This window comes from Malania oleifera, chromosome 2 (genome assembly GCF_029873635.1).
Source record: "Malania oleifera isolate guangnan ecotype guangnan chromosome 2, ASM2987363v1, whole genome shotgun sequence".
NCBI lineage: Eukaryota > Viridiplantae > Streptophyta > Magnoliopsida > Santalales > Ximeniaceae > Malania > Malania oleifera.
Window position 1 is genome coordinate 81,715,058 of NC_080418.1, and position 72,089 is coordinate 81,787,146.

Here is a 72,089-nt window from a genome sequence, read left to right on the forward strand (position 1 = left end):
CTAGTCTCACAGCTCAGAAACGAAATCATCTAAGGTTTACCATGGCTTTTCTGAGGCCATCGAATGATTCAGAAAAATCACAGGAAATCATCGACATATTTTCGCCTCTAAACTACAAAACAAAATCCTATACTTCTCAACACCTAACCTATCCATCTAGTATCCTCATCCTAACTGATTCCTATACTCTACTATAAATCATCCTTAAGTTTGTAGAACCCAAAACCTATTACTCTGATACCAAAATGTAATGCCCTAAACTCGAAAACGTGGTCTGGTGCATTCTACCTGAATAAATCGTGCTTCGTGGCGCCTCGAACTTGCCTAGTGGGACTCGAGTGCCACATTATCCATTTTTCTGTACCTATTATTCCATTAACAGTTACGCAGTGGAAAACATAACTAGAACCTCAATCAATATAATACTAGAGTTTTCTACATCTATCTACATTCCCAAAATAAACCATTCATCCACCTGTATCCACATATATACATATCTCCAAAAACATAATCAACATCTTCTAGTATTCACAACTCAGAAGATTTAAAACATAAAACATAAAACATAAAACTTACACATCCCAAAAGTATCATCAAAGTTTATACCCTTTATCTTTCTATATTCAAAAATGCTATAATAACCCCAAGCTCTCTAAGCTCGATCACGTGGAGGTCCTAAAAATGATAAATTTGAATTCGGGTGAGACACATCTCAGTAAGGGAAGAAATAATATATTAAATTAGCATGTGGCCAACATGAGATTTATAAATAACATATATTATATGTATTCATCATTTGCATATCATTATCATAATTTCTAAAATCCTTTCTTGAACGTGATCAATCACATGCAAGGTATTTTACCCATGAGATTACCTAAGGATTGGGGTGATTACCCGCCTATACAAGTAGCATCCCTTTGCTTTGATACCTTAGGCAACCAATGGTCACAACTGAAGCATTTTAGGGCACTTACCTTACTCAGTAAGCCCTCAGGTGAAAAAAATATTCTTGTACTCACACAGTTCAAGCAATGGTTTACCAGCAAAGGCTACCAAGAATAAGGAAATTTACCCGCTCATACAAGTAATTTCCTTCTGCCCTAATACGTTATGCAGCCTACTACTACATCTGATACCTACTAGGGCACTCGCCTTTCTCAGCAAGCCCTCAAGTGAAGAGTTTGCCCCGCCCATAACACATACCATGTTATACTTGCATATATATTGATACTGTTGTTATACATTATTCTGTCTGTCATTATTCTGTATCACTCATCTGTTCATGTTCCTAGTTTTGACATTTCATAGCATTTCACTTTACTTGACTCTTTCCCATTTTACATCGTTCACATTTCATATTTCATTTCCATTTCATTCATATTTCATTTAATTTTCATTTTCATTTCATTTCATTTCCTACATTCGTACTACAACTCTTTTTAGCTGTACATTAGTTAGTCCACATAGATATATGCTATTTTACTACTACAATTCCTTTTAGCTGTTCATCAGTTAGTCTACAGCTCCTTTCAACTGTTCATCATTTATCCATGGTTACATTAACAATCACATGCATTATAATCCATATAACATTTACATTCTCATTAAATTCCTTGTATAATTTGTTTCTCATACACATAACATAATTCAACACAAAATTTTCATTTTACTCATGCCACACAATTTAGCAATATATTTGAAACATTCTTTTGTAAAATAAGCCAACCCTCATTTATCATTCTTATACTGAAATTACACCTTTAATTTCTTACACAATTAACCTGAAAAATATTTCTCTTTTATTAGTCCATTTTCACAAATACATATCTAATAAAACTGCCCTAGGCTCAGAAATTATAATTTAAGCGGTTGGCATTTTTAAACCTATATGGAAACATATACATATATACATAACATAATACAGTTATCCATTTAATTCATTAAAACCTGGTTTAATATATATTCCCCTTTTCCTACTTTCTTGAACTGCGCCAACAGGGACCTTGAAAAGATACCTGCGGCGCTCACCCGAACCCTGAATCAAAAACCCTACTTTATCAACTCAAATCCCCAAACCACGTTCATATAACACTTCCTAGGTTCCTTATACCTTAATCTAACAATAAAATTCTAAAATATCTCACTTATCCTGATTTTGCAAATCAATGATCTACTCCACTAGCGTTGTAGAGAATGATCCCATGAACCTCATGGTTGTTCCGTATCGTCAAAATAAACCTTAATGGAGCAATAATCGACAAATAATTGAAGGAAGAACCATAGGGTTATGAGGGAATGAAGAAAGAAATTTTAATTTCATTTGAGAAACACTTGCAGGACTTTTCTTTATATCATCTCTACAGAGAAAACCATCGTCGGTTTTCTCAGCCCCTTGTCGCCAGTTTTCTCTTTAACCGTCCCAACTTTACGGTTTAACCTGTTACTAGCCTACGGTAATTTCACAAAACCGTCATTGATTTTCTCCTTACTTCAGAAAACTGTGGCTGTTTTTTTTTTTTTTTTCAGGTCTTTGCAGAAAGACTAAAAAATAACTAGTATGGAAATAAAGATAGAAGATCAATCCAAAATCATATACAAGAAAATAAATAGTACTTGGGGTATAAATAGAAAAAAAAGAAGAAGAGAGAGGCATGATGAAATCAAGAGGGGACACCTTGTACACAAGTGGCAACATTGCAGGCCATTTGTTGCTAGTTGTTGTTGTTGACCTACCATGATTCCAGTTTGGAAAGGGACACTTGGCATAAAACTAGTAGAAAGCAAGGACTTAAATTTTTATTTTAGCTAAACTTTCAAAGCTCCAAAAGTGCAAAAATTTCTATGTGAATTTAGATTTTGATTTAAAAAATCAATATAAATAACTAGTTGAGCATGAAATTTATTGATGTAACTCTAGAAATGGTTGTAAGATATAATAATGTAAATTTTAGAGCTAATAGATTATAAATTAAATACATCTATGTTGTGTATGAGGGGCAACAATTGTAGGATAATATTTGTATTAAACAAAATTGTTAGTATAGTGTATTTGTTTAACATACATAAATGAAACTCATAAATCAATTAAATATTACTTATTATACGAATAAATACAATTTAGATATGAGATAAAAAAATTTTGTAAGTTTAATTTTTCATATAATTTCGAAAAACACTCGTATAATTTGTTTCAATGAAAAATAAGAGAAATTTCACTTTGCTTCTAAATCTCATATTTGAATTTTAAGAAAACTTCATGCTATAATTAAAAATTGGACAAGTTTCCCTAAACTCTCAAAATTTTGATAAATTTCATGCTATAATTACTAGATATGTTCTCCTAGGTTATAATAGTTGCATATTTTTTTTAGTTAGGAAATTCATATATGAAAAATTTGGAACTCATAAGAATAACAATTTACTTGCTATGACATAGCTTGTGTGTGCATATATTGAATGAATTGCTATTATATGAAATAGTTAGAATAGTGTGTGTTGTTGTGTCTATGATATAGTGGAATTTAAGAAAGTAGAGTGTGTCTTCCTTAGGTGGAAGACCCTAAACCTTTGGATGGTATTTTAGCCAAGCTAGAAAATTGACACTCATGGAAGATTAAAATTTACACTTGTTTGGGACAGTGCTACTATATTGAGTTGATATTGATACATGTAAAATTTGATTATATTGTGATGGAAATTATATATGAAAAGACCGTTTAGGATAAGGAGTGTGTTCATACACAATATGATTATGTATTCCTATAAAGAGAACACATATTAAAATTATGAAACTGTTACATGAATATGGGGGAATTAAGAGTGTCTATTAAAGCTGTGGTTGCTCACCCTACTTATATAACAATTTCATGTACAAATGGATTGAAGAAGAATCCTAATTGTTGAGTTTTCCAAAGAGATTGCCACATTTTGACATGTACTACAAGTTGGAACCAAAACACAAAGCATGTTCTTTGTTGGTGAGCATGTATAGTCTACGAAGTATGAAAAATGTTTTATATAAAGTATAACCAAATGTAAATAGCTTGTCAATAAAAAAAGAAATTTTTTGGTGACAAGTCCCTAAAATGCACTATTTTAGGCCCTCATTTACCTTTTTTTTTTTTTTTGTCTTCTTTTATCTTGTAAATGCCCTTTGTTATCATAGTTTGGATTTATGCAAGGTTTGTTCATGTTTAAGGAAAAATAGGTTAAAACCAAGGACTTAAGCATAACGAGAAGCCAAGAGAGTAATTGGAGTGCACAAAGCCAAAATTAGATGCTCAGCCAAACCCCTAGAGCCTCAATGTACCAAAAGAGAAGAAGACTCTATTCAACCATGTGGTGCGACCAGCAACACACAGGAGTGACGAAGTTATAAACTCCAGGGTTCACACTGAAGAAGAAATGTTGCAAGGTTTGACCAAGTGATTGACCAAGTGATCCTATGGGGTGACCAGGTCGAGATACTAAAGTTGACTGAGCCAGAGATACTGAGAGTCTCAACCTTGTGTTCGATTAAGAGACCTTGAGGGGTGACCAAGTCGAGTTCCTGAGGCTGAACTGAAGTTAAGATCCTACAAGTCTCGACTAGCAGCTTGTCTAACAATAGCCATTAGCACGACTAGGTCAAAGATGCTGAAGTTTGAATTACTGATTTCTCGCGAGTCTAGACCAGGGCGCAACCAGGAGAAAGTAAAGGTGTGACTATGTCGATAGTGACAATCTTCTGCATGAGATTTCTTGCAAACTTTCCTATTTTGAATTTCAAATCTTGTAAACCCTTTTGGGTATAATACTAAGTTCCGTCTATGTGCTTAGGGCTCATCTTTGGTTAGTGACAGACCTAGAAAGCCATTGAGTAGATTTACTACTTTTGATTTACATTCTTGTTTTGGTTCATGCTTGGTTCTATGAAAGCTTGTGATAACCTTCTCATTCCTTGTGTTGCCTCATAGATTAGGGTTTTTAGTTATATTCTTGATTGTTAGTGACAGACTATTGAGTTTTCAATTGAAGCCATCTTTACATGTTTTTCTTTACATGCTTTCCATCACTGCTTTCCTTATGCTTTCATTTGCTGCTTTCATTTCAATACCATGCAAGTTTACATCTTTGAGAATGATGATACCATAGGGGATATGATAGCCTAGTTAGGGATTCAGTCATCTATATGGATTAGGCTACGGTTCATGTACGGGGTGAATTCATGATTGTTGAGGTGGAGTATAACCTGGTTGCCAATTGTGCTCCAGACGATTGGTGCGCCTTTGTTACTTTATGCCCTCGAATGGTCCACTTAGCCGTTAGCTTAAGACCGATAGTTGACCAGATATAACTTGCGCCAAACGACAATCTAGGCGTGATTCAAGATCTTAGATTTGCTTTGTAGGAGAAGTGATTGATTCACTAAAAAATGAGCAGTGGAAATGCTATCTCAAGTGTAGGAGTTTTTTCGTGTAATAAATAGCCCAAAAGGCCAGGTCGTCTCCTTAGGGAATGTAGATTAATTTCAAACTCGTGTTAAATCGACAAGGAGAAATAATAATAAAAAATTACTAAACACAGTTCATATTCATATTCGTGGGTTTTTTGAGATTAAAACAACGCGAAACCTAAACTAAGAACATAACAAGCAAGGAATGGATAATGGTAAATAAACGATAGAAGCTAAACGATTAAAAAAAATGAAATAATAAATTAAACAATGATGAAATTAAATGAACCAAATGACTCAATGTTTAAACATTCAACTATGAACTTAAACATGAGTATTCCATTCCTTTAATAAACATTCAACCATGAAATTTCCACTCCAACATTAACTTAAATAAAAATAAATCCAACAAACTCAATCCCATAATTAACCAAGACAATTTATCTAATGGTTCATTCGAAAAATAAAATAGCTATAAAGAAATTAAATAAACCAAACAACTAAATACTTAAGCAATAAATCAAAAGCAATAATTTCATTAATCTAATAACAACCATTGAACAATAAAATAAAATACAGAATATTGAAATAATAAAGCATAAAAGAACTATTCTAAAATCTGAAAATAAAGACTGAAAGCTTGAATTCAATCCAATAATAAATTCAACAAGGGTATTGAAAAAATAATAATAATAAAGTAAATAAAAACAATCAAACAAATGAGAGGGGAGGAGAGAGAGAGAGAGAGATGGCCAAATTTTTGCTCACACGATAGCTTTTGCTTCTCTTTCTACCCTCCTTGCTCATGGCCTCCCCCTTTTCCCTTTTTCCTTTATGCATAGTAGCCCCCAAAAGCTGCTTCCTTAGTCCTCCCTTTTTGGCTGCCCCCCTAACTAGTTGCCCTAGCCTCCCTTTAAAAAAAAAAAACAATGTGCTACTGCCTTTTATCCTTTAGGTTAAACCCTACTACTAGCTTTTTGTTGTCCAGCACATAGGTCCACTATGACCTCCCTTTTGATTTGCGCATAGGCCATCCCTTTGAAATTCCCGACCACTCTAATTTAAAACCCAGTCGGTCCCTTTGCATGGCCCATCCAATATTGATTTTGGGCCTTCACTCTTCACAAATGCACGACCTCCTTTCTTTTGTTTCAATGCACGGCCCATGCAAATGCATGGGCCTCACGTGGCCTTTTCCTTTTGAAGCTGCTATGGCCTTTGAAATAAAGTGCAAGTGCAGCAAATTCAAGCCTGATTTTAACCTTGATGCAGCCAGTATCTCTCAAAACTCAAAACATGAAAGTTGTTGAGCTTTTTATTGGTGTTCCATAGTATCTTGAATCATATCAATTGGAGTTTGGATGAGAGAGTTATGCCTAGATTACGAAGTGATGTTGAAATTGTCCATAACAGCCCAATTAGCTTCATTTTGCACTTAATGCCTCCATTTGTATCATTTTGCATGGCCCACTCCACTTTTTGCATGTGTATATTTATTTCTTCTTTAATTCCTGAAAATATCTTACAAAAATTAAACACAATTACTCATAAATTTACAAATAAAAATAGAAGAAAAGTTCAAAAATTATAAATTGAGCTCAATGTTGAAATATTAGACATAATTAGACATTTAAGAAAAATTGCACTATTTAATTAAAACATTTTAAATACCTAATTACGTAACTTTGACGTGTAATCACACCCCCCCAACTAACGTTTTTCTAGTCTCTAGCAAATAATGCGAATGCAATCGTACCAAGGGAGTAGCAACCATAATTCCAATACCTTTGAAAATCACTTGCCATGAAATATGCTTATTGAGTGTAGGAACATAGGAAACAGAATAATTCAAGTTAAGTGTCAACTGAGAGATTTATGCACCATTTAGTAAATCAACTAAGGTAATGGAATGTAACAAAGCTCGCGTGAATGGAAATAAGGCTAGAATTCCATGATTGACTACCAATAGATATTAATAGTTTCATTCACAACAATTTATCTGAGACAACCGCATGGTCTTACTCTAATTCAAAGCCATTGTAGTGGTGGCTTTCAGACTATTACACTTTAAAAGGGACCCACTTTTTTATTTAATTAGGACCCTGGTAGTAGGTAGTCATTTCCAGCACATGAATGTACAATGGTGGCTTTCACGCTATTACACTTTAAAAGACACTCACTTTCTTAATTAGTTAGGACCCCGGTAATAGGTAGTTATTTCCAATACATAATTGTATCCCTCTATTTATTTATTTATTGTTTCTTTTCTCTTTTTGCAATTGATCCCTAGCGTTTTTCTTATTTTCATTTACTTTAAAATTTTTATTTTTTTTTCTTTTTTTTTTTCTAAGCCATTAGGATATGGTTCATTAGAGTCCCAAACAACTGAAGTGTACATCAACCAATAACGACCTAATGTAGTCTTTCTAAGTATTATGACCTGTGTTGTGTGAGTTTAGAAAAACTTTCAACATCCTTCCCTAGGTTGAAACTAAGTGAAATGGATAAATTTCCCTTTTGATTGAAACTCTGATTTGCATTACATCCTACATGTTCCATGTCCTCAAAAAGAGAGAAAAAAAAAATTAGCATGTAATGTTCACAAATAAGGAATTTAGCATGCTTTGAGCTCAATACGAGCACTTTTCCAAAGGTTGACCAACTGTTTAGCACATGCACACATCACATTAAAATCACATAGCAGCACACAATTGCACATACATATTCTCTCCCCCATAACTAAAATATAGCATTGTTCTCAATGATTGAAAAGAGAAGAAAAAGAATGATAATAAGGGAAGTAGAAGAGTACCTAAGGTAGAGAAGTAAGAGAAGAGAAAAAAAAAATGAAACTAAAGGAAAATGTACCTACAAATAAACTAAAAATGAAACAAAATGAAAATAAAGGAAAGAAAAACATCACAGTATGTCTCAAGGAGGCTTGGGAGGAATTTCATTTTGTGGGTGCGGGGTTATAAATTGTTCTGGTGGGTCTCCAAATTTGAGTTGCCACAATGAGTTTGTTTTGTTACCTACAACAAGATTCGCTAAAATAGTATTAGATAAGTCAATATTCTCCAATGTCTTATACAAAACATGTTCAAATTGTCTTTCTTGTTTTAACAAGAAAGGATCTTTATCCAGTATATTTTTCAGGAAATTCAATTCTTTAAGAACCAGTCTATGAGAAAAAGGTGTCGGAACAGTTACCTTGGTTCTTTGGAAACATCAACATTAAAATATTTACATGGTTCCTTGAAATTTGAACTCTTATCATTTTGATTAGCCTCCCTATCTCATGTACTAGTCACCTTACCACTACGGAGATTTGTTACGACATTGCAATCCTTAACATTTACTCCAGTAAAGGATAACAGATCCACGACTGCAAACTGCACTTGAGTATGTTGGGCTTGAAATGGGGATTCATTTTTTTCTAATGCTCTCAGTGTTGTGTTCATCCTAGTCAAATTGGTACTTATCTTGTTGATGGCTTGAGAAGTCTGAGTGTTGATCATATTTTGGCTTGCCATGAATTTCTAAAGTGTATTAGCCATCCGTGACATGGTATCATCAAGTGACTTCTTCGGTAGAGCAGGTGCTAGAGCCTGAAAATTTTGAGCAGCTACATTAGATTGGAATCTTAGGGGTGGCGATACTGATGTTGAGGAGCGGCCTGATGATATATCGGCTGAGAAGTTGGTACATAGGACTGGGGAGGTCGCTAAAAATGTGAAAAATATTGACCAGGCTGATCATTCCTCTATAAAAAATTCGGATGACTCCTCCATCCCAAATTATAAGTGTTAGAGAAAGGCTGATTTGGTGCTCTGTTAACCTAATTTGCTGATTGCATTTGATTATACCCACTCTCTTGTAACACTGACATAATCAGACAATCCTGAGTCTTATGGCTAGAATCGGTGCATAGAGAACACACCTCCACTGCTTTTGCAGCTTCCACCTTTTCTAATTCCATAACCTCTAATCTCCTAGTCAAAGCAGCAATGAGCCTGGAGATCAGTTTCCTCTTTGATTTCATATTTACCTCCGCCACTAATTGCTTTGAGAGGTTGTGTTACCACTGGTGCCCAATTAGATCGTGTATTTTATTATTGGACACTTTTAGCTAGGTAATAAAAAAATAAGAGTGCTTGATCCGGTTCCTAGCTAAAGAATTCCCCATTGCACATGGTTTGCACAAACTGCTTGCATTCAGGAATGAGGGCTGTGTAAAAATAATTGGCTAGCCTCCAAAACTCAAACCCATGATGTGGACAAATTTTTATCAGCTCCTTAAACCTTTACCAACAAACTTGGAAAGTCTCATCACCTTTCTGCATAAATTGACTAATTTGCTTTTGCAGAAATTGGGTTCTTTGAAAAGGAAAAAAATTATATGAGAATTCATGTTGCATATCAGTCCAACTAGAGATAGAATTAGGCCTCAAAAATTAAACCAAATCTTTGCTTTATCCTTTAAAGAGAAAGGAAATAAACAAAGTTCAATAAACTCGTCAGTACTAGCTCTAGTAATAAAAGTAGTGCAAGCCAACTCAAAATCTGTCAGGTGTTGGTAAGGACTCTCAGAATCCATCCTGTGGAACTGAGGTATCACTGATATCATCCCATGCTTAATCATAAAATTAGATGCATCATTAGGTAAAGCAATGCATGATGGTGTAGTGATTTGTATAGGCAGCAAAAAATCTCTACGAGTACGTGGTGCAGGTGCAGCCATAATTTTTTCAAAACTCTCTTCCATAAAAGATTTGTATAAATCAATTTTAGTATCCTCACTTGTAAAAGAGACAGAAGAGCTATCTAACTATGTGCTGTGAATATCACTACTAGTACTAGGTTAGATTTTATATAATCTCTTTGAAATATCTCTAACCCAAGGCATCAAACATCAATCCAAATAGCAGACACTCACCAATACAGTAGCAAACAAACAAAAATGCTGTAGAGCATGATATTTTTTTTTTTAAATTTTTAGATTATGAGAAAAATAAAAAATAAAGGGAAAACACTAGTTTGAAATTAAATCTAACAATTCCCCAACAACGGTGCCAAAAACTTGACTCACTCTAAAATGAGCAGTGCAAAGGCTATCCCAAGTGTAGGAGTTCTATCACGTAATAATTAGCCCAAAAGGTCAGATCGTCTCCTCAGGGAATGTTGGTTAATTTCAAAATCACGTTAAAACAACAAGGAAAAAGTAAAAAAAAATATTTACTGAACACAGTTTAGATTCATATTTGTGGGTTTTTGAGATTAAAACAATGTGAAACCTAAACTAAGAACATAACATGCAACGAATGGATAATGGTAAATAAACGACAGAAGGTAAATGACAAAAAAAAAAATGAAACAATAAATTAAACAGTGACGAAATTAAACAAACCAAAAGACTCAATGTTTAAACATACAACTATGAACTTAAACATGAGTACTCCATTTATTTAATAAACATTCAACCATGAAATTTCCACTCCAACATTAACTTGAATAAAAATAAATCCAACAAACTAAATCCCATAATTAACCAAAACAATTTATCTAATGGTTCATTCAAACAATAAAATAGCTATAAAGAAATTGAATAAACCAAACAACTAAATACTTAACCATTCAAATAATAAATCAAAAGCAAAACTTTCATTAATCTAATAACAACCATTCAACAATAAATAAAATACAAGATATTGAAATAATAAAGCATAAAAGAACTATTCTAAAATCTGAAAATAATGACTGAAAAATAAAGCTTGAATTCGATCCAATAATAAACTCAACAAAGGTGTTGAAATAATAATAAAGTAAATAAAAACAATTAAACAAGAGAGAGAGAGAGAGAGAGAGAGAGAGAGAGAGAGAGAGATGGCTGAATTTTTGCACTGCACACGACAACTTTTGCTGCTGTTACTACCCTCCTTGCTCACGACCTCCTCCTTTTCTCCTTTTCTTTTGTGCACAGTAGCCCCCAAAAGCTGCCTACTTAGTCCACCTTTTTCAGCTGCCCCCCTAACCTACTGTCCTAGCCTCCCTTAAATAAAACAATGTGCTACTACCTTTTATCCTTTAGGTTAAACCCTATGGCCAGCTTATTGTTGTCCAAGACATAGCTCCACTACGACCTCCCTTCTGATTTGAGCATGGACCATCCCTTTGAAATCCACAACCATTGTAATTTAAAACCGAGTCGGTCCCTTTGAATGGCTTATGCAATATTGCTTTTGGGCCTTCACACTTTACACATGCATGACCTCTTCTCTTTTTTTTGAATGCATGGGCCTCATGTGGCCTTTTCCTTTTAAAGCTGCTATGGCCTCTTAAATAAAGTGTAGGTGCAACAACTTAAAACCTGATTTCAACCTTGATGGAACCAGTATCTCTTAAAACTTAAAACATGAAAGTTGTAGAACATTTTCTTAGCATTCCATAGTATCTTGAATAATCTCAATCAGATCTTGCATGAGAGAGTTATGCCGAAATTATGAAGCAATGTATAAACTGTCCATAATCGCCCAATTAGCTTCATTTTGCACTTAAAGCCTCCATTTGCATCATTTTGCATGGCCCACTCCACTTTTTGCATGTGTATCTTTATTTCTTCTTTAATTCCCAAAAATACCTTGCAAAAATTAAATACCATTACTTGTAAATTTATGAATAAAAATAAAATCAAAATTCAAATATTATAAATTGAGCTCAATGTTGAAATATTGGACGTAATTTGGCATTTAAGCAAAATTGCACTATTTAATTAATGCAATTTAAATACCTAATTACGCAACTTTGACGCGTAATCAGTGATAACATGGAATTTACATGCTTTCAGTAGATTGTTAGGAAAACCTTTTAAAAATCTCTCCTTTTTTTACTTTATTTTACATAAAGTTGTAGTAAACTAGATTGGACGTGGTGAATAATTGCACTTTAGTCTCTGAGGATTGACTTTAAGAACCTGACCTGAGACTTTTGAATTAAATAAATAAGAAAAGAGAAGGGAAATTTAATTAAGGAAAATCAGCAGGGCTCGTCAACGAGGCTCCTTTTCTCATTGATGAAATCCCTTCTACAGATCGGCGAATGAAATTTAGAGGTTTTTCGACGAGTGAATGCCAAGAGATTTTGGAAATTCTGAAATCTGAGGCTCGTCGATGAGGCTAACCAGGTCAAGGGGTTTATAAATATCATTTCTCATTGCTTCATTGCTAAGAAACCAAAACTCTCTCTCTCTCTCTAGAACTCGAACCAACTCTCTCTCTCTCACTCTAGATTTCGGGCTATCATTACCCAAATCAATGATCCGACATTACCACATGGATTAGGAGGAGAATCTTTACGTTTATAGTGGATCATATTTTCGTTTCGAGAATTTTTGGGTTTTATTCCATAATCGAGGTAAGGGTATGATTTTGGTTTTGGTTTGGTAGATATGTAGTAGATAGAATTATATTGAAGTTGTGTTCTTCGATTCTTAGGTTTTGGGAACTCGGTTTGCTGTTTTGGAGTCGTTTAATTCGTGTTTTGGTTTTCGGGGAAAGGTAAGGGGTTTATGTTTATATCATTTATTTTTGAATTTGAATCAGTAAAAATGTAGTTTACGATTATACAGATGTTTTGGTTACTTATTTGGAAAAATATATCAGGTGAAATTATGTGATTTTTGAATTTACAATTTTTGGGAAAATTGGGGCTTCAAGTGTCATCACTGTTTCTGTTAGAAAATTACATATTGGTATAAATTGTAATATAGAGATGACCGTACCTTTGATTATGTTAAACTGTATTTTCGAATTACTTGTTATAAGATTATTTGTTTACCTAAATAAGTGTGGAATGAGATGAGGAATTGAACGATGTGTTTTGTGGAAAAGTGTGTCGATTAACTACTGTAGGCTGTGAGTTATTGAAATGAGATATAGGAACGTGAGTTCCAAAATGTTCTAGGTTTTGTGAAAATGCTGAGTTGGGATAATACCATAGAGGATATATCAAAGAGGGTCAGATTAAAATGCCACAAGCTAAGATATTGAACCGAGTTAGAATAATACCGTAGGCTCAGATGTCCAACTATTGCCGAAGAGTGTGCAATACCACTAGATAGGTCGGTTTATACCGAAGGGTGTGAGAACACCAGATCTGCACTGGTTCAATGCTATGGGGGCTTATTCTATGCCAGGTTACTTGAGGCACCAAATTTTTCTGAAGGGTGTGAAATATCACCAACAAGCAGGCTTAGGCTGAAGAGTGTGATGACACTAGATCATATTGCTTTACATTGTATGTATATTGGAACTGTATTGTGAAAATATTGGAATTGTGAATTATTTATGTTTTACTGTTGAAATAACACTTATGTATCCACACACTGATATAACCTATTTCTCCCTTACTGAGATGTGTCTCACCCCTTTCATACAAATGTCTTTTAGGTCCTTCGAGTAGCCAACACTAGCGTCCTAGCATTTCAGGAGCATGGTGGTTGGTTAGCTGTGTAGAAGTACTTGTGTAAATACTGATCCTTGGTAGAGTTGTCATTTTGTGTTATGTAGACACCCAGGGTATGTTATGTATTTTGGGAAAATAGATCTTGTTTTGTATAAGCTTTGGTATGGTTTTATGAATGTATTAGGTTGAATTTTTTGTTGCGTATATATTGTGTACGTGATGATGGATAGGGTATATGTGAACCCTACGAGGTTGGACCCTTATGTTGTGTAGTATCATGGATGGTTGTATGATACAAGAACAGGTTAGGTTACTAAATCACACTCTAGGGCCCATTTCCGGGTTCAGGGCGTGACATCGACACCCTACTTACTCATTATTCTACTGAACTCGGGAGTAGTTAGGTTTATAAATTTTATTTTTGGTAGTTGAGGACAAAAGCCTTGGCGAAACGAAACCCTACCAAAATTTGGTGTTGTTGCCAAGGACTAGGTCACGATTATAAGCCAATTTCTAGGTTAGAGTACAATTGCTTTTTTTTTTCTTTGTTTTCTTTAATTTTTGTTTTTGTTGGTTACCTTGAAGTCTTGATTTCGTGTGCTGCAAGTGTGTATGTTGAGTTTGCATTCTTTGGATCTAGAGTTAGTACTTATAGACCCTGAGATTGAGAAATCCTGTAGGTCCATTAGGAAACCCACCTCGAATCCCAAGTTTGTTGAGTCATTCGAACCCAAAATTATGGCTAAACGTAATTCAGTTCTTACTGTTCGAATCCTGGAACCACAATCTCCCCACTAACCTATGGTGGTGGAGTAACCACTTCGGCCCCTTAGAGACTACTTCACACCCAACACATACATCTTGCTGTCTTGTATCTCATTTCTAGATGTTGAGGCGGCTCAATTTGAGATCTAGACTTCTATCATCTCGATGCCTCTCGATTTCTATGGGAATTCTAATGAAAATCCTTACAAGCATTTAGATGAATTCCTCGAAATCTGTTCTACCATCCGCATCCATAATTTTGGTTATGATGCCCTCCGCTTAAGGCTTTTTCTGTTCTCTTTAAAGGATAAGGCCAAATATTGGCTAAAGTCCTTAGAGCTGAACTTGGTGACCAACCGGGCCACCATGTAACATGAGTTTTTGAAAAAGTACTTCCCAATTGGGAAAACTAACCAGCTTAGGAGAGCAATCACTCGTTTTTCACACATGGATGGGGAATAATTTTTTGAGACCTGGGAGCATTTTAGGGACCTCTTACATAAATGCCCACACCATCAGGTCCCTAGGTGGCAATTGGTTCAGACCTTCTATAAAGGATTAGCTGAGCGAGATAGGTCGATGGTAGATGCATCTTGTGGAGGTACTTTCCTCACCAAACATGAGAATGAGGCCTCGACTCTCTTCGATAACCTTACAAAAAATTCTTAGCAGCATGTTGTTGCTGCTCATAGACTATTTGAACCCTCCTCTTCCAAACCTAAGGGAGTCTATGAGTTAGCCACTGGCCATGACCTAGTGCCCACGCTGCACACTATATTTAGAAAGCTAGATTAGTTCTTGTCCTTAGAAAAGTAGACACAGTATGTGGTGTGTGCAGAGGTGTGTGCCATTTGTTCTTATCCTTCACACACTTGCTACAATTGCCCCTATGCGCCTCCCCTGCCTGAGCTTGTGAAGAAGGAAGTTAAGGCTACCCATAATTGGTATGATAGGCCATCCAATGACCCATATTCAAATACATACAATTCTGAATGGAAATAGCATCCTAACTTCTCCTAGAGACCACAAGCTCTAGATTTTCAAGTTCAAAGACCTCAGATATCACCCACTACTCCACTTCCTCACTTGTACCAAAATTCTCAAAACCCTCCCATTTTTGCCCCCAGATCTTCATCTTATTAGCAACCACCTCTCCTCGGCCCAAATATGATTCTTTTCAAGAGATGGTGCTGAAAGCCCTCAAGGGCATTGAAGCTGATCGCCAAGTTGATCAAAAATTACATCACTTTCACTCCCAATCGATTACCAAGCTAGAAGCCATCATGGGGCAACTAGCTACCTTTTTGAGTAGGAGAGATGAGGGTAAATTGTTGAGTCAACCTCTAGTGAACCCTAAGGGTCAATATGGGGTAGATTGTGAGCTAGCGGCTAGTCCGTCATCATATAATGAGCAAGCCTAGGTCGTGACCATTCTTTGGAGTGGCAGGGAGGTAAACAATAGGGTTGGGGAGAAGTTAGACCATGAAAAAGGTAGGGAGAAGATGAGGGAAGAAACTAATGATGAACACTGTGATCCTCCTTCTCTTAGTTCGGTAGCTGATATCGATACACCTACTCTTTCCAAGGATGGAGCACTTTCCCATTTTGATTTTGTGGCTCCTTACCCTATAGCTGATGCACCCTTTAAATCTAAGAAGGAGGCCACCACGGAGTCCATCATGGACACATTTAGACAAGTTAAGGTCAACATCCATCTCTTAGATGCTATGAAGCAAGTGCCTGCGTATGCCAAGTTCCTCAAGGACCTATGCACGTGAAGCAAAAATCAAGGGTGCACATAAATAAACAAGTGAGGCTGGCCGAGCATGTGAGCTTAATTCTATTAGGTCACCTTCCCCCTAAACTAAAAGACCCAGGTGCTCCAATAATCTCATGTGTAATCGGCGATTACACTATTGATAAGGCTTTTTTAGATTTAGGTGCAAGTGTGAACCTTCATCTGTACTTGGTATTTAAGAAATTCATCTTAGGAGAGCTGAAGCCCGCCTTGGTCACCTTGTGTTTGGTCGACTAATCAGTCAAAAGGGCACGGGGTGCAATAGAAGACGTTTTGGTTAAGGTTAAGGAGTTCTACTATCCTGTTGACTTCATAGTCTTGGATATGGAACCTTAGAACCCAACCAAGGACCAGATCCCTGTCCTATTAAGACAACCATTCTTAGCTATGGCTAACTCATGCATTCAATATAGGTTGGGGATTATGGACTTGCTTTTTAGCAATATGTAGCTTCGGCTGATTGTATTCCACACTTCCCAACATCCACCTAACAATATCCAAGATTTGGATGTTGACATGATTGATGAATGCCTTAAGGAAGTGGCTCCCTCGATTCTATGGAGGGACCCTCTATAGGATACACTTTAGCTTGAGAGCCCCTCTATATCTGATCTGGAGGACTTTTACGAGCAAATTCTTGCCATTCATTATTTAGCCTTGAGTTTAGAGGGACAGATGTGGGTCGTTGACACTTGGTTTAATAAGGAAATTGTGGAAGAAGCTCTTAGTTTCAAACTAGGGTGAGTTCGACATGAGCTTTCATCGTGTGTGGTTAAAGATGGTAAACTTAGCGCTTCCAGGAGGCAACCCGAGTATTTCTCTTTCTTCTTTTTAGGTCCTTAGGTTGTATAGTGTAGTGTAGTTGAGTCTAGCTAAAGATTGTAAACTTAGCACTTTTGGGTGGCAACCTGAGTATTTTTCTTCTTCTCTTGAGTCCTTAGGGTGTACATAGTAGTATAAATAAGGTTTAGAGTCATTAGGATAGGTTTTAGGTAGTTGGGGGTGCGACTAGAGCACGACCAGCACGCACATGTGCGACTTGGTCGAGCCCTGCAAGTCTGGTGAGCTACTAAAGTAATAAGAAGTTCAACTAGAGGCACGACGATCACTTCTTTGGCACGACCTGGTCAAGTCTCTGAACTTGTTTGGACGTGTAAAATTACCAAGAGGTTTGACCATGTGTGTGACCAGCACTGAGCTGGGCGTGACTTGTTCTGGAGTCGATATTCTTGTTTAAGGTGAGAGGTGTGACTAGGCGCAACTAGCTTGAGAGCTGGTGTGACCTGGTCGAGAATATAAAAAGTCATTTAAATCCCTTTTCCCCTCACGATCCTTCAACTCCCAATCTCCTAACTTCTTGGTTGATCCTCATCGCCCCTCTCCTTGACCTGGTCGCCCGAGCTATGTCCATCTCCCATGAACCCTGATGAACCTACGACACTCACTCCAATGAGCCCTAGCTCCGACGACACCTCTCCAAATAACCCACCGGTTCCTGCTAAACAAATCCCGGAACCCCAAGCTCCTTGCCTACCTGTGGTAGAAGAGAAACCCCTTTGACCTCTTAAGGATTACTTTGTACCTAACGCACACACATCACCATCCTGCATTCGGTTCCCGGATGTTTAGGCAGCGCAATTTGAGATTAAGACTTCAATCATCTTGATGCTACCCAACTTTCATGGGAATTCCACCGAAAATCCTTATCAGCATCTAGATGAGTTATTGGAGATTTGCTCCACCATCCGCATACCTAATTTTAGTGATGATGACCTTTGTCTTAGGCTTTTTCCATTCTCTTTGAAGGATAAGGCCCAATATTGGTTGACATCCTTATAGCCGAACCCGGTGACCAAATGGGCCACCATGCAGCATGAATTTATGAAAAAGTACTTCCCAATAAGGAAGACTAACCAATTGTGAAGGGTAATCACAAGTTTTGCACAAACGGATGGGGAAATTTTCTTTGAGACCTAGGAGCGCTTTAGGGACCTGCTCTATAAATGCCCACATCATCAAGTCCCCAAGTGGCAATTAGTCCAAACTTTTTACAAAGGGTTAGCTAAAAGAGATAGGTCCATGGTTGATTCATCGTGCGGAGGTACTTTCCTCACAAAGCACGAGAATGAGGCTTGAATTCTCTTTGAAAATTTTCCTAAAAATTCTCAGCAGCACATGGCTACCACTCAGACTACCCAATCCATCAACCTCTAAACCTAAGGGAGTCTATGAGTTGGCTACAAGCTAGGACCTAGCACCTACCATGCATGTCATATCCAAAAAATTAGACCAATGCTTGTCCTTAGGACCACAGACAATGGCATGTGCAGAGATTTGTGCAATCTACTCTGACCCTTGCCATACATGTTATAATTTCCCCCACATGCATTCCTAGCCTAAGCTTGTGTAAGAGGAAGTGAAGGCTACCCACAATTGGTATGATAAGCCACTCAATGATCCTTACTCGAATACCTACAACCTTAGGTGGAAACAACATCCCAACTTCTCCTGGAGGCTGCAAGTTTCGGGTTCTCAATCCTGAAGACCTCCACAAGCCCCTAATACCTTGCCTCCACACGCATACCAAAATTTCCAAAATCATCCTGATTTAGCCTGCAAATTTTCAACTGGTCAGTAACTGTCTTTGGCTAAATATGACACATTTCAAGAGACGATGCTGAGAACCCTTAAGAACATTAAGGCTAATTGCTAAGTGGATAAGCAACTCCTTCACTCTCACTCCCAACCCATCACGAAGCTAGAAGCCACCTTAGGGTAATTAGCTGCTACCTTGAGTCGGAGAGATGAGGGCAAGTTGCCAAGTCAGCCCATAGTGAACCTTAAGGGACAATATGGGGTGGAATATGAATCGGATGTTGGCCCTTCATCATATTCTGAGCAAGACTAGGCGGTAACCACCCTCCAAAGTGGTAGGCTGATAGATGAACAAGGTAAGGAGCAACTGAGTAAGGGGGAGACAAAAGATGAAAAGATGGTAGTTGTTAGCTTTGGTGTATTCCCAGAGGGGGGTGAATTGGGTATTTAAAATTTATTACCTAGGTCAATTGGTTTAACATTTGTATTACCCAACCTAGGGTCTATCTATGCAATTATAAACCCAATCATTCACAATAGTAAAATATAAAAATTTATGTACTGGAATTTAAAATGAAAAATTTAAAGCACGCACAAGAAATGTTATCGGGGATCGGCCAACTGTGCCTATGTCCCCGCCTCGGCTACACCAGCATAAGGATTCCACTAATGCTCACTTAATGGGTGGAGCAGCACCGATTACAACTAGGTTAATTAGCACAGGGCTGACCTCAACCTTTACAAACTCTCCTTGCGGGGCGGAGAAGGCCCTAGGTCAAATTCACAGGGCTGACCCCAACCTGATCCTTCCGGGCTAGATCAAGCTCCCTTAGGCCATGCCTGGAAATACAACAGTATTCACTCAAATGGTACAGTGATTATGCTTTCATGTAAAGCAGATATGTACCCAATACACGTAGTATACTCAATCAACCACACATAAACAATATAGGTAAATGTAAGCTCAGTGATGTGTATTTTTGTGCAAGCTACACTCAATCGCTAATATGCTTAAGAGTGTTCTAAACAAGCAGTATCTTGGAATCTAAACAATGCACAGTTCAATAGAAAATCAATATTCTAAAGATATGAATCAGATAATCAAACTAGTTCAATAAGATTTTCCTCAATGAAATACGCACAATACTAGTTTGAAAATGTTTTGGTTGTTTTAAAAATATTTGCACAACAAAAACCAAGCTATTGGACACTTGCAATAATTATGCAAATATCCTAAGCTTACTAGGTTATCCCAACACAAGATTTATAGTAGAAAATCTGTGGGATAAACCTAAGCTAAACTCCCCAAAAATAATATCTCAATCACATAAGCACACTGGGAATTAGCAATACTTAATATACACTAGCACAACAAATATACTCTCACAATACTAAAATGTATCAAGGGAATAGAAAAAATTGAGAGTATTTGGACAAGAGTAGGATTTTGAAATAGAGAGGATTTTTGTAAATGATTTTATGCTACTCTCTCTTTAATCCACACAAATGAAACCCTATATATAGGCCAAGACCAAAATATAACCGTTGGGGACTTTATGGGTATTATTAAATTTGTTTTAAAATCAATTAGGAAAATTAACCTAGTTTACTTAATTTTAACCCTTGTAAAAATTAATTTAACCTGAGAAGTTTGGGTGCCCGAATAGACTCAAATAAAAAAGCATTTTTAAATAGTTCGGTTGCCCGGGTTTAGGTTTGGTTGCCTGAACAAAAGTCAGAAACATTTTCCGCGCGGTTTGGGCACCCGAAACAAAGTTTGGTTAACCAAACTATAAAGTTCGGTCGCCCGAGCCCTTTTTGAACTGAAAAATTCGGCAGCTTGAGTTGGTGAAAAGTAACCTTCTAAGGATTCGGTCACTTGAAGGAATTGTGTGCAATTATGTTCGGTCACCCGAAGCCTAGTCAAACTGTTGACTTTCCAGCAGTTCGGGCGCCCGAGGAGTTTTGAACTCCTGAGGTTCGGTCGCCCGACCTCTCACATACTTACCTTATTTTGTCCAATTTTATTCCAATTCTTTCCCCTGATAATGTAAGTGATTATGGGGACTTTGTGCACAGTGTGTAGGAACCTAGGGTCTTTTTAAGTGTGCCCAAAAACCTGGCATCGGTCAATCGAAGGTCGACCGAAGGGTGCCCTAAAGTCATTCAGTCTCTATGGTCAATCTATAGTCATTTTGAGAGTTTACAAATACCTATATGCATGACATGTAGAGATTATTATAGATCGATATACCTAGTTACTATTACAGACCCAAATTACACAAAATATAAATTACAATAAGTCTTCAGGGTCTTTAGTTTTAAAGTCTTCGTGTGCCATCAATTGGTTTGCTAATATAAACCTGCACACAAACTAGTAGACATTAAATACCAGAGTATTTTTCATAATCAAAATAGGGAATGACCTATAGGGTCAATAGTAGTGCCCAACGCTAATTCATGCACTCTCTCTTCCTCTAGTTGGGTACAAAAACCCTCGAGTCTCACACCCACAACCAGAAGGACCAAACCTTACTTCGCCCCTCATAAGCCTTTTCATGGCCCCTAAGTGGCACATCCTGCAGCCCCTCTTGCACCTTCTATATTTAGGAAAGAGGTCTCAACTGAGTCCATTTGGGGCATGTTTAAACAAGTAAGAATTGACAAGCCTCTATTAGATGACATTAAGCCATCACTTGCATTCACAGAGTTCCTTAGGGACTTATCAACGCAGGAGCCAGGGTTAAGGGTGCACATGGATGGTTTAGTTAAGCAGGCAGAGCACATGAGCTCCATGATACTAAGGCACCTCGTTCCTAAACTGAAAGATCCTGGCTCGCCCACTATTTCATGTGTCATTGGCAGCTACACCATTGATAGGGATCTTTTGCATCTAGGAGCAAGTGTGGACATCCTTTCATACTCAACCTATCAAAAACTTAACCTAGGAGAGTTCTAGCCTATCTCAGTCACTTTGTGTGGTAGAAGACGCAGTAGTCAAGGTGGGAAATTTCCATTACCCTGTTGATTTCATCATTTTAGATTTGGAGACTTTCACAAATCTGATCCTTGTCCTTCTGGGATGACCATTCCTAGCCATAGCCAATGTCCGCATTCAATGTAGAATGGGGATTATGGACATCTCATGGGGCCATAAGCAACTTAGGTTGAACATATTTAATGTCTCCCAACATCCATTTAACGTCATCCAAGCTGTGGACGAAGACGTGATTGACAAAATTGTTAGGGAAGCAGCTCCTTCAATGCTATGGAGAGACCCTTTGGATAGTACACTCTAGCTCGAAAACCCCACCTTTGCTGAATTAGACAATCCTTTTAAGCAATCTACAACTAAACATGATTGGGTCCCCAGTTTTGAAAATAAGTTGAGGGTATACAAGTTCAGGTGTGAGGAAGATAAGGGGGAAACCAATGTCAACCTTGAACCAAGATGAGTTTGAATTGAGCTTAAATGTGTTCGGTTGAAGATTGTAAACTTAACACTCTCGAGAGGCAACCCGATAGTCTTTTCTTTCCTTTTTAGGGTCCTTAGGTTGTTTAGGATAAATTAACTAGAAAATTAGAGTCCTTAGAGTAGGTCTTAGAATAAGTTGGCGGTGTGACTAATGGGGCGACCATTACATGTGTGGGCAACTTAGTCCAGTCTCTACACTGTATTGAGATGTGAAAAATACTATGAAGGTTGACCATGTCCACGACCAACACTAAGCTGGGTGCGCCCTAGTAAAAAATATCGAGAAATAGTTTAAAACCTGTTCCACACTTGACACATTTTCTCCCGCCTCCTTCATAATCCTTCGACCTCGTCATTATTTCTCATGCCACAATGTCTTCCCCACATACCCTAGGGAAAATTTCCTCCCCAAACTCCTCTCTAGACTCGTCCCTTGCTCCGTCATCGACTCCTCCTATATCTTAGATATGGGAGGAACTATGCCTTCTATGCCAGGAATTTGAGTTTCTCTGATCCTCCATTCCTCAGTTCCACACAGCGATATGGGAGTAGTTTGAGCAGGGGATTCAGACCATCCTTGCACTTATTCATCATATCGGCTCCAATTCAGCAACACTGAACCCACCCTCGTCCCCCATTTCGATGGAGGTTATTGTTCGTGGGTCAGAGGAAGCTTTTCCTGCTCATTCTAATGGGGCTAGCCAATTTTTTTTCTGACATTGGGGCAGACCACCCATCTATAGACACTAGGGATTTAGGTTATAGGGATTTGAATGACCATTCCCGAAGGGCAGCTAACGACGAGTAGGATAGAGTTCGGACTAGTCGGTTAAAGTATTTTGTGTGCACCTTCAATATGTACTGTGCTTCTGTGGCACATTTTTGGTTTTTCTTTTCTTTTACTTTATGTTGTCCCACCATGATTTTGTGACATTCCAATTCTTTTAGTGATTTCACCTACGATGTAATGCTGTTTTGCAAATTAATGAAAAATTTCATGGTGCTTTTGGATACTACATGTCTTTTGTGCTACAATGTATTTGTGCATGCTCTTCTGGATATTATAATTTGCAAGTACAATGTTTTTTATTACTGGCACCATGCACTATCATCTTCCATGCCCGGGTTCAATTTTTCTTTCTACACTTCAGTGAGGACACTGAAGTTCTAAGTTGGGGATAGAGGGTGGCACACTGCATGACATATTTTATGCACAAAAATGACACATTTTAAAATTTTTGAAAAATTTCCAATGAACCATGCTAACATATATTTTATACCCTCTACATACACCTATATAACCTAGTGTTACATGCATAGGCTTCTCAGCTACATTATTTCATTATGCTCACTAACAATGTAGTGAATTAGTTGCATAAAATTTGCATAACATGGCCGATAAATTGATATTACTCCAGGTAGTTGACTAGTGGTTTGTTTGGGTTAATACTGCCATGCAAACTCTTATATTTATATGGTACTTCATGGGCTAAAAGCACACTTGCACGTGATTTGTAGCACTTAGAGTTCTTTGAGAGCACTGAGAGAACAATTGTGGCGACTATGACACCTTGTGAGGTACTGTTGAGCCATTCGTTCATTTCTCAAGTTTTTGACGTCAAACTTCGAGTTTATTAAACTCAACCTTCCTTTTTTTGTAGGATTTCCTTTGTCAACTAGTATTTTTTTTGCATTTGCCAGCCTAGAGGTGACATCAAGTGGGGAGATATAAATCTAGGTCTTGTAGCTTACTCAAGACATGAAGGTTAAGCCACCTTTAAAGACAAAATTCTTCCATGGACTCATATTCAAGCTACATTCCCATTGGAAACATGAAGACAATATAAGAAGGTGATGATTGTCTTAGCTAACCATGCAAAGAAAGAAAATGAAAATGGAAGAAAAACTTGAGCAGAGAAAAATGAAAACAAAAATATACACTTGCTCCGAACAAATATAAAGAAGTCAAGCTAAGGACACGACACTACAATTATGTACGTATGAAGGATCTTCTACTGACCAATGCATTTGCTGAATTCATGCTTACTTTGGGAATAAAGTTCATCTAGGGTGGTCTTGATTAAATGTGGCAACTAAGTGAGAAGATGCTAGGGTGAAGGACCCGACACCTCAGTAAGGGCTAGGTTCCTTTCCTATAAGACTAGTCCACTCCAAACTTCTAGTGTTAGTTCTTTAAATATGTGGGACATTTGATCATGATACTCTTCCTCACATATGAGAGTGAACCCATTCTCCTGAATGAATTTTGAGGGGATAAACCAGTGAGGCTAAGTCAAGATGACCGTTTTGTAGGTGTCCCAGAGCACTCTGAGTAAGACAAATCATATATCTTACACAAGTCGTGTGAAGTGGCCTATTCATACTCGGTTTTACATGCTAATATTAACTTTGAATTATAATCATGGGTTGATTCTCTGTGAGTTATGCCTTGAGATGGTTTTGTTGTGTTGAGCTTTGCATGATTGAAATGCTGCAGAGTGTGTGTATAATGGAGTCATGTATAAAGGAATCTATATATAATAAGGTTATATCTATGTATATAAAATGGTATGATTATGCTGTATGCATTCTCATCTTTTGTTTATTGAATTGGTGTTTGTGGGCGTCTCCTTGAAAACCCTCATGAGACTAGAACTTGTCCACTAGGATCAACCTAGGGGTTTAAAGCCTTGTTGCATATGGTAAATGCAACTGTGTTTTCTGAGTAAGAGGATGTAGATAGGATTTGATAGCTTTCTTAGATTTTTCTTTGCTCGAGGACTAGAAAAGTGTAAGTTGGGGGTTGTGATGAGTGCCTTACCTTTGTTTATCCTTATTTTACTATGTAATTGCCTAGAGTTATTATTGTTCAGAGCTATGCAACGTTTGGTTGTCTTTCTAGGAAAAACAAGTTAAAACCATGGAGTTAGGCACTACAAGAAGTCAAGGAGGATTTGGAGGACCTAAAGCTCAAATCAAATGTTCGATCGAGTTCCTGAAGCTTTAGATCATCAATGGACAAGAAAACAACGCTCAACCATATGGCACAACCAGCAACACACAAGGGAGACATAGTCTTCCACTACACACTCCAAGGTTTAGACTGAGATCAGAATGCTGCAAGGTTTGACCAAGTGCTCGACCAAGTGACTCTCCAGGATAACCATGTCGAGATACTGAGACAGAACTGAGAGCATAAATATTAAGAGTCTTGATGAAGTGTTCGACCAAGAGACCTTAAGGGGCGACGATGTCGAGTTCTTGAGATTTCCTAAGGATCGAGATCCTGCAAGTCTTTACCATCATCTTGACTAGCAAGACCCTGAGGTGCGACGTAGTCGAAGACATTAAAATTCGAATTCCTAATTTCTCACGAGTGTCGACTAAGGTGCGCATAAGAATGACATAGGGGCGACTTGGTCGACAATGACGATCTTTTACATGAGATTGGCTGCAAACTTTCCTAACTTGTAAAACAAACTTTGTAAGCCCTAGAGCCTAGAACTATTCACTACGAACATAAGCTCTGGGTTCCTCTTTGGCCTCTCTTAGGTTAGTGACAGACCTAGGATGTCATTGAGAGCGAAGTTAGATTAGGAGTAGTGTAGATTTCTAGGCTATGCATAAAGTGTCCGATGTCTTGTGAAAACCGGCGGCGTTCGTGTGTTTTCCCCAATGTATATTACATGGTCTTCTTTTGTACTTCCTGGCGTTAGTGACAAATGCGATGAATGCAAAGGAATGATCTTTTTACTTGCTTTCAATTTACTGCTTTCTTTAATTGCTTTCGATTTACTGTTGTGTGGGTGATGAAAGGTTGCAGATAAGGATAAGCACTACTATGTTTCCATCAGGGGGAAATAGTTGGCTACAAATTCCCCGGAGGTGTATGTAATCATTGAGACAGGGTATACTCCAGTTCTCGACCGTGATCCAGACGGTTGGTGCACCCTTTCTACCCTATGCCCTCGTATATCCCTCTTTCTCTTTGGCCTACGATTCTTGGGTTATTACTTTTATCAAAGCCTGAAGGAGCATAGTCAAAGGCATGGCATCGAGCGCCTGATTCAGCCATCAGCATCGCTTTGTAGGAGTAGGGTAACATAGAAATTTACATGCTTTCCAGTAATGTTAATTTGTGTGCTTTCATTTGAATGCTTTTCAGTAGTTGGATGGAAAACAACATAAAAAATATCATTTTTTACTCCTTTTCATAACAAGGTTCTAGTAAACTAATTTGGAAAGGGTTCTATAAACTACGCTTCAAGTCCCTGAGGATCGACACCCAACTTTCCCACTTTCTACAGAACTTGGGATAGTTAGGTAGTATAAATTTTATTTTTGGTAGTTAAGGACCCAAGCCTTGGCGAGCCTACCATTAGTCTCTTTCCGTTCTCTCTAAAGGATAAAGCCAAATATTGGCTGATGTCCTTAGAACCGAACTCGGTGGCCAACTGAGCCACCATGCAACATGAATTCTTGAAAAAGTACTTCCCAATTGGGAAGACGAACTAGCTTTGGAAAGCCATCACAAGCTTCTCACGGATGAATGGGGAACTCTTTTTGAGACTTGGGAACACTTTAGGGACCTACTCCGTAAATGTCCACATCATCAGGTCCCCAACTGGCAATTAGTTTAAACCCTTTATAAAGGGTTAGTTGAGAGAGATAGGTTGATGGTTGATGCATCATATGGAGATACTTTCATCACCAAGCATGAGAATAAGGCTTGGGTTCTCTTTGAGAACTTGGCTGAAAACTCTCAGCAGCAGATGGTCGCTACTCGTATACCCCCCCAATCCATCCACTTCCAAACCCAAGGGAGTTTACGAATTGACCTCAGACCATGACTTAGCAACCACTCTACATAGCATATCTAAAAAGCTAGATCAATGCTTGTTCTTAAGGCCACCACAGCAACTACAGGCTTGCGCAGAGGTGTGTGCAATATGCTCTGATCCTTCCCATTCATATTATAATTGCCCACATGCACCATCCTAGCTTGAGCTTGTGCAGGAGGAAGTAAAAGCCACACATAACTAGTATGATAGGTCCGTTAAATGACCCCTATCAAATATATACAACCTCGAGTGGAACACAACATCCCAATTTCTCCAAAAGGCAACAAGCTCCGAGTTTTCAATCCCAAAGACTTCCACAAGCTTCAAATGCTCAACCCTCTCACCCTAACAATTCTCAGAATCATCCCACGTCTGTCTCCAGACCTTCATCATTTCAGTAGCCATCTCCTCCTCAACCCAAATATGATTCTTTCCATTGAGGCTGATTGTCAAATAGATCGGCAACTTCTTCATTCTCACTCTTAGTCCATCGCGAACCTAGAAGCCACCATGGGGACTTTAGTTGCTACTTTGAGTCAGAGATATGAGGGTAAGTTTACGAATCAACCATTAGTGAACCCAAGGGACAATATAAGGTAGAATGTGAACCGAACACTAAGCCTTCATCGTATCATGAGCAGGCTCTGGCGGTATCCACTCTTCAAAAGAATGAGATTAAAAATACAAAGGATGATGAGGAGTTGAGCGAGGGAAAGGATGAGGAAGAAAAGAGGGTAGTGCCCAATGTTGATTCTTGCACCCTATCTTCCTCTAGTTTAGTACCTAAACCCATTAATTCCACACTTGTCACTGGAAGGACCAAACCTCACTTCACCCCTCATAACGCCTTTCATGTCCTGCCAGTAGCACAGCCCACAGCTCCTCGTGCTCCTTCTATATTTAGGAAAGAGGCCTCAACTAAATCCATCTGGGATATGTTTAAACAAGTAAGGGTTTAAAAGCCTCTCCTAGATGGTATCAAGTAATCACCTGTGTTCACAAAGTTCCTTAAGGACTTGTCAGCATAGGAACAAGAGTCAAGGGGGAATACGGATGGTTTGGGTAAGCAAACTGAGCACATGAGCTCAATGATATTAAGACTCCTCATTCCTAAGCTAAAAGATCCTAGCTCACCCACTATTTCATGTGTAATTGGTGGTTACACCATTGAAGGGGCTCTTTTGGATTTAGGGGCAAGCGTGAACATCCTTCTGTGCTTAACTTACCAACACCTTAACCTCAGGAAGCTACAACCCACCTCAGTCACATTATGTCTTGCTGATCGATACTTTAAGAAACCATAGGATGTCGTAGAGGATGTAGTGGTCAAGGTGGAAGAATTTCATTACCCAGTCAATTTCATCATCCTAGATATGAAGCCTTCCACGAATTTGATCCTTGTCCTTTTGGGATGACCATTCTTAGCCATGGCTAATGTCGAAATTCAGTGTAGAATAGGGATTATGGACATCTCCCTTGGCCACAAGCAACTACGACTAAACATATTTCATGCGTCCCAACACCCACTTAGAGTCGTCCAAGCTGTTGACAATGATTCGATCGATAAAAATGTGGGAGAAGGGGATCTTTCAATCCTATGGAAGGACCTTTTGGATGGGACACCTCAGCTCAAAAGACTCCCTACCTCTAACCTGGAGGACCCTTATGAGCAACCGTCTGCAATCTATGATTCAGACTTCAGTCTAGAGGAAAAGTTGGGGGTAAGAAAAAAAAAGAGGCGATAAGGAAAGAGGAGAGGATAATTTTAACTTCAAACTAGGTTGAGTGTGATGTGAGGATTAATGTGTCTGGCTGAAGATGATAAACTTTGGACTTTTGGGAGGCAGCACGAGAATTTTTCTTTATTTTCAAGTCCTTAGATTAGGGAAATTAAGGTTTAGAGTCTTTAGAGTTAGCCTTAAGAAAAGTTGGGGGTTGACTTGAGGGGCGTCTAGCACGCACATGGGTAACCTGGTCTAGTCCCTCAACTATGCTATGCTCTGAATATAATAAGAGGATCAACTATGGTCGTGACTAGCATTGAGCTGGCACACAACCTAATCGCTTGGTTAATGGCCATTTTCTCAAAAATCTGAAGTGCGATTAGCACAAGATTTGGTGCGACATGGTCGAGATGACCAAGAATCTTTTAAAACCCTGTGTCATCCTTGACTCTTCAACTCCCGCCATCCTTGCCTCTTGATAAACTCTTGTCACCAGGAAATCAAGCACCATTTCGGTCTCGTTAAGCTTCCTTGACAATGTCTTCTTCACCTGACTCCTCTCCAGAATCGCCCCAAGCGTCATCCTAACCTGTTACCAAATGGTTGTGGCTTCGAGCTTTGCCGAGACTGGGTTCCTCATCAATGGGTCGCTTGACTTTAGGAGCACAGGATGAGGCCTCAGATGTGGTATGAGCTCCACGTGTATGACTAAGGAAAATATCACGACGGGGTTCAGCGCCGCAGCGAGGACGATCAATAGAGTCTTTGAGGATGCCTTGGGCGCCAAATTGGGACTCCTAGTTGCGTTCACCATAGTCTGCGAAACCACCTCCTACGTACCAGCTCCCGTATCTTTCCCTTAGGCTTCCAGAAGTTAGGTTTCCTCAACCACTACCATTCCAAACATTCACCCCGACCCTACCCTATGATTCCACCTCATGGCTTCCCGAGCCCATGCCTGACCCACAGCCACTACCTTACCCCTTCCAATCCTATTAATCACTCTAAACAGCTGACATGTGTAACCAACTGGCCCCACTCTTGGCCATTCAGCCATGTTGATCATGGCCACCACTCTCCCCTACTTGGCTTTAGTACCTGCAGGAAACAATGCCTACCCATGACACTGCATTGGTTGTACCACTAATAGTTTCCTTTAAATCAGATTTTGAGTCCACTTCCAATTATAATCATCTTGGTTGTTGTTAGGATCATGTTGCTCCTGCTTGAGTTTTGTACTTTGCTTCTGGGGCACTTGTTTACTATTTTTCTCTGTATTTTTATTTTCTATTTCTTTCTTTTTGGTCTTGCACCTCGACATTCGCAACATTCCCAATGCTTGTAAGGACATCCTTTACAGTGTAATGTCATTTTGCAATTAAGAAACTATCTATGGTGCTAAGATACTTGTCCTTTGTGCTATAGTGTATTCCTGCATGCTTGTTATTTCTGTTTTAAATTTATCTGCTACAAGTAGGCTAATTGATACTCCTTGCACCATACTTTGCTTTCTTCCCTTTCCTTCTTGTTCTTTCTTTTCCCACTTCAGCTAGGACACTGAAGTTCTAAGTTGGGGGTGGGGGTAGGCAACGTTGCATGGAAACACTGCATGGCATCTTTTAGCACAAAATGACAGAAATTTAAATTTTTCAGTGAACACTTGGACTATGCCATATTAACACTAATTTATACCCTTTACATATTTGCATATAACTTAAAAGTTACATGTTCAGGTCTATCACTAACATGACCCTATTATGCTCCCTGACAATGTAGTGGGTCATCTATGTTTAATTTTCCTTTATATAGCTAATTTAGGGATTGTAACTTTATGTAGGTTGACTAGCGGTTCGTTGGTGTCAATTTAGCTATATAAACCCTTCTATCTACATGGTATGTCATGAGGCTAAAGACACATGTTCAAATGACTCGTAACACTTAGGGGTTCTTTGAGAGCATTGAGAGAACACCTGTGGTGACGATGACACCTTGTGAGTTACCGTTGAGCTGTTCGTTCATTTCCTAAGTTGTTGATGTCAAACTCTAAGTTTATAAAACTCAACTTTTCCTTCTATTTTCTAGATTTTCGTTGCCTAACTAGTCTTTGTTTTTGCATTTTCTAGCCTAGAGGTGACACCTAGTGGGGAAATATAAACTTAAGTCTTGTAGCCTACTCAAGATGTGGAGGCTGAGCCACTCTTGGAGATAAACTTATTTCATGGGCTTCTATTCAAGCTTAATTCTCATTAGTGGTATGAAGACAACAAAAGTGTTGACCTAACCAAGGCTTACGACTTTTGATTTTGATGATAACAAAGTAAGGTTATTTAATGTTCTTCAAAGTTGTGATATTTCATATATTGAAACAAAAGCATGCTTCATGAGGACAAGTGATCAATTCTAAAAGCTCAAGCGACCAACATGGACAGACTCAAAGATCACAAGAACATTGAAAGCTCATATCAACATAAGTGATCAATTCTGAAATCTCAAGAGACCGACATGGAAAGACTCAAAGATCACAAGGATCATTGACGCTCAGCAACAAAGAGTTCAAAGAAATGAAGAGAGTCAATAGAAGATGTATTGTAAGTACTTCGAGTATTTTCAAATTATGAAATTTCATTTTGAAGCTCATTAGGAATGAAGAGACCTAGAGATTCCAATTTTTAAATCTTAGAACATATTTTTCAAAGAAAACATATTAACATTCCAAGAATAGATAAGAAAATAGAGAGAAAATAACAATATTTTAAAAGCCAGAATTTTAACTTAACAGGCACCTGACTGCACATGGTTAGTAGGCTGCCACTTTAAAAGATTTTAAAATAGACAGACAGAAGGTCGTCAGGCTACTGTCTGGGTCTTGACAGGTGCCTGACGGTGCAAAATGATAAGCCTAACTAGGTTTCATTAGGCTGCTATCACCTTTCTACCTCTTTTTTAAAACTGAGTTAGCCATTGACAGGCACCTGACCCCAAGGTGACAGGCGACTGCCACCCTACTACCTGTGTATTTTAGCTGTGTAATTCATTGACAGTCGACTGACAAGAACCCCTTAGGCTACTGCCACGTGACATAATTTAAAATTTATAACGGACATATTTTTGAAATGCTAATTTCTTGGGGCTCAAACTTGTTTAAAACTTGGATAGTACTCCAAGTAAACTTGAGGATCAAGTTAAATGTTTTTCTAACTCTAAAAATAGACACAAGATCAATTAATTCAATTACCAAGAATCAATTACAGCACTCATACTCTCTCAATTGCTCTCAAACTTTCAAAGGCTCTCTCACCCTCAACTTGCACGAAAATTATTGAGGCTTTGTTGACTCTTAATCTCTAGTATTGTGCTACAATTCTAAATTCTTTCACCCATTGAAAGAATTATTCGATGATATACTCTTGGGGCTTCAATATAAATTTCATATTTGATTTGCTTTGAAGTATATAGTTCTGAATTTGTACTAATCTGCTCTTTTGATAGCATCTCTTGTACACCTTGTTTCAAGTCTTGTCTTGTGGATTCATTGACGATTCAAGTGCTTGGATCGTTGGACTGAACGAGGGAAGATCGTTTGGAGAGGTGGGCTCTAGCCTAATTGAGGAGTGGTTGTAACGGTGTTGTTTCGCCTAGCAAAGGAACTAATATAGTGGAATCCTTTGGTAGTTTGCCAAAGGCAAGGACGCAGGCTGAGGATAAGCTGAACCTCGTAAAACTTGGTGTTCTTCTCTCTACTTTACTCTTTACTTTCTGCATTATATTTTTATTTGTCGAATGCATATTGCTGATTGCAGGGCTTAAGTAAAAAATTCAGAGAAGACTCTTAATTTTAGAAAGTACATTTTTAATTAACTTGTGGAAACCCACAAGGGAGTACACTGGTTAATTTGTAGAAATCTTGGTTAAGAGAGCGCATTACAAATCAAAATCAAAACAGGGCTTGCATATAAACACAGGGCTGTTACCAAAAGCTGAAAGCATCAAGTTCTTGATTATCTTGATTGATTGTTTTTAATATTGTGGTTGATTGGATTGTTTAATTTTCAATACTTTGTAGTGTGATTTGGTTGTGATTATAAACTGATTGATTTACTTATATTTTTTTATGTTGCACTAAAATAAGTAAGAAGTTAAAAAGAATTTAAACTTTTTAATTAACCCAATTCACCCCCCTATTGGGAACACTATTCTAATTTTAATTGGTATTTGAGCCTAGTTATAGTAAATCTAAACAAAAAGCTATATAAAGATTGAAATGGCACACGTAGGAATAGCTCCCTTCGGAGAGGTTCAATCCTCAACCCGACCACTAATCTTTTGTGGACTGAACTATACTTTTTTGAAACAATGTATGAGAATTTATCTTCAAACTATGGATTGGAAAACTTGGGAGGTTGTCACAGGTGGTGACCTAATTCCCCTCAAACTAGTAGATGGAAAACAAGTCCCTAAGGAGAAAAAAGACATGACTGACTTAGATCACAAAATGTTGCAAGTTAATTCAAGTGCTATCAATGCTTTGTATTTTGCTCCAATTATTAACGAATTCAATAGAGTTATAACCTGCAAAACAGTCAAAGAAATTTGGGATAAGCTAGAGGTAACCTATGAAGGGACAGTCAATGTTAGAGACAATATGATTAATATGCTAACTAGTGAATATGAAGCTTTCAAGATGAACTTAGATGAATCCATTACGTATACAAGGTTCACTCACATAATCAATTCTCTCAATGCCTTAGGAAAAACCTACACTACCTATGAGATGATTCGAAAAATACTTAGAGGTCTTCTCCCCATATGGGAACCAAAGGCCACAATAATAATGGAAGGTAGGAACCTTAAAACCATATCACTAGATAAACTTATAGGTTCACTGCTTACTTATGAAATGGCCTTAAAAGAAAGAAATATTGAACCTAAGCACAAGAAATCTATTTCTTTAAAAGCAGCTAACGAAAGCTCAAGCGATGATGATAGTGAATCAAGTGACTTAGACCAAAATGAATTAGCATTCATTACTAAAAGACTTGGCAAGTCCTATAGAAGAATCAAAAAGTTCCCTAGAAAATTTAGTAAAATGAAATCTGAAAAAAGGGAAACAAGTAGGAAAGAGAACAAAAATAAAAATGACCCACCTACGTGTTATCATTGCAAAAAGCCAGGTCATATCAAGCTGGACTGCCCTCAACTCAAGAAGGAGAAGAAGAAAAAGAAAACAACTATGAAGGCAACATGGGATGACACAAGTTCAAGCAAAATGGAAAACGAGTCAAGCAGGCAAGAGATGGCTAACATGTGCTTCATGGCACATGATGAAGAGGTAAATTCTTACTACTCATTAGAAGAATCTAGTAGTAAATCATGTAATGAATCTTGTGATAGCATGCCCTCCTACAAAGAATTTCAAGCCAAGTTGTTTGCTCTACATAAAAGATTTATCAAAGTTTCTAAAAGAAGTATAACTTTGAAAGAACCAAATGAAAATCTAATGAAAAACTTGAATCCTCTAAATCTATTGAAAAAGAGAAAGAATCCCACATTGAAAATCTGAAAAAGAAAATAAATGATATGTCACAAGAAATAGTAAAAATACAAGTAGATGATCAAAGTAAGTAGGACTTGGAAATAATTGATCTTAAGAAGACAATTGAGGAAAAAGAGAAAATTATCTACAACTTCACGAAAGGAAAAGAAAACTTTGAGAAAATGATTGGACAACAAATAAAGAAGGAATTAGTTATAATGGAATAACAAATAAAAGAAAGAAGAAGTTGTTCATGGGGTACTTTGCGAAAGAAGCTAAACACTATGCTAGTACTTCCTCAACTAATGTACATGAACATACCACTTGCTACATGTGCAAGAACAAAGGACATATCATGTTTAACTGCCCTCTTAAAAAGAAATATGTTAAAGTTAAAAATTAATGGAAAGAAAACAATGAAACTAGATATGATTTAAAGAAAATTAAGAAAGTTTGGATTCCAAAAGTAACATCTTAAATCCTTCATTATAGGTATGCTTTAGGACAACACCATTAAGGGAAAAGTGGTACTTGGACAGTGGGTGTTCAGGACACATGACCGGAGATAGAACCAAGTTCACCATGTTAAATCAAAAATATGGGGGATACGTAACCTTCAGTGATAATGCCAAAGGTAAAATTGTTGGAATTAGTAAAATAGGTAAAGAACCCTCTCTAACTATTGATGATGTGTTGTTAGTAGATGGTCTAAAGCATAATCTCTTAATTATTAGTCAACTTAGTGATAAAGGATTTGAAATTATCTTTAAGAAAGACAAATGCATAATACAAAACCCTAAGAATAATAAAACTCTATTCATAGCACATAGAATGAACAATGTGTATTGCATAAATCTTGATAATCTAATATCTCAAGATGTAACTTGCTTGGCTACCCTAAATGAAAATAGATGGCTTTGGCATAGAATATTAGGACATACTAGCATGGACATTCTATCTAAACTATCAAAGAAAAATTTGGTGAAAGGCTTACCAAATACTAAGTTTATCAAAGATGAAACTTGTGATGCTTGCTAACTAGGAAAACAAGTCAAGACAAGTTTTAAAAAGAAGAAACACATATCAACTAGTAGACCCTTAGAACTCATGCACTTAGACTTGTTTGGACCTACTAGAATTCAAACCTTAGGTGGAAAACAATATGCTTTTGTGATTATTGATGACTATTCTAGATATAGATGGGTATTGTTTTTAGCCAACAAAAATGAAGCTTGTGATATGTTAATAACTCTATGCAAGAAACTTCAAAATGAAAAAGGTTATAATGTCACTAACTTTAGGAGTGATCAAGGTAGAGAATTCAAAAATAAAGATGTCGAAAGATTTTGTAATGATCATGACATAAACCATAATTTCTCAGCACCTATTTCTAATAAATAGGGTATCTATTAGATCAAGTCTAAATAAGACACCTTATAAATTATGGAAAGGGAGAAGGCCTAACATTGCTTACTTCCATGTATTTGGGTGTAAATGTTTTGTTCTAAATAACAAAAATGACTTAGGGAAATTTGATGCCAAATCAGATGAAGGTATTTTCTTAGGATATGCTACAAATAGTAAAGCCTATAAGATCTATAATAAAAAAACACTTACTATCGTTGAATCAATGCATGTAACTTTAGATGAATCAAATCCCTTTGCGAATGAAATCAAGAATGATGAAAACGAGGATATCTCACAAAAGGTGGAAAATCTTGAAATTAAAGAAAAAAAAGAAGAAAACAATGAAGAAGCTTCAAAAGAAAAACCCACAGAAAATCAAGCCATTGGATCATCATTAAAGAATATATGCAACCATTATGCTTTCCTATCTCAAGATGAACCTAAAAATGTAGAAGAAGCATTAAATGATGATTCATGGATTATGGCTATGCAAGAAGAGCTTAATCAATTTGAAAAAAGTCAAGTATGGAAATTAGTTCCCAAACCTAAAGATCATTCAATCATAGGAACTAAATGAGTCTTTAGAAATAAGAAAGATAAAAATGGGATAGTTGTTAGAAACAAGGCTAGTCTAGTAGCTCAAGGATATAATCAAGAAGAAGGTATTGACTATAATGAAACCTTTGCCCCCGTAGCAAGAATGGAAGCAATTAGAATGCTCCTAGCCTATGCAGCCCATAAGGAATTCAAGTTATATCAAATGTATGTAAAAAATGCTTTCTTAAATGGGTATATAAATGAAGAAGTTTATATAAAACAACCACCAGGTTTTGAAGACCTAAAGCATCCCGATCATGTATTTAGATTAACTAAAGCCTTGTATGGTTTAAAACAAGCTCCTAGAGCTTGGTATGAGAGACTAAGTAAATTTTTACCTAAAAATGATTTTTCAAGAGGAAAGGTAGACAACACCCTTTTCATAAAGACCAAAAATAGAGATATTTTAATAATTCAAATCTATGTTGATGATATCATATTTGGTGCTATAAATGAAGAACTATGTAAAGATTTTGCAACATGTATGCAAAAAGAGTTTGAAATGAGTATGATGGGATAGTTAAATTATTTCCTAGGGTTTCAAATCAAACAAGCCAAAAATGGAACATTCATAAATCAAACTAAATATATTAAAGATATGCTGAAAAAGCTTGATATGGAAGAAAGTAAACCCATAGGAACCCCTATGAGCACCTTAACAAGCCTTGATAAAGATGAAAAGGGAAAACCAGTAGAAACAAAACATTATCGAGGAATGATAGGCAATTTACTATATTTAACAGCTAGTCGACCCGATATCATGTTTAGTGTGTGCAAGTGCACTAGATTTCAATCAGCACCTAAGGAATCTCCTCAAGTTGCAGTCAAAAGAATTCTAAGATACTTGATAGGAACCTTTGATCTAGGTTTGTGGTATCCAAAGGAAACTGATTTTGAAATAATAAGCTATTCATATGCGGATTATACCAGATGTAAAATAGATAGAAAGAGCACTGGTGGTACTTGTCACTTTCTAGGACACTCACTAGTCTCTTGGTTTTCGAAAAAGCAAAATTCTATAGCATTATCCATAGCTGAAGCTGAATACATAGCAGCTGGGAGTTGTTGTGCACAAACACTATATATGAAACAACAACTAAAAGACTTCAATCTTGAATACCAAACAATTCCAATTAAGTGTGACAATAAAAGTGCGATAAATATTTCAAAGAACCCAATATCTCACTTAAGAACTAAACACGTTGACATGAGACATCATTTCTTGAGAGATAATGTTTAAAAGGAGGAAATAATTCTTGAGTTGTCAATACAAATGATTAATTAGCTGATATATTTACAAAACCACTTCCAAAAGTTTGATTTGTATTTATTAGAAGAGAATTAGGAATGTTACACTTATGTGAAGTCAACTAGAAGAGACAACAGAAAAATATGCAAGCAGCCTGCATAGCAGGTGACTGCTAGCTGAATGGCAGGCGCCTGACAGGTTACTGCATGTTGAAATATAACTCAACAGATGCTTGACCCTTCGAAGACAAGCATCTCTCGAGCGGCGGTCCATTTCTAAAACACGCAAAAAACTCATCTTTTTTAAACCCCAGCAGCCTGTTAACTCTTCTATGCATCTCAAAAATCCTTTCTTTCTTCTTTATTTCTCAAAATCCGTCCCTTACTCCATCACCACCTCACCACATCAAACCCTAATCATCCTCAATCTAGGGTTTCAGTTTTCAATCAACATCTCAAAATGCCAAGAATAAAAACCATCGCAAACAAGGAAAAAGCTTCCTCCTCCCGCTCAGCAAGTAATAATGAAGTAGAGAAATGGCTGGTCTCCTCTCACGCCAAATCATTGTATCGAAATCACGTTTCAACCATTGTTCCAAAATTTGGTAAAGTCCTGGATATTCCCTTCTTTGAATCAGACTTTCCTGAAATCCTAGCTTTGTTCAAAGACATAAGATGGGATAAATTTATTAAACACCAAGCCAAAGGGTATTATCCTGATTTAACCAAAATTTTTTATTCAAACTTGGTGAAAAAGGAGGTAGGTATTTCTACCAATCTCCAAGGACAAACCATCACCCTTACACCACACTCGTTAGGCAAAATTCTTCACATAAAAAGTGGTGAATTAGAGTGTAATCCCATTGCAATCAATGGATTATGGAGTAGGGATTCACTCCACAAGAGTTTTTTCCATTTGTGCTGAATGATCCTCCCGTTTACTTTGGCAATCCTACGCTTTATAAGCAGCTCAATTTACAAACTTTAATTTTTCACAAACTCATTGCCTACAATATCCTTCCTAGAGCAAGATCATATGATCATGTGTCCTTCTTAGATTGTTTTATAATGTGGTGCCTAATCAAAGGAAAGAAGTTGGATTTAACAAGTTTGATGCTTAAATGGATGGTCATGAAGTTGGAAGCTTGTAGAATTGTACTTCCCTATGGAGGAATACTCTCTTTGGTTTTTGCTTACTTTCAAGTCCTCACACCATCTTCCAAACTAGTGAAAAGAACCCATTATGATCTATTCTCCTCAACCACACTAAAATTCATGGGTTACAAGAAGTGCACTCAAGGATGGTTGTATAAAAGAAATAGGCCTACACATCCGGAACCAGAAGACCCTAATACAGCTCCTAAAGAAGCTGATATGCCTGCATGGTTCATTCCCTTCTACTAGCATTATTCTAGCTTTAGCTTTGACATGCGGACTTGTCTCACTTCACTTCAAGAAAAAGTCTCCACTATGGGCACTAAGTACTTATCACTAGATCAGCATCTTGAAAAGATAGAACAACATATCACTAGTGCAGCCCCCATGGATATTAGTTCAGCATCTGCTAGTGAAGCTGAATTCGATAAAAGTGATGAAGCATCTAAAGAAAAATATGATGAAGACTCTATTGAAGAGACTGAGGAAGGAGGAGAAACTTCTAAAGAAAAAGGCTCCAAAGGAAAAGAAGTTGCTGAAGATTGTACTTCAGAATCTGATGCTTGATTATGCTTATCTATGATGTTTTGTAACTTTTAATAACTTTGAATTTTGTTCATATTTTGCTGATGTATGGTACATTTACTCTTCATATGGTTTTATTATTTCCTTTTTGATTGATGATGGTACATTTACTCTTTATATGGTTTTATTATTTCCTTTTTGATTGATGTCAAAAGGGGGAGTACGTGTATAAGCAAAAGATGGTTATGGTATGTATGTTTTGGAATATATTGGAATATGTTTATGTCAACAAGAGGAATATGCATGATGATTATGAAACGATGAATTTATAAGCATCATGACCTTTTGAAATGCTATAATTGTGAAGTATTTGAAATTGTGCTTTAATGTTATATTAACTTTGAAGATTTATGCTTATTATAAGGGGGAGACTTTAAAAGTTTAGCTATCTTTTCTCCTTATTTGTCATCATAAAAAAGGGGGAGATTGTTGGCCTAACCAAGGTTTACGACTCTTGATTTTGATGATAACAAAGTAAGGTTATTTAATGTTCTTCAAAGTTGTCATATTTCAGATATTAAAACAAAAGCATACTTTATAAGGACAAGTGATCAATTCTAAAAGCTCAAGAGACCAACATGGAAAGACTCAAAGATTACAAGAACATTGAAAGCTTATATCAACACAAGTGATCAATTCTAAAATCTTAAGAGACCAACATGGAAAGACTCAAAGATCACAAGGATCATTGAAGCTTAGTAACAAAGAGTTCAAAGAAATGAAGAGAGTAAATAGGAGATGTATTGTAAGTACTTCGAGTATTTTCAAATTATGAAATTTCATTTTGAAGCTCATTAGGAATGAAGAGACCTAGAGATTCCAATTTTTAAATCTTGGAACATATTTTTCAAAGAAAACATATTAACATTCCAAGAATGGATAAGAAAAGAGAGAAAATAACAATATTTTAAAAGCTAGAATTTTAACTTGACAAGCGCGTGACTGCATATGGTCAGTAGGAAGCCACTTTAAAAGCTTTTAAAATATATAGATAGAAGGTCGTCAGACTACTGTTTGGGTCTTCACAGGCGCCTGATGGTGCAAAATGAGAAGCTTGACTAGGTTTCATCAGGCTACTGTCACCCTTCTGCCTCTTTTTTAAAATTGAGTTATTTAGTGACAGGCTCCTGACCCCAAGGTGACTGCCGACTGCCACCCTACTGCCTGTGTATTTTAGCTGTGTAATTCATTAACATGCTATAACGACTTGATTTTTCATGCCATATTTTTTTATAATCATAACAATAATAAACATAATACTGACTGGAAAGTATATCCTGTTCTCTGATACCTAAAAACATAATACCTAGGCAGCGGAAAACATAAAGTGTGCAACCAGAAACACAATACTGGAATTTTCACAACTTATGTACATCACTCTAGTTTAAAAATCCAGATCCCCTAGGATCTATACAAGAATACATCTCACCCAAAAACTACTTACCCTATAAATAGGGCAGAATTGATATCTCCTCTATCTACGAGCCTGGTCTGCTCGTCTGGCTGGATCACTTGAAAATATTAAATTACTGGGATGAGACAACGCTTGGTAAGATAAAATATGCTATTACCAGTATGTGGCATATGAGTTTCTGTAAACTATATACATATACTGTAATTTAACTGAATCTAAATCAACATGTAATAATAATATACCGAGTAACTCACACCTGTGTTTCTTAAAATAGATCTGTTACTGAACTTTCTATTTGAATATACTTTTAATAACTATAAATAATTCTGTTGTTTCCTGTACATATATAATAGTTGTGAAAACTTCCTAGATGGATAACTGGATGTCATGATTCAAATCCCCTCATGACAGGGTTGTGCAGCCTGAAGGCGGGACTTAATCCTAGTCGGACCTCCAGGATTAGTCAGCTATAGCTCCACTAAGGTACGATTGGCCCTTCAACCTGGGTCTATCTAGGGAGCACTGCAATCACTCCCCTCCACTTGGATTAGATTACCAAGGAGTCTGCAATCTCTCCAACAGAACAATCGACCATAAAATGCCACTCTAACTGAGATGTGTGGTTGCACTCTTTCCACAGTATAGCTATGGTACCGTGCTCTGCTATCTAATCTGTAATGGTCTATCAGGGTCTGATACTATATATGTATATATATATATATATAATACTCCGGTATATACATGTATTTTACTGTTTACTATGATTCTATTTCTACTGCAAATAGCCATAACACTGTATAATTATTCTATATAAAATGTGCTGTTTGTTTTGAACATATACTGTAATAACTGATCTATAAAACTGTAAAACTGACTGTTATGGCCTTGAGATCTGTATATATATCATGCTCACTATAAAACTATATATTATGCTTCCTATTAAACCATGTTAAACTGTGTACATACATAATTATGAAAAATATTAGATAACCGTAACTATGAAATAAATACTATATAATTTGCACTGTAAATGACTGTATATCATAATTCTATAAAAGTTGTATAAATTCAACATTGTACTCATATTACTCATGCCACACAATAGTTGATAACTCATTAGATATAATTTGTAAAACTATATAATATTTGCTCTGAAAAACACCTATAAACTTGTACTGTATTTACTGATAAAATTCTAATTTATCTGGCATAGCATATTTCCCTTCCTCACTGGCTGGGAGGCTCACCTCCAAATTTAACCTCACGCTCACGGCGTATTATTTCCAAAATCATGAAATAATACATATATACATATTTCCAATAAATCAACTATATTTCTTCGAACATACATACTCATAATTTTCTGAACTTTAATTTACCTGGGCTCCTAGAAATTTTCACTGGGGTCCCCAACTCATGTCTGTAGGGTCCCAAAAACACCCTAATCCTGAAAATATAACACCTTAATTTATTTCACAAAACTCTAGTATTATCTTCCCCAACATATTCTCCTCAGTATAGAAACACCAAAAACCTAATAAAACTAAAATTAACTAACTTACCTAAATTTTGGGATGGTTCCCATAGCCTAACCAACAAATCACTATAGCAGATGTGTAGAGAATCTTCCTAGGAGTGACGTGGCAGCTTCCGATTGTCGAATCGGTAAAGAACGGAGCCTGAATCGAAGGGAGAAGGAGGAGAAAGTCGTAGGTGAGAGAGAGAGAGAGAGAGAGAGAGAGAGAGAGAGAGAGAGAGAGAGAGAGAGAGAGAGAGAGTTTCTGTCAATTTTTTATAGAAAAAAAATGAGGTTTTGAGCTTATATAGAAAGCTGGTCCACATGGACTCGTTGACGAACATTGTCTTCTCATCAACGAGTTTCAAACCCTAGAACAGGCCTCTCGGTCTCGTCGATGAGCCCAAGAGTCTACTCGTCAACAAGCACTTCTACCCTCGTCGACGAGGCCCTGCTGCACCTTCTTATAAAAATTCCTTTTTCTATCAATTTTATTATTATTTAATTACTATAATTCTCCATGTCTCTACATTCTCCCCTTTTCATAAAAATTTCGTCCTCGAAATTTACTATCTGTATTGTACACCATCCTAAGAGAAAAATAGCAACTTATTTTATTACTAAGCCTCACCTATGGCGGAAGAATACCATAGTTACATAAGCAGCTCTGGGAGATTACAAATATACTCATAAAATAAAATTCTCCCAAAACCAAAACTCTACCTATCCTCTATTCTAAATTACAATTACACATTCGTCACTCTATACTAAACAAAGTAAAACTGTCATTATTTGAACTATACAAATCACTACTGTACCCACTAAACAAGTGTGGGTATTTCCGTCTGATTTCTTCCTCAAGCTCCCATAAAGCTTCTTTCATGGCATGATTTCTCCATAGGACTTTTACTAGCTGAATTTTCTTACTGCGCAATGTTCCTTCCTATCTAAGATTTGTACTGGAGTCTCCTCATAAGTTAGAGCATCACTGAATTCTAATTCTGCATAACTGATAACATGATAAGGATCTGAGACGTATTTCTTTAACATAGAAACATGAAATACGTCATGTATTCTAAACAGAACTGGTGGTAAAGCTAGTCGATAGGCAGCTGACCCAACCTTTTCAAGTATCTTGAATTGGCCAATAAACATAGGGCTCAATTTACCCTTCCTCCCAAATCTCATGACTCCTTTCAGTGGTGCTATTTTCAAAAATACGTGATCACCTACTTCAAATTCCAATTCCCGACAACGATTATCTGCATAGCTTTTCTACCGACTCTGTGCTACACTGATTCTTTCTATAAGTCAAACTTTATTGTATGCTTGTTGTACTAATTCTAGCCCCAAAACTCAGCTCTCACCTAACTCATCCTAGTATAGAGGAGAAAGACACCTCCTTCCATAAAGCGCGTCATAAGGTGCCATGCTGATGCTGGTCTGATAACTATTATTGTATGCAAACTCTACCAGCTGCAAAAACTGAGTCCAACCACCCCCAAAATCCAACACGCATGCTCACAGCATATCCTCAAGTACCTGAATCATTTTTTCTGTCTATCCATCTGTTTGAGAATGAAAAGCGATGTTGAATACTAACTGAGACCCCAAAGCCTCCTGGAAGCTTTTCTAAAATCGTGATGTAAAGCGTGGATCACGGTTTGAGAGTATTGATACTGGCACTCCTTAGGGTTGAGCAATCTCCTGAATGTAAATCTTTGCCAATCTATTCATAGGGTAGCTAACTTTAATAGGTAGAAAGTGAGTTGTCTTCGTCATCCAATCAATAACTACCTAGATGGCATTCTGACCATGCGGTGCCAGCAGTAGCCCAGTGACGAAGTCCATGGATATGTGGTCCCACTTCCACTCAGGGATGAAAAGTCGTTGTAACTGCCCTGTTGGCCTCTGGTGCTCAGCCTTAACTTGCTAGCACATCAAGCACTGCTGCACAAATTTGGCAATCTCCCTCTTCATGCCACTCTACTAGAAATACTCTCACAGATCCAAATACATTTTTGTACTTCCAGGATGAACCGTGTATCTGTGAGCCTCCTCTAGAATCATTCTCCTAATATCATTATCTGCAAGCATACACAATCTGGTGTGAAACCTTAGAGCTTTGTCATCAGAAATACTAAAATCCTCTCCTTGACCATCCTATATTTTGGCTATTGCCTATCCTAATTCTACGTCATCTCCCTGAGCGGCTTTAATGTTTTCATATTGCGCAAGCTGCACAACCAGGCTGGCAATAAATGCCTGAGGATTACACTCTACCAACTCTACACCAAGTCTCTCCAGATCCATTAGGATTGGATATTGAACCTCCATAGATGCCAGTGCTGGTCCCACTAATTTCCTGCTCAGAGCATCTGCTACCACATTCGCTTTCCTTAGGTGATAACTGATAGTGCAATTATAATCTTTAATGAGTTCTAGCCACCTTCTTTGCCTCATATTTAGCTTTTTCTGGGTAAAGAAATATTTCAAACTTTTGTGGTCCGAGAAGATTTCGCATTTCCCACTATATAGATAATGCCTCCAAAATTTTAAAGCATAAACCATTGCAGCTAATTCTAAATCATGCACATGATAGTTCTTCTCATATTCTTTAAGCTGCCTAGAGGTGTAGGCGATGACTCTGTTGTGTTGCATCAACACGCACCTGAGTCCCTTCTGGGACGCATCACTGTATATAATGAATCCATTCTCTTCCGATGGAATAGTTAACACTGGGCAACAACGAACCATTGCTTCAACTCCTGGAAGCTTTGTTCACATTGTTAATTTAGGCGTAATCCCAAGAGGGGGGTGGGTGAATTGGGTATTTAAAAATATTTTGGTACTTCAATCCTTAATTGAAAACCCAAACTGACAAGTACAAATTTGGATAAACACCGACTTCAGTATTATACAACTCAATTGATTTAATCCATGAATATCTCAATTAATTCAGTATTATCCGTTTATTCTCACATAATTTAGATATTCATATATATCAATATTTAACACATTCACAACAGATATAATATGAATATAAGTGCGAAAATATAAAGAGAGATAGAGAGATAGAGCGCAGACATCGAATTTTTAACAAGGTTCGGCCAAACCAAGCCTACGTCCTCGCCTTGGGTAAACCCCCAAGGATTGAACTAATCCGCTCCTTTAACTGGGACAGAGCATCTCGTTACAAACCCACTGCTTACTAGAGGCACAACTTCCTCCTACTCCGCTGCTTATAAGAGGCGCAGCTTCCTTCTACTCTGCTGCTTACACAAGGCACAACTTCCTTCTTCCCGGTTCACAACCCGAACCATTAATACAATAAATAGATGAAATTCCTGAACACTCAGATGCTTTTGAACAAGCTAATGAGTACAATAAAAATTCCTAACATATATTCATATGATAAAACATGAAGCTCAATATGTATGTAACGTTAAGATCGTTATATGAATGATATGCTTCACAAATTTACCTTTTAAATCAATATCTTCCAAAAATGATTTTATAAATAAATGCGTTGGAGAAACATATGATTCGATTCCAGAATACTTTATGCAAGATTAGAAAATAACATCCTTTCAAAAATAATCTTTAAAAATATGTAGATCTATGTTCTTGCTATCAATATTTTTTCAAGTTGAATCTTTGAATAAATATACAACCTTGAATATTGCAAAGATTTAAACACTATGTTTCAAAAATAATATTCTTCAAGGATATGTATTTAGAGGCTCTTAGTATTTGGAATCAAATAATTTCAATCTCTCAGAATGAATATTGAAGAATAAGTTTGTGAGATGAAAAAATCTTTGAGTATTATGCAGATCTAAGTTCTTTCTATCAAATAACTTGTGCGATTAAATCTTTGAATAAAAATTTGACTTTGTATATTTTAAATATTTAAATAATATTTTTCAAATACTTTTTGCACCATTAAGATAGATCTCTTTGAATAAAAATATAACTTTGAATATCACAATAATTCAAACTTTAGAAAGCTATTCCCAAAAGATTTTTCAAATAAATAATTATGGGAAAATAAGTTTCTTACTCCCAAAAAGATTTTTCAATAAATGAATAATGGAGAAGATGATCGATTAATAAAAAATTGAAAGCTCAATAAACTATTTTTCCAAACCTCAAGATCAAACCTAGATTTAGGAGAAGTTGCGCGGGCATTTGCTCAGATATTGAATATGCGAATGCCCAAGTAAAAGAGTATTCTTTGCAGTGCAGGCAATGCTTTTTAGCAAGAGTATTCAAAACTTCTCAAGAGATGTGCAAGAATGTTTCTCTCAATATTATGCAAAAAGTTAGGCATTAGGGTTTCTAGGTTAATTTTATAAGAGTTCTTGACCTTAGATGGATTTCTGGCCATTGGATCAATTTATTTAAAAGAAATTCCGCATGTATCCGTGCTGAACCGACGTTTTGCTCAAGCGACCTTGAGTGTTTTAGACATAACATTTGCTATATGACTCCAAATTAGACGTCATTGGTGTCAACATAAAGCTAAGAGAAAATTACACAATGTTTTTGTTGAACACATTTTAAGATAAGAAGTTATGGATTAATAAAAATGCCCATCAATATGACACGAGAAACATGAAGGGAATTTTTCTACTACGTACACCTTTCAGTGTTTTGGCCATAACTTTTTATATAAGTTTCCAAATTGGACATTCCTAGTATTAATAGAAAGCTAAGATAGCATCCCATAACTTTCATGTTAAGCACCCTTTAAGATAATAATTAATTGATTAATAAAATTGCTTATATTTATTGTTTGGTTGACTGGCTGGCTGACTAACCCCTTTTTAAAAATTAGTTTTTACCTTCTTTTAACTTCAAAACCATTTAAAACATTTGTATAAGTTAGGAATTTTATAAAAAAAGTTTTTCATGTTAATTGGAGGTTCTATGGTCAATTTAAGGTCATATTTGAGGTTCAAATTTCATCATACGATATATGTAAATACATTCAATTTCTAAATACCCATTCCCATGAAGATCTTGGACTTGATGCTTGCATCTTCATTCTTCTACACTTCTAGTTCCATGAATCAAGTCAGATGGAATGTTCTATAGGTTTCTTGTGGCTTCCATATCATGCTTACCATTCGTATCATCCGTGCGTGCTAAATAATGATCCTGCTAAAAAGGCTCAATGCACAGATGAGATAATTGTGTTTTTTCATTATCAAAATGGGATCGGACTCAAAAAGTCAACAATCTCCCCCCTTTTTAATGATGACAAACATAAGAGCAAAATGCATAAATTTCAAAATAGAATCGTAATTCAATTATATCCAGAAAGAAGACACTGAGATATTTCAAGTTGAGAATTTTAAGTTCAACGCAATATGCACCTAGATAAAGCAATAAAACATATACACATTAATCCTCTCCCCCTAAACACAAGGAGTATACCATTTTTCTCATTAATCTTCTCCCCCTTTTGGCATAAAAAAAAGGGTTAAGTCAAATGGAAAATAAATTTTTTAAAAAATTTTCTTAGCTTTAAAAGGATAACTCCCCCTTTTTGAAAAACTTTCCCTTTTTCTTTTTTGTGTCATTTAAGCTCATACACATTGTAGACTATGCAATTTTAAAAAAATATCTCTCCCCATTTTGATATCAAAACAAAATTTCTCTCCCCCTTTAGATCTAAAATAATTTTGCTCTAGTACATTTTGAAAAGAAATATAACCAGAAAGATTAACCATACGTATTCTAATTATATCAATGCATTTTAAAACAAGATCATATGGTTAACTCAAAAAACTTGTGGTAAAGCAACATATTTTTCATTCAAAGTATTCAATAGGATCATCATAATTGAGTACATGCCATAGAAAGTTCAATGCACATCTAAGCAAAAAATATTGGTGAGCATAATAAGATAGGAAATAATTTTCAAAAAGCTCCCCCTTACGAGTTTGAATACTTGCTTAGATGAAATGAAATGCTTATATTTATCAATGATTAATTTCACTAATCATACCAAGCAGTATAAGCAATTATTCCTAATCTTTAGAACAACTATACTGGATATAAACTAATTCATTTCTCACAAGCAGTCAGTATAGTTATCCCTTTTTGACCACATTAATTTGTTAACCAATAATAGTTTATGATACTAGATACTTACTATCCACTAAATAATTTTGATTGTTTAACACAATATGAATGGTAAGCTGTGGTGCTGCACTTGCATATGCATATGGACATAAGCAAAATAAGATCATGAGAACATCTAAGTTATATAATCATGAAAGAGAGATGCTCCCCCTCAATTATGCACTTATCATCGTCTTATGTTTTTTTTTTTTTAATCATTCTTCACCAGTTTAGCTGAGTGTTCTAAAATTTTCAATGATTTATACTTGGTTATACCTGCTTTGGCTTAGAGGACCAAAAAGTCATAAACAATTCTTCTTCAAGGTCATAAGCCTATATCACTTCTTTTCTTATGGATCTCAATGCATAGGTTTCTTAGTCATTTGCATTTTCATATAAATTGAAAACTATTACAAATAACTTAGCCATTCGACATATTCAAAAAAACTTCTAATAGATTTGATTTGAGGTTTGAGAGCTTGTGTAGTGAGATTGAACGAATACTCTTAACAATTAAATTATTATTAATTTCATAAGAATATTCATTATGAGTGGACAATATTCAAAATATTTCATGGAAGCGAATATATCCAACTACTTAGGCAATGAGCAATTTGGGAGAATATTAATTTTTGAATACTGCTCTTTGGGTATTTCTAATTATCCCACCATTGGATGGTATCCCATAAGTATGATCTCAATTTTAAGTAAGGGGACGAGCCAAGGATAGATGAATCTTTACCGGAATGGTAAAGATTTCTTGTGGAGGAAATGACTTAATTATAAATCAAAATTAGGGAATTTTACATTTTAAGCACAAAGGGAATATTTATTAAAAATGTCTTGATAAACAATTTGATTCCCTTAGAGAATGCCCCTAATTTGATTATAACATGATGTCTTTTAATAAGCACTTGATAGATATGGAATTTAGGATTATTAGTGCTTGTGGCTAGAGGGATGACTGATTTAGGCATTTAAGGCTCCAAGGATGAGTTTAGGATTAGATGATGCTTAGTATATGATTTATTTCCTAAGGCTCAATCTTATGCAATGGACATGATCTGCTTAACTTAAGATTTTAATATTTACGCATGGGTTAATCAATGAGAATTATTCGCTAAACAAAGATGCTTTAATCCATTTGGAAGTGGATTTATTCTTCAATATTATGATTTATGTTACTCATTGCAAAGATATAAGGTTCTTTATATTTTAGCTAGTTAAGCTTTCAACCTTTTACTTTGAACAAATCGAAGTTAGTATGCTTTAACTAATATTTTATATCTTACTCAATCTTTATGATATATATATATTCATTAAGTTTAGATTGGTTAAATTACTTTTAAGAAATCATATTGGCTTGCTTTTCCAAGATTCTTAGTATTTAAAATTTTATATAGTAAAAGCATATACTAATTTTTGACTTTTTAGACACTGACCATTTCTAAGCTTTTAGTCATCACCTACCCAACTAGTTCTAAGAACAAAGAAAGAATTAAATGATCATGTAATTCCAATTGGAACCTTTCTTGATTTCCCATGTCATTTTCTTGTCTTTGTCTCGAACACCTCTAAATGGACACTTATATCATGTATGCCCTTTTCATTTTACAAAATAAGCAAGTTTTGTATATTCGTGGGAAGGTATGCCTATTTCTTTCTTCTTGCTTAATAAGACATAACTATGAAATTTTTAAGAAACATCCAAACCCTTTTTGGAAATATAATTTCTTTTAACTTCTAAGGGTTTTTTTGAAAGTATATTCACTTGTAACCCTGGAAATTGTTTCAGCATGTTCATCTATTTTTCTATCTAAACAGGTGATCTTCAGAATCTTTATGATTTTCTTCTTTTCTAGAATAGCTGATAATATTTTAATTCCTCTAATTGTTTATCTATCATTTCATTCTCATTTTTCAAACACATTTTCTTCTTAGATGTCCTAACTTGAAGCTTATGCACTTTAACTAAGGCTTTTTCCAAATCTCCATATGAAGGCATGCTTTCATTATACAATTCAACACGTGATTCAACATAAAATTTATTACAGTACACATCACATGAATCATTGCATACATTATTAACGAAATCATCAATAGATGATTCCATACATGATTCGTTATAAGAATTGTCATAATATCCATCATTTGAATTATTGCATGCATCAATAGCCATATTATCATAAGGGACACTGCATGAATCATTATTAGAATTATCAAAAAATGATTTAAAACTTGATTCATTACATAATATAATGCAAGATTCATCACATGATTTTTCTTAAGATTTATTGCAAGATTTATCACAAAAATCATCACATGAATCAATAAATGAATTATTATATGAAATAGGCTGAGATACATATACCTTCTCCTCGACTAACTCATTTTGTTAACAATTTGCCACCTCTTGGTCATTTGAACTTGACATTTCCGGAGTGGTGGTTTCTTTCTCCTGGGTTTCTCCATACTTCCTATCAAGTTCTTCCCAAATATCTCTTGCACATGTGCATGCCATAAATTCATGAAAAATATCAGAATCTAAAGCACGATAAAGTATATCCATGGCATTTGAATTTGCATGTATTAAACTAGTATCATTTTCACTTGTAGACACACAAATTCCTTTAACTATTACCTTCCAGGCCTTCTATTCCATTGATTTTATAAAAAACACTCATTTTTAGTTTCCAAGCCAAAATAGTTTCACCATAAAATATTGTAGGACTAAGATAAGATCGTCCCTCACTGAATGGGGTTACACCGATGTAAGCCATCGTGATCTTTTACAAAAACGTTTAAGTCTAGTGCAACGAGGCTCTAATACCAATTGTTAATTTAGGTGTAATACAAAGAGGGGGGGTGAATTGGGTACTAAAAATATTTTGGTACTTCAATCCTTAATTGAAAACCCAAACTTACAAGTACAAATTTGGATACACACTAATTTCAGTATTATACAACTCAATTGATTTTAATCTGTGGATATCTCAATTAATTCAGTATTACCCAATTATTCTCACGTAATTTAGACATTCATATATATCAATGTTTAACACATGAACAACAGATATAATATGAATATAAGTTCGGAAATATAAAGAGAGATAGAGAGATAGAGCGCAGATACCGAATTTTTAATGAGGTTCAGCCAAACCCGGCCTACGTCCTCGCCTTGGGCAAAACCCCCAAGGATTGCACTAATCTGCTCCTTTAACTGGGACGGAGCTTCCCTTTACAAACTCGCTGCTTACAAGAGACATAGCTTCCTCCTACTCCGCTGCTTACAAGAGGCGTAGCTTCCTCCTACTCCGCTGTTACACGAGGCACAGCTTCCTCCTTCCCGGTTCACAACCCAAACCGTTAATACAATAAATAAATGAAATTCCTGAACACTCAGATGCTTCTAAACAAGCTAATGAGTACAATAAAAATTCCTAACACATATTTATATGATAAAACTTGAAGCTCAGTATGTATGTAATGATAAAATTGTTATATGAATGATATGCTTCACAAATTTACCTTTTAAATCAATATCTCCCAAAAATGATTTTATAAATAAATGCTTTGGAGAAACGTATGATTCAATTCTAGAATACTTTATGCAAGATTAGAAAATAAGATTCTTTCAAAAACAATCTTTAATAATACGAATATCTATGTTCTTGCTATCAATAATTTTTCAAGTTGAATCTTTGAATAAATATACGACCTTGAATATTGCAAAGATTTAAACACTATGTTTCAAAAATAATATTCTTCAAGGATATGTATTTAGAGGCTCTTAGTATTTGGAATCAAATAATTCCAATCTCTTAGAATGAATATTGAAGAATAAGTTTGTGAGATGAAAAAATCTTTGAGTATTATGTAGATCTAAGTTCTTACTATCAAATAACTTGTGCGATTAAATCTTTGAATACAAATGTGACTTTGAATATTTCAAAGATTTAAATAATATTTTTCAAATACTTTTTGCACTAATAATATAGATCTCTTTGAATAAAATTACAACTTTGAATATCACAAGGATTCAAACTTTAGAAAGCTATTCCCAAAAGATTTTTCAAATAAATAACTATGGGAAAATAAGTTTCTTACTCTCAAAAAGATTTTTCAATAAATGAATAATGGAGAAGATGATCGATTAATAAAAAATTGAAAGCTCCATAAAAGATTTTTCCAAACCTCAAGATCATACCTAGATTTAGCAGAAGTTGCCCGTGTATTTGCTCAGATCTTGAATATGTGAATGCCCAAGTAAAAATGTGTTCTTTGTAGTGCAGGCAATGATTTCATTATTATAATCATTATTACCCAGACCCAATATTATTATCATTATTTTTAATATTATTATTATTACTATTACTATTTTTATTATCTTTATTTTATTATGTTATTATTATTATTATTTTTATTATTATTATTTTGATTCTATTATTATTTATTATTGTTATTAAATATTTTTAAAATATTATTATTATTATCACTTTATTATCTTGCTATTGTTATTATTATTATATTACTATTATTATTATTTTATTATCTTTGTTATTTTATTTTAAAATTTCATTTATTATTATTTTATTACCATTTTACTATTATCATATTTACTATTATTATTATTATTTATTTTATTTTCATTATTATTATCATTATTATTGTATATATTGTTACCATAAAAGTATGAAGAGAATAAAAATGAAAAAGGAAAAGAAAAGAAGGATTTTTTTTTTTTTTTTTAGGGTTGAGATTTTTATAAAAAGAGGGGGGCTGCGCGCTGCACTTCACACACAGCCGGGGGCAGCGCACAAAAAAAAAATACTCCGGCTACTTCTTCTTCTTCCCCTTCCTGTTCCAGCCATGGCAACCTCCCCTTCCCCTCTGCTCTTTTTCCCTTTCAGTCTCTCCTCCTCAGATTTCTGGCCACCAACCGCTCCTGCGACTCCCCTCGGCCACCACCCGAGCAGCCACCAATCGAGACACCAGCAGGTAGCCGTGCCATCTTCTCCTGCAACTCCAACATCCAGCCATGGCAGAACCTCCCCTGCACCAGCTCTTCTCTGGAACAGACCCGAAAACCTCCACAGACCCAAGCCACACCAGAGTCGGCAGCATACCAGCTCCGGCGTATTCCTGCTGCTGCCGCATGAACCGCCGCTTCTCCGGCCACTTATAGTCGCCGCCGCTTTCCCATGAGCCTCAGACCTCCTCTGCTCCAACCGCCGTTCAAAGCTCCAGCGATCCAGCCCTGAAGTCCCCCTGGTGCACACCTGGTTTTCTCCGGCAACGCAGCAGCGGCCACCACGAACTCCTGCAGCCCCGACGACCTCCTCCTTAGTCCCTGGTTATGTAAATTACAAAAGGTGGTATCTTTAGGTATTTTTTTATGTAGATGTATATATATATGGTGTTGTTTTGCTATGTAAGTATCAAGTTCATATTTTTATTATCACGTTCACTTTTATTATTTATTATATTTGTTACCTTTGGTATATTAGTTAATTTACTATTTATATTTATGACCATTATTTATGTTTAGCATTTAAATTATTTCATGATTAATATTGTTTGGGTATTTTTAGTTTAGATTATTTTTCACATTAATAGGTGTTTTTGTTTATCCCATATCTATAGTTATTAGGGTTCCAGTTACTTCACATTAATATTGTATATTTTGGATAATCATTAGGGTTTTATTAGTATAGTATATTTTGGATTATCAGTATTGTTGCGTTAATATTGTATACCTGGGGTTTTTCCATATTGCCATGTTGAGCTTGTTTTATATTTAGGGTTTTATCATTGTTGTTAATTTCAATATGTAATATGTTAGTGTTTTAGGGTTTATTTTGTTGTCATTATAATATTCAATGTGTAATATATTCATCTTATTGGCTTATATGCTTATTTTCGGTTCTTTATTTTTATTGTAATATTTAATGGGTAATATGTTCACCTTATTTGCTTGTATAATTATTTTGGGGTTTTATTTATTTATTGATATTGTGACATTTAATGGGTAATATATTTATCTTATTTGATTGTGTAATTATTTAGGGTATTCTTGATCATTATTTTATTATTGCTCCCATCTTTATCATTTTATATTATTGCTTACTAATGTTAAAGCTTATTTGTTCCCATATTTATCCTTGCATATCTACATATTGATTTTAGAATTGATTGTTTCCATAATTTCATTATTTTGTTGTCATACTCATAATTGTGTAATTACATACTAATTTTAGAATTGATTTGTTTCCATATTGTATAGTTTACATTTTAATTGTAGGATTGATTTGTTTCTTTAATTATTTCCATGTTGTATATGTTATTATTAATTGTATGTTACTATTAAGACAAGTATTGTATTATTAAGATATACATTTTTATTATTAATATTATTATTGCTACAACTATTATCTTTATCATTATATACATATACATACATATATTTTTAGAATTGTGTCATTATTGTATATCCCACTGCGTGTTATTATTATTATTATTTTTTTTGTGTAGGTATATATATGTTAAAGTAGGTGTTATTATTATTGTTAGTGTATGTATATATATATATATATATATATATATATATATTATTTGAGATACGTGTTATTATTACCATAAATCAGGGTACAAGTTATTTATTATTATTATAATAATTATTATTATCATACATATATATACATATGCTAAGGTACGTGTTATTATTACTATTACGTTATGTACATATATTTAAGTTAGGTATTATTATCATTATCATGATGTGCGTTCCTCATAATGGCCGTATTTATTTTCTTTAAGTAATTTATATTATATTTTTTATTTCTATATCATTATACTTATTTTTTTTATAAGATATTTTCTCGATATTCCAATCCCTATGATTTTATTGCGGGGGTATGAGCCTTCAGGCATCACGTACCCTAAGCTCTGAGGGAATATATATATATGTATATATTTATTTATTTATTTTTTTTTTACATGTATTTATAAATTCATAAAAAGGAGTAATTTAAAGAATTATTAGATTAATTTAGGGATAATTTCAAATTAATTAGGTACCGTTCGTAAGGACGGGCGCGTAGGGGGTGCTCGTACCTTCCCCTCGCGTAACCGAACTCCCGGCCCCAACTCTGGTAATGTAGACCGATTCTACCCCTAACGGGGTAGTAATCATGTGTTCTAACCGTACTAAAGGTTAGTGGCGACTCCGATATTCCATGTTTTTCCATGAAAATATTAAAATGATTCTAATTTCGCCGCCCGGGGTACACGCGCTCCGGGGATGTTGCGACAAGCTCCACGTGTATGACTAAGGCAAATATAGAGACGGGGTTCAGCCCCCTAGCCAGGACGATCAGAAGAGTCCCTGAGGATGCCTTGGGCACCAAATTGGGACTCCAATTGCCTTTACCATAGTCTACGGTGCCACCTCCTACTTACCAACCCTTGTATCTTTCCCTTAGGCTTCCAAAAGTTAGGTTTCCTCAATCATTACTATTCCAAACATTCAACTTGACGTTGCTGTCTCACTCGAAAAATGAGCAGTTTGGAAGCTATCTCAAGTATAGGAGTTCTATCGTGTAATATTAAGCCCAAGGGCTAGATCGTCTCCTCAGGGAATGCGTTTAATCTCAAATTTAACGTTCTTCCAATCAAAATTAAATTGCACTGAACTTAGTTCAGATTCAGGATTTTCAGGATGGTTCAATTTCACTTTTGACAAATTAAATGACACGTAATTTAAAGTCCTAAAACTAACATGCAGTGAATTAAAGAACACTAATGGAAACCCTAACCTACTCGAGGAAATGTTGAAGCACGTGCTAATTAAAGATGGTAACTTCGGACACGGAATTAAAAGCACACTATGGAAACTCAATTAGATTCAAGCACATACTAAAAATCGGAACTTTAACAATTCAAGAACTCAAACCAAAATGCAACACATAAAAATGCAGACTAAAAACTGAACTTTTATTACGAGCCAAGAACTCGAAACAAAGTTTAACTATCAATTGACTTAAATGAAAATAAAACACAATAAAAACATAAATAAAAGGAACTAGAGGAATGATAAATAAATAAAAGGAGTTAAATTAAATCCATCCAATCTAATAAAAACATTAATTAAAAGAAACATAAATAAATAAATATTAAACTCCACTAAACAAATTAAAATAACTTGACACCCATTCAAACAATCTTTCAAAATTCTAACAAACAACTAAAGGAGAGAAGAAATATATTGTTGCAATTGAAAAAAAAAAGAAAGAAAAGAAAAGAATAAAGAAGAGAGAGAGAGAGAGAGAGAGAGAGAGAGAGAGAGAGAGAGAGAGAGAGAGAGAGAGAGAGAGAGAGAGAGAGAAGGGCAGCCATGGCAAGGGCAGCAGCAGCTCCGGGAAGGTTCTGTTGGTGCTGTGCAGGGTGGCCGGAGAGCTGTGGCTGAAGATGGGTGCTCGGCTTGGCAGCAGACTGCTACTGGTATACTAGCAGCAGTTGTGGAACTGCAGGCAGAGAAGTGGAGCTGCTGAGGTTGAGGTTGTGTTGATGTCGCAGTCTGAAGGAGAGTGGAGCAGAGGCTTGTGCTGGAGAGGTCTCGGGTCTTCACAGTAGCCGGTGGCTAGAAATTTGGAGCAGCAACACGGGGAAACAGCACAGCAAAGCAAAAGGGCAGCAGTGGTGGCCTTCCTTCAGCAGTTACAGCGGCTGTGTGTTCACGGGCAGAGGGAGTTGCAGCAAGGGAGCAGGGAAGCAAGGAGAAGGGAAGAGATAAGAGAAAAGGGAAAAAACAAAGAACTAAAAAGCTGGAAATATAAGAGAGTAGAAGAGAGAAAAAAACAGGGGAATAGAACGGGAGAATGGGCAAGAGAGAGGGCAGAGAGAAGCTAAGGGAAAAAGAAGGGATAGGAGAAGAGAAGAAGAAGAAGAAGAAGAAAAAGAAGAAGAGAGGAGAGTTTGAGGGAGAGAGAAGGGTGCCAGAGGCACACCCTGCGTAGGGGAGAAAAGGGGATTAAATAGGGATGGGGGAAAGAAGCTGCCCTAGGACCCGGATAGAGATAACCCGACCCAATTGTTATATTTTTTTCATTTTTTTCATTCTCTGTTCATCACAAATCTGACTCTTTTGGAGCCCGTATCTCACAAAACTCAAAACACGAAAGTTGTAGATGATCCTTTCCTCTTTCTCCATAAATTTCAATCGTCTCAATCAAATCTTGGACGGAAAAGTTATGTACGAAATGCAAACAGGTGTTGGTTTTGGTTCCCGGGAATTTTCCTGCGACAAAAAATTACCAAAACTTAATAAATAATGCAATAAAGTTCAAGAATGATAATTTTGGCACTTTATTAAAATATTGGACAATTTTGGACATTTAATTAAAAATATAAACCGTAAAGCCCGGGTTAAACGTCCAATTACGCAGTTTCGGCGCATAATCAGTTGCCATATGATTCCACCTTGCGGCTTCCCGAGCACATGCCTGGCCCAAAACCGCTACCTTAACCCTTCCAATCTTATCAATCACTCTAGCCAACTAACATGTCTAACCAACTAGTACCACTCCTAGTCATTCAGCCGCGCTGATTATGCCTGCCTCTCTCCCCTACTTGGCTTTAGTACCTGCAGGAAATGACGCCTGCCTATGACGCTATATTGGCTATACCACTAATAGTTTGCTCTAAATTGGATTCTGGGTGCACATCTAATTAGAATCATCTGTGTTGTCATTAGGATCATGTTGCTCCTACTTGAGTTTCGTACTTTGCTTCTGTGGCACTTGTTTACTATTTTTCTTTCTATTTTTATTTTCTATTTCTTTCTTTTTGGTCTTGCACCTTGACATTCACAACATTCCCAGTGCTTGTAATGACATCTTATACAGTGTAATGTCATTTTGCAATTAAGAAACTTTCTATGGTGCTGAGATACTTGTCCTTTGTGCTATAGTGTATTTCTGCATGCTTGTTATTTCTATTTTAAATTTATCTGCTGTAGGTACATTGATTGATACTCCTTGCACCATACTTTGCTTTCTTCCCTTTCCTTCTTGTTCTTTCTTTTCCCAATCCAGTTAGGACACTGAAGTTCTAGGTTGGGGGTGGGGGTAGGCAACACTGCATGGAAACACTGCAGGACATCTTTTAACACAAAATGACAAAAATTTAAATTTTTCAGTGAACACTTGGACTATGCCATATTAACACTAATTTATACCCTTTACATACTTACATATAACCTAGAAGTTACATGTTTAGGTCTATCACTAACACGACCCTATTATGCTCCCTGACAATGTAGTGGGTCATCTATGTTTAGTTTTCCTTTTGTATGGCTAATTTAGGGACTGTAACTCTATTTAGATTGACTAGCGGTTCGTTGGTGTTAATATGGCTATATAAACCCTTGTATCTACATGGTATCTCATGAGGCTAAAAACACATGTTCAAATGACTCGTAACATTTAGGGGTTCTTTGAGAGCAGTGAGAGAACACCCGTGGTGACTATGACACCTTATAAGGTACCGTTGAGCCGTTCGTTCATTTCCTAAGTTGTTGATGTCAAACTCTGAGTTTATAAAACTCAACTTTTCCTTCCATTTATTGGATTTCCCTTGCCCAAGTCTTTGTTTTTGCATTTTCTAGCCTAGATGTGACACCTAGTCAAGATGTGAAGGCTGAGCCACTCCTGGAGATAAACTTATTTCATGGGCTCCTATTCGAGCTTAATTCTCATTAGTGGTATGAAGACAACAAAAGTGTTGGCCTAACCAAGGCTTACGACTCTTGTTATTTAATGTTCTTCAAAGTTGTGATATTTCAGAAAGCTCAAGAGACCAACGTGGAAAGACTCAAAGATCACAAGAACATTAAAAGCTCATATCAACACAAGTAATCAATTCTGAAATCTCAAGAGACTAATATGGAAAGACTCAAAGATCACAAGGGTCACTGAAGCTCAGCGACAAAGAGTTCAAAGAAATGAAGAGAGTCAATAGGAGATGTTTTGTAAGTACTTCGAGTATTTTCAAATTATTAAATTTCATTTTGAAGCTCATTAGGAATGAAGAGGCCTAGTCTAATTTTTAAATCTTGCGACATATTTTTCGAAGAAAACATATTAACATTCCAAGAATAGATAACAAAAGAGAGAAAATAACAATATTTTAAAAGCAAGAATTTTAATTTGACAGGCGCCTAACTGCACATGATTAGTAGGCTACCACTTTAAAAGTTTTTAAAATATGCAGACAAAAGGTCGTCAGGCTACAGTCTGGGTCTTGACAAGTTCTTGACGGTGCAAAATGAGAAGCCTGACTAGGTTTCATTAGGCTACTGTCACCCTTCTGCCTCCTTTTTAAAACTGAGTTATTTAGTAATAGGCGCTTGACCCCAAGGTGACAGTTGGCTGCCACCCTACTGTCTGTGTATTTTAGCTGTGCAATTCATTGACAGGCGACTGACAAGAACCCCTCAGGCTACTACCATGCGGCAAAATTCAAAATTTATAATGGACATATTTTTGAAAAGTCAATTGCTTGGGGCTCAAACTTGTTCAAAACTTGGACACTACTCCAAGTAAACTTGGGGGTCAAGTTAAATGTTTTTCTAACTCTATAAATACACCCAAGAATCAATTATAGCACTCATACTCTCTCAATTGCTCTCAAAGTCTCAAAGGCTCTCTCACTCTTAACTTGCACGAAAATTGCTGAGGCTTTGCTGACTCTCAATCTCTAGTATTATGCTACAATTCTAAATTCTTTCATCCATTGAAAGAATCATTCGGTGATATACTCTTGGGGCTTCAATATGAATTTCATATTTGATTTTCTTTGAAATATAGTTCTAAATTTGTAATAATCAGCTATTTTGAGGGCATTTCTTGTACACCTTGTTTCAAATCTTGTCTTGTAGATTCGTTGATGATTCGAGTGCTTAGATCGTTGGACCGAATGAGGGAATATCATTTGGAGAGGCGGGCTCTAGCCTAATTAAGAAGTGGTTGTAATGGTGTTGTTCCACCCGACAAAGGAACTAATATAGAGGAATCCTTTGGTAGTTTTCCAAAGGTGAGGACGTAGGCTGGCGATAAGCCGGACCTCATAAAACTTGGTGTTCTTCTCTCTACTTTACTCTTTAGTTTTTGGATTATATTTTTATTTGTTGAATGCATATTGTTGATTGTAGGTCTTAAGTAAAAAATTCATAGAAGACTCTTAATTTTAGAAAGTACGTTTTTAATTAACCTTTTGCTGATACCCACAAGGGAGTACGTTGGTTAATTTGCAAAAATCTTGGTTAAGAGAGCGCATTACAAATCAAAATCAAAACAGGGCTTGCACAGGGCTATTACCAAAAGCTGAAAGCATCAAGTTCTTGATTATCTTGATTGATTGGTTTTAATATTGTGGTTGATTGGATTGTTTAATTTTCAGTACTTTGTGGTGTGTTTTGGTTGTGATTATAAATTGATTGATTTACTTACGTTTTTGTTGTTGCACTAAAACAAGTAAGAAGTTAAAAAGAATTTAAACTTTTTAATTAACCCAATTCACCCCCCTCTTGGGAACACTATTCTAATTTCAAAAAGAAGTGTAATGATTGTCCTAACTAACTATGAAAATGAAAAAACTAAAGAATAAGCAGAAAAAGAAAAAGAAATATTCCTGATTAATACCTACTCCACACAACTACAATTAAAGTCAAGCTAGGGACACGATGCTTGTTCTACACATGTGAAGACTCTTCAGCAGCCCAATGCCTCAGATGTATTCATGACTAGTCTTTGAGTAAGTTGATCTAGGGTGGTCTTGGTTGGATATGGTGAGTAGGTGAGAAGATGCTAGGATGAAGGACCAAACACCTCACAAATAGGCTGGATCCTTTTTCAGACTAGTCCACTCCATATAATTAGCACTTGTGCCTTACAATATGTGGGATGTTTGATCATGACACTCCTCTTCACATGTGATGAGTGAACCCATATTTTGAGTGCTTTTGAGAGTCTACTAGTGAGGTTGAGTCAAGACGACTGTTCTATAGGTGTCCTTGAATGCCCTAGGTGTAACGAGTCATACAATTTACACAGGCCTGGTGATCTCACCTATCTATATTTGAATTTAAATAGCTACATTAACTCTGAATTGTTACTATTGGTTGAATTTATATGAGGATATTGTTCTTAATGACTATATAATGATAAGACTTGCATGAGTAACTTGCTTCGAAGTTGAGTGCATAGCAGAGTTGTGAAGAAATGAGCTCACCTGTAATTAGGTGATATTCTTGTATGTGAAATGGTATACCTATGTTGCATGTATATTTTCATTCTATGTTCATTGAAGAGGGTGTTTGTGGATATCAATCTAAAAACCCTCATGAGACTAGAAGTCATCCACAAGGATCAACCTAGGGGTTTAAAGCCTTATTGCATATGGTAAATGCAAACGTGTCTCCCATGAAAGGGAAGGTAGATAGGATTTGGTAGTTTTCTTAGTTTTTTATTTACTCAAGGACTAGCAAAGTGTAAGATGGGGGTTGTGATGAGTCCCTATAATACATGATTTTAGACCCTCATTTACCTTTGTTTATCTTGGTTTTATTATGTAATTACTCAGAGTTATCAGTGTTCAGAGCTATGCAAGGTTTACTCATATTTTTAGGAAAAACAGGTTAAGATCGAGGAATTAGGCATACAAGAAGCTAAAGGAGAATTTGGAGACATATAAAGCTCAAATTAGATACTCAGCCAAAATCTTGAAGCTCTAAGTCATCAAAGTACAATAAGGCTTTGCTCGACAAAGTGGTGTGACCAGCAGCATAAGGGGGTGACTAAGTCTTTACTTGCAGGTTCCCAGGTTCATACTGAGGAAGAATTGCTGCAAGAATCGACCAAGTCCTTGACCAAATGACTCTCTAGGGTGACCATGTCGAGATACTGAGCCAGAACTGAGATCAGAATTATCGAGAGCCTCGACGAAGTGTTCGACCAGAGAGACCATGAAGGGCGACTATGTCAAGTACTTGAGATTCCTTGAAGTTCGAGATCCTGTAAGCCTCGATGATAAACTCAACTATCAAGACCCCATGGTGCGACTGTGTCAACAATTATGAAGATTCAAATCCTTACTTTCCTAAGAGAATTGACCAAGGCACACACAAGGGAAGCATGGGAGCGACTTGGTCGAAAGTGACAATCTTTTGTGCAAGATTTGCTGCAAACTTTCCTAAACTAAAAGTCAAACCTTGTAAATTCTAGAGCCTATAAATAATCGCTTCGAAGATGAGCTCTGGGTCCCTCTTTGGTCTCTCTTAGGTTAGTGACAGACTTAAGATGTCATTGAGAGCCATTGTAGATTAGTTAGATTAGATTTCAATTCCTATTTTGGTTTGTGTGTGAAGTGCCTGACGGCCTGTGACAACTGGCAGCGTTTATGTGCTCTCTATGTATATTACATGATCATTCTCTTGTACCTTTTGGTGTTAGTGACAGACGTTCTGAATACTAAATGGATGATCTTTTACATGCTTTCTTTTTAACACTTTCATTTAAATGCTTTCCTTTATCGCTTGGTCGTGATGAGTGTCTGGTTGATATGATAAGCACTTCTACAGCTTCAGTCAGGTGCATGTATTGGGCTACAGTCTCCCACAGAGATTCTTGTTATCATTATGATAGAGTATACTCTGATTCTCAATTGTGCTCCGGACGGTTGGTGCACCCTTGCTACTCTATGCCATCGAACGACTCCTTGGGTTGTTTAGCTGGGTTCCGGTTAGTTTAATGTGGTAAACTCACTGAACTTAGATTACACAAACAACATCCCAGATGTCATTCATAACTAAGCATTGCTTTGTAGGAGTAGAGTTAATATAGATTTACATGCTTTCATTTACATGTTTTTTAGTAGTTGATAGAAAATATCCTGAAAAAATATCATCTTTTACTTTTCTTTTACACAAGGCTGTTACAATAGATTAATTTGGAGTACCTTGAGGATTGAAACCCGACTTCCCCACTTTCTACTGAACTTGGGATTAAGTTAGGTTTTATAAATATTATTTTTGGTAGTTAAGGACCCAAGCCTTGGTGTGCCTACCAACTAAACCCTCCAAGATTTGTAGGTAACCTAGAGCCCTTAGAAGTAGAGAACTAGCTACATAAGATAAGGAAACTTGTTGATATGCTTAAGATTTTGAAGAGTAAAGAGTCGTCATAGCAAGTTAATCTATTTGAAGCTGGGGCTAACCATTGGTGTAAATTTGTACAATGGGTAAGAGATGTTGAGTGCCACCTAATGCTATATTATTTTAATCATGACATATGTCAAATGACTTGTCGAACAACATTGGAAGGTTACCTTGTTAATCTCAAATGGGTTATGGAATGAACTTTGGTTAACATGGATTCGATTATAGAGATGTCATATAACTTATTTTTGAATATCACTATAATGTTGTGGTGGATCCAGATAGTTGCCATGGTGGCATTCTTGGGCTAAGATGTAGGCTTATTAGACCCATAGTTGGTTACTTGCATGCGAATGAGGATAATTAGAAGAGAATATTAGTGGAGAGTCATGTAAGAAAGCTCTCTCCCCAAGTATCCTCTTGGGTAACAAGTGAGAACCTTTGGGAGAGCTCTTGACATCCTTAAGGGGTGTCTTGGGCTTTCATGCGGGACTAGGAGCCTGTCCAAATCATATTTTGTCGGAGGTACAAATGAAGGGAATGACGATTCCCAAACAAGAAATGAAGAAACAAAATAGACAAAATAAACAAGACACAGATTCACCATCTTATTTTTTAAAAAAATAGAAAAAAAAATCCTAAAAAAGTCTACAAAAATTAGAGATTTGGATTCAGGAGTTCATTTGTGTATAAAGAAGGTCATTGACTAACCATCTCAGTTATGGTTAGCCAACCATCACCTCTATGAACACCATAGAATGGTTACCGCACTTACGGGTATGTACCTTTAAAAGAAAAGAAACAAAAGAAAAAAAAAGAAAAACAAAACCTCTTTTGGTCATCTAGTATTGGCATTACAATCTAAGAGTACTCCAACATGGTTTCAAGAAACCCAGAGTACTACTTTGAAATTGGTTGGCTTAGAGCCTAATTTAAAAAAAAAAAAAAACATGATGATAATGATAAAGAGGATGGAAAACAGTTGGTTTTGTGTTTGATTTATATTATCAACCTAAAAACCAAAGTTTAGAAAGTGAGACAAATAATGTATTACTTATCTTTGAAGAAGATGAACAAAAATAGTAGGTTTTAAAAAGAGGTTTTGGGTTGAAAAGTATGATTTGATGAGTTTTGAAAATTTATAACTTCATCATTGACCAATTAAAAATCAATAAAATTATTAAAAAATACATATATTTTTTTAGGATTTCTAAAAAAAAATTTCAAGCAGAAGCTGTATTACTGGAAAAGACAAATAACCATGGTTCGTTTGATCTAACTTTGCTGATTGAAACTCTAATCCTTTTTGAATCATAAAATTTTTGAAGGTAAAAAATCACTGTAATGCCTAGGGGTAAAGGGAAGAATTATACATTAAAGTCTTGCTCTCGACCCATCATAAGTTAGAATTATATTTTGGGAATCAAAAATCAAATTTTAATTTTTTTTATTTTTCATTTTTTATTTCATTTTTTAGGATTTTCAACATTAATAATGCCAAAATTAAATAGTATTAATACACACACATTGATGTACACACTAAAGCACAAACTAATATTCTACTCCACAAAAACACATTAATATACTCGTTAATTAACATACGTGTGCATATAATATACTTATACATACCGGTTGACTTTTTGAGTTCAATCTCTGTTTTGATACTGACACTTATGTGTGTATTTGGCATGTGAATAGGTCCATAACTGAGATCACACATAAGGGATAAGGAGAATAGAGGCCATGAAGAATAATACACATACACCTAGCATACTCCATAAAGTGAAGAGCAAGAAGATTGAAGACATTTGTTTTTATTGTAATTGCATTTAGTTTCCGGGTCTGTAATAATGGTCTGTAATATTTGCATATCATGCATGATGGGATGTATACGCTCAAGAGCCCTTCGAATGACCCATAGGTGTAATGCCCCGACCTGCCACGTGGGCCTGGGGTGCTACTTTAGTGACGTCTGTGTACCTGATACCATATTGATTATATAAATGCAGCGGAAATAAATAAAACATTCTCCAATATACATTACCAAAATTTTAAACTGTTAACATACATAAAGTCTCCCAATGTCCATACTACATTCCAACCAAAAGAAAGAAACTAACTCCGTTCATACAACCATATTACATATCCAAAAAACTTCCCCCATAACTTAAATACAGTAGAGTTCTTACAGACACTCACAACAACTAACTGGCTACCACCCTGCCCAGGGTTCGCTATACTCAACCTCAAGATGGTCTTGAAAAGATAATTTGCATATTGGGGCGAGACACTTCTCAGTAAGGAAGATTAAGTTAACATCAGTGTGTGGTAGCTTGCATTTAGTGTTTACAGAAAACATCCATCCTCCATTAACCTAAAATAGCTATTTTACATTGTATTCACTTTACACAGTTGAAAATACTAGTCTCGTTTCCATAATATAAACAATTTAGTAAATAAGTAACATTATTTACATAAATCTAAAGATATGCATAAAAGACACTCTTTGGAACTAATCACCATTTACTTCCCCCATGGTATGGGTTGTGCGGCCCGAAGGCTGGACATAGCCCTGAGGGATCCACCCAGACCATGTCAAATCATCCATCTGCTAACTATGTCTGGATGCATCCACAACCCAGTTACGAGTCCAATTGCCTTACCACCTCCTGGTTCGGGCTTCTAGGGAAGGTATCACCTCTCTGTAGGCTAATTGGCTAAAACCACCCTACACTTCTATCCTAAACAGTATGGGCACACATGGCCAAATATTGAATCCCTAGCAATGGTACGGTGCTCACAATACAATTGGTCCTTAGGGTTCCTAAAGCATATCATGCAATTTAAGTAATAAAAACTATAGTTCAAACTCATTGCATATAAAACATGTCATATTATAAAACCTGGCCCCCGACCATCAAATTAAACCCCGGTCCCTGGCCGTCAAATACAACTCGGCTCATAGCCGCTAAACAAAATCTCAGCCCTCAGCCGTCAATTATACAACTCAGCATTTTCACAAACAGTTCTCGTATGTTTCATAAACAGTTCCAGTATTTTCACAACCATACACAAATTTGGCTAGACATTAACCCCTAATTATTATTCCCCCGCCACACAATTTCAGTATTTAAACGTAGTCCATAATAATCAACAAGTACCTCATAATACATTTAATCGATAAACAACTGTTCACCGTTCATATTATTCAAAATACCATATCATATATCCTAGGTTTGAAAAGTCTATTTTGAATGGTTGGTTTTCGAAATAACATCTGAAAACATAAATATACATACATACAAAGTAGTATGATTGGTTCAAATTTAATAAAATCTTGACTTAACTTAATCCCCTTACCTGTTTACTAAGAGAGTACCTACAATGCTCCTAAAGCCCACCCTACGACGATGTGGAGCTCAAAATCCTGAAACCTCATTTTCCCCCGTTTAATCAACTCAAATCATAGATTAGCAACCATTAAACATCCCCAGACCCATACACCCCATTTAATTAATTACATGCTAGACAGATAGCCCATTTTTACCCTTACCTCAACTTTGGAGTGATGCTTGGAAAGACCCAGTTCAAAAATCTACTCCGCTAGACTTGTAGAGAAACCCCCCTAGATCCTCGTGGTAACTTCTAATCATCAACTCAGGTGAGAAATGGTGAGAAATCGTAGAGAGAAGGGGTGGGAGCACGATTTAGAGAGAGAGAGAGAGAGAGAGAGAGAGAGAGAGAGAGAGAGAGAGATTTTTTATTTCTTAACCGTGAAGTAACTAAAAATCTATTTATAGGTCGTTGACTCGGCTAACTTCGTCGACGAAATGGAACCTTCGTCGACGAGTTGTAGAAGAACGTTCATCGATGAACCTTAAGCCTGAAATTTTCTGTTATTTGGGATTTTTTTGTTGATGACGCCTGAACTTCGCCGATAAGACACAGAAGGGCATTCGTTGATGAAAACAGGGGATTTGTCGACGAGCCCTACTACTTTGCCCTTTTAAATTTCCTCTTCTCCTTTTCTTATTTATTTCCTTTATTTTCTAGGTTCAGGTTTCCACAATCTCCCCTCCTTATAAAAATTCCATCCTCGAAATTTGCTAATTGTTACCATTCACATCCTTAACTCACAATCCATCTCTACAGAAAAGATGGTAGCCACCCACATAGCGGCCCAGTCCCAAGTTTATTAGATACCCTCACTTATGGCAGAGGAATACTGTGGTTACATACAGTGTCTTGGGAGATTACAATATCAAATCTCCTAAAGACCATTCATATATGAAAATCATAACAAACTAATAAACCAAACAAGCCTACCTTACCCAACCTACAAACAAAACCAACACTTACCTGTACTGACACACTAACCTGACTAATGTTAAGCTACTCTGAAAAGCTGTGAGTTCTTTTGACGTATTTTTGTTTCTAACTCCCAAGTAGCCTTCTCAACTAGATGATTCATAACACCCTCACTAACGGTATATCCTTAGTACACAGTTCTTATATTTTTCGATCCAAAATCTGAACTGTTACCTCCTCATATGCCAAAGCATCCCCGATCTCCAAATGCGAATAACTTATCACTTGTGAAGGATATGACACGTACTTCCTCAGCACTGATAGGTTGAGAAAATTATGAACTTTAGACAATGCTGGGGGTAACGCCACACGATAGGCAACTGAACCAATCTTTTATAGGATTTTGAATGACCCAATCTACCTAGGACTCAACTTGCCTTTCTTCCCAAATATCACCACCCCTTTCATCAGAGCAATCCTAAAAAATATCATATCACCAATCTTAAACTCTAATCCCCATCAGCGAGTGTCCGCATAAGTCCTTCTACCGACTCTGTGCTACTTTAATCCTTTCCTTGATAAGCTTGACCTTTGCAAAGGTCTGCTGAACTAATTTCGGCCCAAAAATCTACCGCTCACCTACCTCATCCAAATACAACTGAGATCAACACTAGAAACCATACAAAGCTTCATATGGTGCCATCTTGATACAGGCATGATAACTGTTATTATATGCAAACTCAACGAGCGGTTGATAGCGAATCCAACTATCCCCAAAATCTAGCACACATGTCCATAGCATATCCTCTAGAATCTAAATGGTCCTTTTAAATAGCCCATCCGTCTGTAGGTGAAATGCAGTACTGAATGTGAGTTGAGATCCCAAGGGGTCTTTCAAACTCTTCCAGAACCGAGAGGTGAACCGTGAATCTTGATATGAAATAATGGAAACCGGGACGCCATGAAGTCGTACAATCTCCTGCACATAAAGCTCTGCTAGCCTATTCATAGAATAACTGACTTTAACAAGAACGAAGTGTGTGGTCTTAGTCAGACAATCCATCATTACCCAGATGGCATTCTGACCCTACACTGTTGAAGGAAACTCTGATATGAAGTCCATCGAGATATGTTCCCACTGGCCTCTGGTGCTTTACTTTTACCTGTTGGCATGTCACATAATGTTCCATGAATCTGGAAATCTCCCTTTTCATGTTACTCCACTAGAAGGATTCTCGCAAATCTCTATACGTCTTCATACTTCCAGGATGAATAGTATAAAGAAAGAGCGGTGAGCCTCCTCTAGAATTGTCTTTTTAATCCCCGCATCATTAGGCACACATGATCTAGCATGAAATTTGAGGACTCCATCCTAAAAAACATTGAAGTCTAGTTGCTTCTCACTCTGTACTTTCTCCACAATTTCCGTTAGCTCTGCGTCTTTCGTCTGAGCAACTCTAATTTTCTCCTGTAAGGTTGGCTAAATGATCAAACTGGCCATGATCACCTGTGGATCCCTGTTCACTATCTTTACACCCAACCTCTCCAAGTCCATCATGATTTGATGCTATACAACAACTACTAAAACTGACGCACCCACAAACTTACGACTCAAAGCATCAATAGCCACATTAGACTTTTCTAGGTGGTAACTAATGGTACAGTCGTTGTCCTCAATCAACTCAATTCATCTCCTCTGCCTCATATTCATATCCTTCTGGGTGAAAAAGTATTTAAGGCTCTTGTGATCAGTAAAGATCTTGCACTTTTCACCATATAGGTAGTGCATCCAGATCGTTAATGCATAAACCACTACTGCTAGCTCCAATTCATGCATAGGATAATTATTCTCGTACTCCTTGAGTTGGTGAGAAGTGTACGCAATTACCCTTCCTTGCTACATCAATACACACCCAAGTCTCTTTTGAGATACGTCGTTATAGATCACAAATCCACCATCTCCTGATGGAATGGTCAACACTGGAGCAGTGATTAGTCGTTGCTTTAATTCCTAAAAAATCTGCTCGCATTCCCCAATCCACTTAAACTTTCTATTCTTCCACATAAGCTGTGTCAATGGACTTGATAAATTCAAAAACCCTTCAATGAATCGGCGATAGTATCCTGCTAGACCCAAGAAACTTCTAACCTCATGCACGTTCTTCGGTCTCACCCAATCAACTATCACCTCAACTTTGCTCAAGTCCACTAAAATTCCTTCCCTGGACACTACATGTCCCAAAAATGCAACCTATTCTAGCCAGAACTCACATTTATTAAATTTAGCGAAAAAGTTATTCTCTCTAAGTACCTGATGCACCAATCTCAAATGAGCTTCATGCTCTACAGGGCTCTTTAAATACACCAGGATGTCATCAATGAACACCACCATGAACTGATCTAAGTACTTGTGGAACACCCTATTCATTAGATCCATGAACTCTATAGGTGCATTTGTCAAACCAAACGGCATAACCAAAAACTCGTAATGGCCATACCGGGTTCGAAAAGTTGTCTTCAATACATCCTCTAATTTCACCTTCAACTAATGAAACTCAAATCACAGATCGATCTTAGAAAAAACTTGTGTGCCCTTCAATTGGTCAAACAGGTCATCAATACGAGGTAATAGGTACTTGTTTTTCACTGTCACCTTATTAATTTCCCTATAGTCGATGCACATGCTCATCGATCCATCCTTCTTCTTTACGAACAACACTGGCGCTCCCTAAGGTGATACGCTTGGTCTGATAAAACCTTTGTCTAGAAGTTCCTGTAACTGTTCCTTTAGCTCCTTTAGTTCAACCGAAGTCATTCTGTAAGGCGCCTTAGAAATCGGTGCCATCCCTAGAGTTAAGTCAATTGTAAACTCCACATCACAATCAGGAGGCAACCCTGATAAGTCCTTAGGAAACACATCTGAGAACTCCTTTATCACTTGAATATTCTCTAGCTTAGGTCACTCTTTTGGTGCTTCTTTCACACATGCTAGGTTATAACAACCTACTATAATTTAAATTTTTATTATTTTTTCCGTATATACTATTTTTCACATATAAGCTGAAATTACACTACTCTAATACTTTCTATTTCAGGTCTAATTATCCACCTAAGTAGCAAGAAGTTGTAGTCATATATCCACAATCATACAAAAAAATTTTACAATACCAGAGAGCTAGATTATCCTCAAGTTACATGTATATAATTGAATAGGGCTATACAAAAATATTTTCTACCCCAAAAGACTCACCCTTCTGACAGGGCGATACTATAGTCCCTATACCTGCGAGCCTGATTAGCTTGCCTAATTAGCTCACTTGAAAAATGTCAATTTAATGGGATGAGACAACGCTCAGTAAAACGAAACATGCTATTGCTAGTGTGTGGCAAATGAGTTACAATTCTATAATAGTCTGATTCTATATAATCATGTATAACTGAATCTGTAAATACGATACAAATAATATAAACCACCACCTATATCCATGTTGCTTAACATATCCGTATTTTAGGTTTCTACTCACAATACTTCTAATGAACATAAGTATATTCTCTGTTTCTGTAAAACTATACATACATAATAATAACTGAAAAAATTCCCTAGATGGATAGTTGTATGTCATGATTTAACCCCTCATGATAAGGTTATGTGGCCCGTTGGCGGGATCTATCACTAGCTGGCCTACCAGGATAAAACACTATACTTTATTAGTCAGATCGGCCCTCCCTAACCCATATCTAATAGGGAGCCTGTCCACAACATAAGCATGATTGACTTATCTGCCACTTATTATTTGAATATGTGGTTGCATTCTGAACTGTATATAGCTACGGTACCGTGCTCTGTAAACTGTATCTGTAATGGTCCATCAAGGTTTGATACTATAT

At 36.3% G+C, this 72,089-nt stretch overlaps 2 non-coding genes across 2 annotated transcripts; both read right to left on the reverse strand.

Moving 5' to 3' along the window:
* Nucleotides 1-15,077: 15,077 nt before the first annotated feature.
* Nucleotides 15,078-15,183, reverse strand: LOC131150080 (small nucleolar RNA R71). Its single transcript, XR_009135464.1, has one exon. It is a non-coding gene; the product is annotated as a small nucleolar RNA R71 (small nucleolar RNA).
* A 3,192-nt stretch (nucleotides 15,184-18,375) lies between these two features.
* Nucleotides 18,376-18,481, reverse strand: LOC131150081 (small nucleolar RNA R71). The gene has a single exon (XR_009135465.1). It is a non-coding gene; the product is annotated as a small nucleolar RNA R71 (small nucleolar RNA).
* Between the last annotated feature and the right edge of the window lie 53,608 nt (nucleotides 18,482-72,089).